General features: G+C 43.8%; 4 protein-coding genes, 1 long non-coding RNA gene and 1 pseudogene across 18 annotated transcripts in view; 2 read left to right on the top strand and 4 right to left on the bottom strand.

The window, feature by feature from the left end:
- Positions 1 to 6,931: 6,931 nt before the first annotated feature.
- On the top strand, positions 6,932 to 12,804 carry LOC120651953 (pentatricopeptide repeat-containing protein At5g67570, chloroplastic). 2 transcript variants are annotated; one of them, XM_039929602.1, is made up of 10 exons: positions 6,932 to 7,604; positions 8,268 to 8,459; positions 8,589 to 8,670; positions 8,764 to 8,955; positions 9,055 to 9,168; positions 9,720 to 9,813; positions 9,889 to 10,046; positions 10,309 to 10,743; positions 11,224 to 12,265; positions 12,384 to 12,804. In XM_039929602.1, the coding sequence occupies exons 1-9, from the start codon at positions 7,012 to 7,014 to the stop codon at positions 11,977 to 11,979; spliced, it is 2,616 nt and encodes an 871-aa protein (XP_039785536.1). In that variant the 5' UTR covers positions 6,932 to 7,011; the 3' UTR covers positions 11,980 to 12,265; positions 12,384 to 12,804. The 2 variants fall into 2 exon arrangements, with proteins under 2 accessions (XP_039785536.1, XP_039785537.1); XM_039929603.1 differs by having other exon boundaries at positions 11,224 to 12,280.
- A 2,202-nt stretch (positions 12,805 to 15,006) lies between these two features.
- On the bottom strand, positions 15,007 to 16,654 carry LOC120651952. Its single transcript, XM_039929601.1, has one exon. The coding sequence runs from the start codon at positions 16,045 to 16,047 to the stop codon at positions 15,253 to 15,255; it is 795 nt and encodes a 264-aa protein (XP_039785535.1). The 5' UTR covers positions 16,048 to 16,654; the 3' UTR covers positions 15,007 to 15,252.
- Positions 16,655 to 19,378: 2,724 nt separating this feature from the next.
- On the bottom strand, positions 19,379 to 37,980 carry LOC120651950 (paramyosin-like). 10 transcript variants are annotated; one of them, XM_039929593.1, is made up of 21 exons: positions 37,818 to 37,980; positions 37,565 to 37,711; positions 36,669 to 36,731; positions 35,606 to 35,668; positions 34,760 to 34,853; positions 34,571 to 34,679; positions 34,449 to 34,487; positions 33,454 to 33,537; positions 33,288 to 33,349; positions 32,767 to 32,869; positions 31,861 to 32,010; positions 31,244 to 31,312; positions 31,111 to 31,167; positions 30,772 to 31,038; positions 29,456 to 29,545; positions 29,190 to 29,291; positions 28,587 to 28,657; positions 28,290 to 28,340; positions 28,018 to 28,215; positions 25,372 to 25,465; positions 19,379 to 19,933 (listed from the first exon to the last, which is right to left on the bottom strand). In XM_039929593.1, exons 2-21 carry the CDS (start codon positions 37,620 to 37,622, stop codon positions 19,643 to 19,645), a joined length of 2,115 nt encoding a protein of 704 aa, XP_039785527.1. In that variant the 5' UTR covers positions 37,623 to 37,711; positions 37,818 to 37,980; the 3' UTR covers positions 19,379 to 19,642. The 10 variants fall into 10 exon arrangements, 8 of the variants coding, with proteins under 8 accessions (XP_039785527.1, XP_039785528.1, XP_039785529.1 ...); XM_039929594.1 differs by having other exon boundaries at positions 28,018 to 28,212; XM_039929595.1 differs by having other exon boundaries at positions 29,456 to 29,530; positions 37,818 to 37,963.
- Positions 37,981 to 53,946: 15,966 nt separating this feature from the next.
- On the bottom strand, positions 53,947 to 54,613 carry LOC120648077 (annotated as a pseudogene).
- Positions 54,614 to 61,210: 6,597 nt separating this feature from the next.
- Positions 61,211 to 65,070, top strand: part of LOC120651948 (DNA-directed RNA polymerases II and IV subunit 5A-like) — a 6,433-nt gene continuing 2,573 nt past the window's right edge. For both annotated transcript variants that reach the window (XM_039929591.1, XM_039929592.1), the window contains exons 1-3: positions 61,211 to 61,729; positions 61,818 to 61,997; positions 62,101 to 62,214. In XM_039929591.1, coding sequence (XP_039785525.1) covers positions 61,526 to 61,729; positions 61,818 to 61,997; positions 62,101 to 62,214 — 498 coding nt within the window. In that variant the 5' untranslated portion in view covers positions 61,211 to 61,525. The remainder of the gene's footprint in view (positions 61,730 to 61,817; positions 61,998 to 62,100; positions 62,215 to 65,070) is intronic.
- Positions 63,304 to 65,070, bottom strand: part of LOC120651949 — a 2,193-nt gene continuing 426 nt past the window's right edge. For 2 of the 3 annotated variants that reach the window (XR_005666372.1, XR_005666373.1), the window contains exons 2-4: positions 65,002 to 65,070; positions 64,457 to 64,737; positions 63,304 to 64,391 (exon numbers count right to left, since the gene is read on the bottom strand). The exon at positions 65,002 to 65,070 is cut by the window's right edge. This is a non-coding gene — a long non-coding RNA (uncharacterized LOC120651949). The remainder of the gene's footprint in view (positions 64,392 to 64,456; positions 64,738 to 65,001) is intronic. The other variant, XR_005666374.1, reaches the window with a different exon arrangement.

Here is a 65,070-nt window from a genome sequence, read left to right as displayed (position 1 = left end):
ACAGGCGTAGAATATTCTCGAGTAAGTGATATTGTATGGATGTACCTTATCTCTATTGTAACTACTCGTACGGCAGTAGGACTAGTTGGTGTACAAGAAAACTACCCGATCTAGTTGGAGTAGGACTCTGGTAATACTCGGCTAGGACTTTCCATATAATTCTGTCCTCCAGACTATATAAGGGCGGGCAGAGGCCCCTCTAAAAACATCTCGACACCTAAGGCAATACAAACCACCACACAGGACGTAGGGTATTACGCTCCAGCGGCCCGAATCTGTCTAAATTTTTGTGTTCCTTCATCATCGCAGTCTGATATCGGCGAGTCCCTGCTTACAATCAATCTCCTCAGAATATCCCTCGGAGAGCTTGGCGGTTAAATACCGACACTTTGTATATATAATTTAGAGACCTGCTAGCGCTCGGACGTCCGATGGATCGGACGCTCCCTTGGTCCATCGCAACATCAAAGAAATAACATATGAAATATAGATAATAAACTTCTGCAACTCAGAGAAAATCAATGTTTGCAACATAAAAAAACACGTACTAAAAATGCATCAAAACATCTGGAGGTGAAGAGTAAAATTCCCACCGTAACATCATAGCTCTGTTTCATGTAACATCAATTCAAGAAATATCAAAATAAAGCTACCGCAACATCAAATTTATGCAGACGCAACATGAAAAAAAAACTGCCTCCACAAAATCAAACTGCAAGGACACCACGTGGCAACATGAATCTCGACCTCAACATCTCGAATCAACCATTGCAATATTCAAATAAAAATCTATTGCAACACCATGGGAGCCTCGCTACCCCTGAATCTCCCATTGTCGGCACGAAGCTCACCGGCAGCCTCGTGCGCCGCCACCCCGGAGCTCGCACGGACGCCCTTGCGTGCTGCCACCCACGCAGAGCTCGCCACCGGCCTGGTGCGCCACCTGGAGGGCTCGCCACATCGCCGACCGAGGCGTCCCGAGGCGGTGCAGGGAGGAGGAGGGCCGTGCATGTCGAAAGTGTGTGCGTGAGGGTGCTCCCTTCTCCTCCACCCTGCTCGAGCTGTCGCTGCCCTTCTCACCGGAGTGACTTGCCATCGGAGGGGAGTGCGAGCTGCGCAGTCGCTCGCGTTGGGCGCGCCCCTACTTCCCCGCATCGTGATAGGGGACACCGGCGGCCTCTGCAGCCGCCCTTGTCGCTGGTCAGGGCCGTCGCATCGTTGGATCGTGTGGGGAAAGCCCATCCTGTTTCCGTGTCATGGTAACATCCAAGGTGTCTCGTATACACAAAGGAATATGTCTTGACAATGACCACCGTATCATAGTCCATAGGACTCATACTTTTTTTATGAAGGGATCATAGGGAACATACCAATCGAATCTGAGTGAAACAAACTCACACCCTTTTCACCCTTCATATCAACCCAAACATGCGTAGGGGCACGTAGCTCATTAAGCATGGTTTAAAAAAACATGGTCGAGGGTTGAAATAACTAGAAATCCAAATCCTAGTAGTCTTAAATTAAAATTAACTTTCAAATCATTGTTCAAATGAACTTTTACATGAAACAAAGTTATAGATTTTTTAATTCAATACAACTTTGGGTTAAAAAAGGAAATAAAGATTTTTTAATTTCAAGAGAAAATTAAAGTCAAATAGCTTTGACTCTCGCTCTCTTCTCTCTCCTCTGCCCGACACGCAAGCAGAGCAACACCTTTACCTGGCCAGCGATGCCTAACCGGTGGTAGGCGCCAAACCAGTCGCCGGCCAAGCCTCCCGACCAGCCCGTTGTTGCGATCCCTTCTCTCCCACGCGAAGATCCTCAGCACCCAACCCATCCCTGCTCCGGCTGCAAGCCATGTCGGCGCCCTGCGCGCCGCCCTGATGCCCAATGGCAGAGCTACCCTGTAACAACCGCCTCGCGGACGGTCCGCACTGGGCCGGCGGACGGTCCGCCCGAGGTGATGCCCATATATTTATCTGGAAGGTTGTGGGACCCACTCGTCATTCCTCTCTTCTTCCCATTTTCTTCCAGGGCCGAGCGGAGCTCGAGCTCCCGCGCCATCGTCGCCCCTTACTTCGATCTCCCTCCTCCGCCCACCAAACCTTGATTCCTTGCGTGGAAACCTTCTTCGGCACCTCCTCCACCTTCCCGAACCCCCAAACCGGCTTCTTACAGCCGGAATCGTTCCCGCCACCGCCGGACACCATCGGAGGTGCTTGAAGCTTGCTCCACCATCGATCCGCCTCTCTGGTCGTCCTCCACTCGAACCGACCGCGGGAATGGATTCGTGGTGAGTTCCTTATGCTTCACAGCCTTTTTCCCCTTCCATGGCGCGTCGCCGGCGCAGGAGCACGGCCGTCGCCGTCGTCGCCGCCCTTGCTGCCGCCTGGGGCGAGGGTTAGAAATTAGGTATCGCGGACGGTCCGCCTGGGAGGCGCGGACGGTCCGCCGGTCAGGTTAGTTTTTGTCCAGAGACGATGTTGTCTCTGGTTGTCTTTGCAAGATTGACTGCGGACAGTCCGCTATAGGGGAGCGGACGGTCCGCCGTTGAGGCTTGAATTTGTTCCAGAGACGATGTCGTCTCTGGAGGTTCACATGGGTGAACTGCGGACGGTCCGCCACTTGGGCGCGGACAGTCCGCAGTAGAGTCTAGGAAATTGTCCAGAGCCGTTTCCGTCTCTGGTGGGTTGAGTACTTGAACTGCGGACGGTCCGCCAGGGGTGGCCGGACAGTCCGCAGGTAGAATGGGAAAGAGTTCCAGAGACGTTGTTGCCTCTGATGGGTTGGTAGGATAGTACGGCGGACAGTCCGCCACTTGGGCGCGGACAGTCCGCAAGGTATTTCAGTTAAAGTAAACTAGTTACATTTTTGGGCTGCACTCATTTATTTCATATGCATATGTGTAGCATCCGCTTCTGAGGGCGCCGCCTTTGAGGTGATCGCGGCACCACAAGAGCAGACGACGCAAGCCCGAGAGGAGAGGTGTGAGCACCCGGCCCAAGGCCCGTCTGACCCCAGTGTTGAGCAGCAGACACAAGGCAAGCCCCGGTGCACATCCTAGTATTTTAAATTATGACACCTATGTATGTTTCTACTACTTGTGCATTAAGTTCAGAAATTGTTCGGAACTCTAGTTGCATGATCCATAGGATTCCCTGAGTTATACTATGAGGGCCTTGGTCTCTTTGTCACACCGTAGCAAAAATGTAGAATGTAAGTTAGGTATGTTTATATAAAATATTGAGCTCATCGAATTATTTTGCTTGCATCACCATGATTGCTATAGTAGGTCTTTGCAAATATTAGATGAGAGTTAATTTATATAGAATCTGAAGCTAAAATAATGAAAGTAAGGAATTACTTTAGTTGCTTTTTCTGCAAAATAACCACCAGCTAAAAGCCTTGCATGTCTAGATATGTGGGCTAAGTTATACCCACTGGTCGGGTAAGCCTTGCTGAGTATTAGTATACTCAGGGTTTGTTGCCAATATTATTTCAGGGCATACAGACATAGACTTCTGTCCCTGCTGCGCCAAGTTCATCCGCCGGGATGCAGAGGGATGGGTGGTCGTGGAGCCGGATGTTTAGTTGGGGATCTCTCTAGGCACACTTTTGGGTAGTTATATGCCCTTTCCTTTAGCTGGACCTGGATTTCAGAAATACAAAGTTTGTAGATTATGTAGTTATTCAAACTTGGTTTGTAAAGCTTAATGTGAAGTTCTATGTATAATAGTTATATTTTTCTTTTTAATTGGTGTCGTGCTTGTACCATCTGCGTCCACCTTCGCGTGGGACCATCGGTGATGTTTCGATCGGGACGTGGGTTGAGAAAGGATCGCCAAATTAAGCCGTTAAGTTAATGAGCCCGATGTGTTCAAATGACGGCCATTACGCTTAATTTGAGTTTTAATTTGGCGGTTCCGTCACAGCTGGTATCAAAGCCGAAACGCACCGAGGGTGGTACAGGCATGACTAATTTCAAGTTTTTCTGAAAATATAAAATGGATTTTGAGCGTAGGGCGAGCATGCATCTCATTTTTGTAGTGTTTTTGGGTTTTTCCGTAGGAGTTGATGGGGGTGTGAGTCTACGATCCTAAGGACCTTTGTAGATGACGTACGGATCGAGAGGGTTGGTAGGGGGGCGTGAAAGGTTGCGAAAGTGTCGTCGGCCAGACCGGGGGCACTGTCGCGTAGTTGGAGGCATGTTCAGCGGACAGTCCGGTTAGGACCCGCGGACGGTCCGCCGGACATTGAGAAAAATTTACCAGAGCCGGGTGGAACTGAATCTGGTTAACAGTGCGTACAGCGGACGGTCCGCAGACTCTCCGCGGACGGTCCGGTCAGCTAGAATTTTGGTAAAGCGGACGGTCCGCCCATGTGCTGCGGACGGTCCGCCGTTGAGGCTTGAATTTGTTCCAGAGACGATGTCGTCTCTGGAGGTTCACATGGGTGAACTGCGGACGGTCCGCCACTTGGGCGCGGACAGTCCGCAGTAGAGTCTAGGAAATTGTCCAGAGACGTTTCCGTCTCTGGTGGGTTGAGTACTTGAACTGCGGACGGTCCGCCAGGGGTGGCCGGACAGTCCGCAGGTAGAATGGGAAAAAGTTCCAGAGACGTTGTTGCCTCTGATGGGTTGGTAGGATAGTACGGCGGACAGTCCGCCACTTGGGCGCGGACAGTCCGCAAGGTATTTCAGTTAAAGTAAACTAGTTATATTTTTGGGCTGCACTCATTTATTTCATATGCATACGTGTAGCATCCGCTTCTGAGGGCGCCGCCTTTGAGGTGATCGCGGCACCACAAGAGCAGACGACGCAAGCCCAAGAGGAGAGGTGTGAGCACCCGGCCCAAGGCCCGTCTGACCCCAATGTTGAGCAGCAGACACAAGGCAAGCCCCGGTGCACATCCTAGTATTTTAAATTATGACACATATGTATGTTTCTATTACTTGTGCATTAAGTTCAGGAATTGTTTGGAACCCTAGTTGCATGATCCATAGGATTCCCTGAGTTATACTATGTATAGGACGATAGATGTGCTAAGCTTAATGTTACCGGTAGAAGACGAGTGGTCTCCTGCACTCGCGAGATGTAGGATGTTAGGAGCCGAGTAATTTCTGGTTACTCGCGAGATACATTATTATCTTTATATAATTCAGTAGTTGAGAATTGTTTTGAAATGGATATGGTAATGAGAGACCGGGGCGGGGATGATGGATAGGTATGGCAGCAGGACAGGGTTCCTGGGTGTCTTAGCCCCGTCTATGTCGATTAAGGACCGGTGGATGTGGCAGTGCTGATCGGGGATTGAACTGTACTAACCGCATGCCGGGAGTAGGAGGTAGTCGAAACCGGTAAGCCGAGTACTGCCTGGCTTCGAAAGTACAGGAACCCGCACCCAACTCATGGGGCGAGTCGAGTAGTCGCGGAGAATTGGGATGCATATGTTTACTTTTGGTGGTCTCACGTTGAGCTCGGCTGACCATATGTCGTTGGGCTGGTTCCTGTAGTTCGAGGCGGGGAAGGGAATGGTTGGTATGTATAGTCCGACGGGGCAAATACGTGCCGTGTTGGTTAGGTCCACCTTGCAAGGTTAAATCGGATCGATTCGCCGTGTCTCGCGGTTATGAGGGCCTTGGTCTCTTTGTCACACCATAGCAAAAATGTAGAATGTAAGTTAGGTATGTTTATATAAAATATTGAGCTCATCGAATTATTTTGCTTGCATCACCATGATTGCTATAGTAGGTCTTTGCAAATATTAGATGAGAGTTAATTTATATAGAATCTGAAGCTAAAATAATGAAAGTAAGGAATTACTTTAGTTGCTTTTTCTGCAAAATAACCACCAGCTAAAAGCCTTGCATGTCTAGATATGTGGGCTAAGTTATACCCACTGGTCGGGTAAGCCTTGCTGAGTATTAGTATACTCAGGGTTTGTTGTCAATATTATTTTAGGGCATACAGACGTAGACTTCTGTCCCTGCTGCGCAAAGTTCATCCGCCGGGATGCAGAGGGATGGGTGGTCGTGGAGCCGGATGTTTAGTTGGGGATCTCTCTAGGCACACTTTTGGGTAGTTATAGGCCCTTTTTCCTTTAGCTGGACCTGGATTTCAGAAATACGAAGTTTGTAGATTATGTAGTTATTCAAACTTGGTTTGTAAAGCTTGAGGTGAAGTTCTATGTATAATAGTTATATTTTTCTTTTAAATTGGTGTCGTGCTTGTACCATCTGCGCCCACCTTCACGTGGGACCATCGGTGATGTTTCGATCGGGACGTGGGTTGAGAAAGGATCGCCAAATTAAGCCGTTAAGCTAATGAGCCCGATGTGTTCAAATGACGGCCATTACGCTTAATTTGAGTTTTAACTTGGCGGTTCTGTCACATGCCCTCTACCGGTGGTACCCAACCTTCCTACCTCCCCTTGCTCGCTTATAGACCAATCCCAATGAGAATGTTGTTGGAGTATAATGAATATTAAATTTGCTGACATAACAGCCGCATTACGAAGAAAGAGAGAAAATATCATGAGATATGAGAAGAGTGTCATCACCCGATTACTTAGTTTATAAAACTGTAGTGATGACATTTCCACTAAAACTAGCCTGACAGCTGCAACGTTGCGCCCGAGCTCCGTCTCATTCCATGGCTGCCGCCGCTCTCATTTAACTATTCTTACATCTCGCGTGTTTTCAACTCGACTCATGTCAAACCATCGTGCTACCAGAGTTTACAGTTATTAATTAACAAATTATTTACAAACGTCCTGCCCAGTAGGCAATATTTGATCACCTATTAACAAATCATTCACCTTTTATAATTCTCTTTGTTCATTGAATATTTAATTTAAACTGTTTTCAAATTCCACACCAATGCGAGCGGAATTCACTTTTATTTATTCCAGTGAAAAAGAAATCAATTATCGAGAAACCGTTCAGGCGTTCAGCTTCTCCGTCGAGTGTCCAGACTCCAGAGCTATCCTCGCTCCCGCGCAATCCATCGCGCCATGGCTGTCTCCTCTCCGCCGCCACCTCGCTTCCACCTTTCCCTCCACCTCCAGAACCCCACTCCAAATCCCTCGCCTAGTCGCAGCAAGCCACGCTCCGCCCCGACCACCGAGACTCTCCGCCGCCGCCTACTCCGCCGGGGCATCTCCCCGACCCCCAAGATCCTCCACGCCCTCCGCAAGAAGGAGGCGCTCAAGGCCCTTCGCCGAGCCAGGAAGGACACCAAGGCTGCGGCATCCGCCGCCGCCGCTGCGGCACTACACCCGGGCAATGGGGCGCTTGCGGTGGTGGATGAGGATGAGGACGAAACCCGCTTCCGTGCGGCTGCCGCGGAGTACCGCGCGCTCGTGGGGCGGCCCTGGGACGGCGTCGCGAGCGGCGTGGCGCCCCCGCGCGGTGGCGGCGGGGAGGAGGGGCTCGAAGGCCTGAGGGAGATGCTCGTGGCGAGGAGGGGCGACGGGTTCCGTTGGTTACTGGACAACGACGACATTGAGCCCGAGGCAGCGGAGCGGAAGCAGCAGAAGCGTCCTGGCACCGGCTGGGATGCGGAGGCTGGGGACGAGGAGATGAGGATTCAGTTGCTCGTCAGCAGGTATTTCTGCTCTGGCTATGCCAGGCTTTCTGTGACCATACCCAATTACCCATAGTCACAGTGGCAAGAACAATGAAAGATGGGAGAATTGGTTGTGCTGTATATAGAATCCTTGAGATTATTAGTGCTTGGAACTACGAAATAATTGATAGACATGAAAATATCATAATTCATAGTGAAAAACTGGAGAATTATGAAAGGAATACTCCTGGCTCTAAATTCAGGTTCCTGTGAGATTTCTCATTAGTCAGTTCCAACTTGTAACATTTTGAAGAACACTGGATGCGAAACTATATTGATAGACTACATAAAAATAATAGCATTAGATTTGTCCCCACTTGATTTCTTTACTAGTGCATAGTATAAAATACATTGTTGCATCGAATCTCCTAAAGAATACAAACAAAAGCATCCTATATTTTTAAAAATGTAATGTTGGCAACTGGTCCCCCAAAAAATAATTTTGCTTCATCAAGCAGGCATATAAGGGGAAGGCACTAGTTTACTGTTTGCATAGTATCTTTCATCTAGTAAGTGGTTACATATGATCTTGTGAGCTTGAATTTATTTTGCTTCACGGAAATTTACTGTTGATGATCTTATACAATCTGAAGTATAAAGGATAATCATACATTATTGAATAATAACAAATTTTCCCATTAGGCTCAACGAAGATTCCTTAAGTTTCCGTGATTGGAGGCTTACTAGACTGATGAAAAAAGCTGACCTCATATACAATGAAGATAATCTACTAAGAATACTAGATGGTCTTGAGGCACGAGGCAACTGGAGGCAGGCTCTAGCTGTTACTGAGTGGGTGTATAATGAAAATAGCTACAGGCATCGGAGAAGCAGGTAGTTTTATTTTTTCTTATTCCCAATTTTTCATGCTTTACATCCCAGCCATCGTGAGTAGCATATCTGACAAACATGGTTCTTGTACATTGATACTTCCCATGACTTACATGATTCTTCTACATCAAGATTTGTGTATACAAAATTACTCTCAATCCTCGGGAAATCGTTGAGGGCAACTGAAGCACTTCGAGTTTTCACCATCATGCGGGTAGAGATCTTTTCCTGTTAACTTGTTCTAGTCTACATAAAATAGAAAATCTGGTGCCTTAAATATTTTATTTTGCTTCATAATTTACATTAGGGAGATGCACAGATTTACCCTGATATGCCTGCATACCATAGCATTGCTGTTACACTTGGTCGAGCTGGTCTTGTGAAGGAGTTAATCAAGATAATTGAGTATATGAGAAAGAAACCCTCAAAGAGAGTAATGAAGATGCGGCGCAAGGATTGGGATCCTTCCTTGGAGCCAGATGTACTCGTTTACAATTCGGTGAGGATTGCCTCTTGACCTTTGTTTTCTTTCCTTTTACCTAATTCTCTCTTTGCAGTAATATTTTTCTTAAAACAAATCTTGTCCCTTGATGTTTAGGTACTTAATGCTTGTGTTCTATCACAGCAGTGGAAAGGGGTATTTTGGGTGTTTCAACAAATGAGAATAAGTGGTTTACCACCTACAGGAGCAACATTTGGATTAGCCATGGAAGTAAGCTTCAATCTTAATACAATTCGGAAACATCGTACTGGTAGTTGTTCTGCATCTTTGGAAATTACTGTTTGAGTTTATAAGGAGGATAGCTTCAATGGTTTTTTATATTACCTTACTTTAAAGGTAACAATGTGCTTATCCTTTTAGTTTGTGATAGATTTTACATTGTGGCAATGTTTTGTACTTGCTTACGTTGTATGGAAGCTAACTTAGAATAGTCTCAAATTCTGTACATGGTTTAGTAGTTCTGTACTAGCATTGTTAGATGGACTTGTCTTCTCCTATCTTTATTTCTCTTTATCTAACCTTATTTATCTTCTTTGTCATATGTGCCTCTCTATATCTCATATTCTGGTTCATTCAGAATAGTTTGGCTGGTATTCCTAATACTTTTATCTTGTTCAGTCAAGTTTGCTCTCAAGTAAAGCAACTAATATGACATTGGACCAAATTGAACAAATATATAAGGGTGTTTCTTCTTTAGAGCCTAGGTAATATTGTCATGTGTTGTGGTGTCTTACCATACTTACTAAAGTTACCATTTGAAGGTCATGCTCAAAGCCAAGAAATATGACTTTGTCCAGAAGTTCTATGAGAAGATGCAGAAAAATGGGGTACCTCCAAGAGCAATTACTTACAAAGGTAATATTGTGTAAGCATAATATGATATAACTTTTTACATAGAAATTGATAGCCAGTGTAATTTGTGCATAGCAGTGCTTGTAAGAGCTTTCTGGGAACAGGGTAAAATTAATGAAGCAGTTGAAGCAGTCAATGACATGGAACAAAGAGGAGTTGTTGGAGCTGCAAGTGTTTACTATGAACTAGCTTGCTGTCTCTGCAATAATGGAAGGTGGAGAGATGCAATGTTACAGGTTTGCAACTATTATACTACACATTCATTTGTCAGATTATGTCTTATGCCTCTCTCTCTCTCTCTTTTTAAGAGCCATAATTTTTAGTGCATATTTGTTTCGCGAACTCTTTCAACGATATGAAAGCCTCGTTAGGGGCACATTCAATTATCAGTAATTTATCATGAACGCAACCACTTTATCAATTGGCTATGTCCCATTTATATAAAAGTAAGCAAACTAGACAGTTGAAATGTGTTTATTAAGTTAGTTTTCCTTTCAGGTTGGCAAGCTGAAACAGCTTCCCCTCACCAAACCACTGGAGTACACATTTACTGGAATGATCTTGGCCTCATTTGATGGTGGATATATCTATGAATGTATTTCAATATTTGAATCAATGAAGGAGTACTGCACACCAAATATTGGAACTGTAAATGTCATGTTAAAAGTTTATGGACGTTGTGATATGTTTGGGAAGGCAAAGGACTTGTTTGAAACAACCAAGGGTTGTTTCTCAAATTCTCAGACATATGTCCATGAGCATTCATCACTTGAAGCGGACGCATATACATACAGCTCTATGCTTGAAGCATCTGCTTCGGCCCAACAGTGGGAATACTTTGAATATGTGTACAGGGAGATGGCTCTGTCCCATCACCATCTAGATCAAAGAAAATATTCATGGTTGCTCATCAAGGCATGTAGAGCTGGAAAGGTATTAGCTGTTAAATACAATCTCAAATTATTTTTGAATATGCATAACTGTTGTTTCAGTTCCTATTGAAGTACTGAGTCGCAACCAAATACTGAAGTATAGTGAATCAGTTCTAGGCTCTGGTATATTTTTATGCAAATATTTACCTTACATTTTATTTAATGTATACAAAGTTACACTCTCCATGAGTTTCTGTTCAACTGATAGCTGATTGTTATAATCTGTGTCAATAAATTTTCTACCGAATAACATGAGCATGTATACCCTGCATCCAAGGGAATGTGTCATGATCAGTGCCACCCTGGTATCTGCATTATTATTGCCATGACATCATGTTAGGAGTTTTCTATAATATAAACTTCAACTGAAACGAGACATGTTAAATACTTGCAACTTCACGCAAAAGTAGTTATAAATTTCTTTTATTTTAAGAGTGGCCAAAACGGAAATTATTTATTCTGTTTATGATTTTGTGTGCAGTCATATTTGCTGGAGCATGCACTTGATTCAGTACTTGAAAGAGAAATCCCTGATGTACGGTTGATTGTTGAATTGATATGCCAGTCTATTGCTCAAAGCGATTATGGAAGGGTTCTGCAACTCTTGAATGTTATGACTGAGGCTTCGATCAAGATCAATGAAGGGGAGTGGGCTAACATACTAAAGAAAAATGTGCATCAATTTAGCGTTGATGCTCTTCAGGACCTTACTGATTACCTCCATACCAGTGGTACTACCAATGCAGATCCTGTACATAGTTTAGTAAGAGCACTGCAGTCGCAATTTGAGACAGCATCAATGGACACATATTTGCTGGTTGATGGTACCAATACTCAACAGTGTGCACTCTCATCACTACAGAATGAAGGCAAAAATTCATGCAGCGATCTGACAGAACAGGATCAGCTCATTGGCACTTGCAAGAACTTGTGCACTAACAAATTTCTTGATGTCCCTGATTCCGATAAAGATATCCCTCAATTAGGTGTTGCTGCTGTCATGAACAGGGCCATTTCATTAAGCCGTCCACGCTTGGAAAACATACATGGGCAATGTGATCTTGGGCATCAGGGTACACCCGTATCTGCTGTTGATGAAGTACTTGATTCCATGAGTTCTTATGGTGACAGTTCATACGGAGAGATGCCATCAGCATCAGAAATTCTTGAATTATGGGAGCAGGAGAGGATAAATGACATGTTTGATCCTAAAGCAGAAAGTAGGACCACTCTTTAATTGGATTATAAAATGCTGGCAGATATTATTTGATATGGGCAGTGGAATTCTTGCTTAAATTACTGGCAGATGCTGGAAGGCTGTAGTCCCTATGTTTGTTCATGCAACTCTGGCTGCAATCTTATTGCCGGAATCATCATCAGGAGTCTTCTAAATAATCACTCCATATCTCATTACGTCATCATGGATAGTCCATACTGTGGAAAAAGCAAGAGATATATGTAGATATATGCCTAGATATATACTTCTGAATTCAGCGTCAACTAATGCGGTTGTCAGAAACAAGGTAACTCATGCTCAGGTTCGGTTCAATTTAGCTCATTTTATACTTATCAAACCTCCCTCCTATCAACTACTCCTTTCTCTTACTTCCCTGGTACGGACATTGCTCCTTTTCTTGTTAGGGTGGTTTGGGCGGTACCACTGGCTTATGAGAAGACTAACAGTTCGGAGTAATACTCTTCCGGCCGTATTTCTTGCAAACCTGCATTTCAGAAAATGGTGGCCGCTGTCCTTATCCAATCTGCAACATATTTAAGACGTGTGGAAAGATTGTTATAGAAGCATACAGATTTCATCGGGATACCTTAGCTTCGCTGGTTGCTGCCGCTGACTTGCCATGTTTTAACTTCTTCAATGTGCTGATTTAGCAGAGAAGCTTAGTGCAATATGAACCTAAGTTGAATGCACCATTCAGTACCTTCCTAGCACTAGCAGGATCCTACACACAGCCCAACCACGTAACAAATGGACTGAAATGGAAAGGAAACACCACGGGCTGAAATCGAATCGTACTAGAGTCTATCGGATGGAGCAAAAAAAAAACACTGATGACGGAAAGATCGTTCATACGTCAAATTAGTAGGTTGGGCACATGCTGCATGATGAGTGGGTGTGCACATACTTGGGGACTACAACATGTGCGCTTGCAAGTTAGTAGTAGACTAGTAGTTCCGGTGTTGCTGACCTCTATTTGTGTTCTGAATTTATGTCATGATCTTCAGACGTTCAATTCCTTGATGTTTCAAACGCTGAAAGTCATCGGCGTGTCCTCGCAGTGGAGACACCCTTCCATGTTCCATCCGGTCGGCCCCGTGCCGGTGCGTTGAATTCTGAAGGCAAGAACAGCTCCGGCGGCGGGCGGCGGCCGTCGATCGAGAGGACACAGCGGGAGCGGGCGTCCTCACATCTTTTTTTTTTCTCTTGAAAACGCAGGAGAGCCCTCACATCTTTTCAAAAAAAAAAAGAAGAAAGAAAGACTGACCTGTCAATTAAGGAGTCAAGACTATCTCGTCAGCATCTATATGAAGCAGGACTTGCATGGTTCGTGACGCAATGAGGACGCAGAGTGTGACGCGGTTCGTGATGATTGTTCGTAAAAATCCTCTGATCCTCATCTGTTTCCAACTCTCACACACAAAAAATATCCCACTGGCTGATGTTTTTCCACCACGCATATCCCATTTTCTACTTCTAGAAGCACGTGCGTAGCGACATTTCGCAAACGGCTTCTCCTTGGGCGTACGTAAGATAGTATAGGCGTCTGCTATGGATAAGCACAAGTTTTTCATTTCTTTTTTTTTTTCTTTTTGAGATGGCATGAGTCAATTGTTTTACGAATGAACAGATCAATTGTATTATGCATATAACGTTTCAAAACATAGGGAGCTAAAACACATTTCTCAAATTATATGAAATTAAAGTTCTTAGCTAACAACAATAAGTTTTTTTTTAAAAAAAACTTCCTAATTAAACAACACATACTCACACACACCCAAATGGAAAGCAAATGCTTTTGCTTCAAAGTTCTATATATGGCACCATCCTCGATCCAAGTCTCAGAAGTATCTTAAAGAAATGCAATTATGCATAAACCTGTCCATAAAGATGAGTTACATGCACGTATGTGTGTCCAAAAAACAAATGTGCATTTGCGAAATTTTTTATGTCTCCGCAGTCTGCACGATCCTTGATAGATAGATCGCTAGGCCAGCTCCCGCGATACATATAACTAGTAAGTACGAAACGTGACTCCCTAGCTATCGCTGTTAGCGCGCCCCACCTAGCCAACCCGACCATAAAACTCAGGTGCTATAGTGGGAGGGGTGGGGGCTTTTATCCATAGTCCATCATCCCCCTACGGCGTGCGAGCCCGGCGTAGCCCGCAGCAGGTTCTAGTGCCCGGCGTAGCCCGCAGCATGTCTCAGCACACGAGAGGCGCAAGGGAAATCGCGCAGCGGAAATGCGTGGCCGGGTGGGTTCGAACCCGGGACCTCGGCTCTGGTACCATGTTAGCGCGCCCCACCTAATCAACCCGACCATAAAACCCAAGTGTTATAGTGGGAGGGGTGGGGGCTTTTATCCATAGTCCATCAATCGTCTCGCCGTTTGTCTTGCTTCCTAGCTGCCACGGTGCCACCGGCATCGACCGACGACCTCCTAGAAGGCTAGAACCACCCTCGCTCTAACGGCACTCATTTCTCTTCCTCGAACCCTCGCAGGAGTTCGTGGAGCTTGATGGAAATGGAGGTCAATGTTTGTGCAAGATCGAGATTAGTAATTGTAATTCGACAGATTTTGGCTTTTAAATTTGTTGATTGACAGGTATGTAGCGATTGTCTTTTTAAGCAAATAATAATTAAACGATAAGTTGTGTGGCGTATTGAATCGGCCCATTTTGGTTCAAGTGTAAAAGAATAAAATATAGAAGGGTATAAGGGGGACCAAAAAACTGTGCCTTTCCTGCACCAGCTAATATCTCAGGTTGGAATTTCAAATGCCACTTCAGCATAGGGCATAGGCTGCCTACTGGATGGCCATGCCAGCCAAAACTTATACAAGACCTCACATGGAATCGCACCTGAAAATAGAAATCAATTAGTTACCAGAAGAAAATGTGTAGGCACAATTAAACACCCCAAGGGTTCCTACAAAGCAGTTGAAGAAAATTATGCATCCAAGGAAAGAATGAAAGAAAGTTTTATCCCCGGGTAGTATACTTCAGTTCATCAATCTGATAGCCACGCAGAAAAAAAGGGTCGACATCCATGCAAATGAAGTAACTCGATCGACACTATTTACAAATTTATTACAACATGACGAGATGGACTGTAAAAGAGAAACATCATCAAATTCACGTTCCATCTCATCATGGAAGAAATTGAAAAAGGAAAAAAAACAAGAGATTTGTGGCCCGTAAGGTTTCATCTTTCATCCCTACTAGCTTTTTCCAGCCACACAACTACGGGCACTAATGCTTGCGTCGATCAGGCGTCAGCCTCGCTTCCCCTTGGCAATGGCATGGCCTCTTGGCGAGCTGGCCACCTCGTTCGCGCCCCAGCTGCTGCCGTTCTTGGTGTGTGGCGGCTGCGAGACGAGCTTCTTTTTCTCCATGGACCTCCTCAGGCCGGCCCGGCGCGCGTCCTCGCCGCCGGCGCCGTCGTAGCATTCGTTGCCCATGGTGGGGAGGACGTACCACCAAATGGAGGTGAGGCAGATGGCGAACACCCGCCCGAACACGGCCAGGCTCACCAGCGTGAGCACGATGACGGCCGGCCAGTAGCGGGACGGCCGCCGCACCCTCGTCCCCCACGAGAAGGACGCCCTCCTCGCCGGCACCTTGGTGGTGATGGCCTTCTTGCCTCCTTCTTCCCTCCCCCTAGGGCTGGCCGGGTCCAGCGGGCTGGTGGGCGAAGCAGGAGCCGGTAGTGGCAACGGTGGCGCCGCGGCCTTCGGTTTCTTGGCGGCGGCGGCGGCGGCGCCATGCTTGAGCTGCTCGTCATCGTCGGGGAGCTTCACGACGACGGGCGTCCAGCCGCCGTTGGACTGGACGAAGCGGACCAAGACGAGGCCGGTGTCGGAGCCGACGCGGCGGAGGATCCTGGCCCGCCGGGTCTCGAGCTCGGCGAGCACGACGGAGAACCGGTCCAACCCGCGCCCCGCGTAGGGGTTGACCTTGCCGCCGGGCTTCCTCCTCCCCCTGGGCGATCGCGATCCGCCGCAGCTGATGTCCTCGGGGCCCTCGTCGACGTGCTTGAAGCTGCCCGTGCCGCACTCGCAGAAGAACATGGTGGGGTTGACTGACCGGGCCGATTATTGTTTCTTGCTCTGCGCGCCTGATGGGGTGTTGTGCTTAATTATAAAGGGAATGCTTGGTTGGTGCTTGGTGGTGTGTTGGCTAAAATTAAATTGCTTCGTCGATCGCAGGTCAAGTAGAAGCTTCTTCTGATCATGACTTTGTAATAATTGCGCCGTGGCCTTGATGTCATGCTGTATGAATTATATTGAAGTGTCTACTACTCCTACTAGAAGAAGACCGCTAGGCCATGACTGTACTTGGATGTAGATCTGTGAGATAGCTCCTATCCGGGATCAGATAAGTGAATGATTCAGCATCTCTACTAGTGTAGAAATAAGATAATAAGAAAAGAGAAGGGAAGAAGTATACTTTCATTTCTCGAAATTTGTTATTTTAATTTCCTAATTGACCAAAATAAGACTATTCCGTCAAGACATAGACGACGCTAATAAGACGGCACATATAACCATTCCCATAAAACATAATCCTTCTACACATAGTGTATATCGTGCATAGCCAGTCTCATATACATAGAAAAACCAAAGCGACCCATAATTTGGAACAGAGAAAATACATGCCTGTAAGATTTAACGTCTCTTCATCGTCAACCTCCAAATCTCCAATAGCGCATCCTCTTTCTTCCTCATGCATAGGCGATCTTTTTATGGTCCCTGTTAAAGCTGTAACAGAGAAGATCCGTCAATTAAATCACTCACTTCATATATAGGTGTGGAAGAATATAACAAGGCACATTTAAGGATACAAGACCTTACACAATAATTAATCAAATAGTAAATATGTTAATAATTAGATCGATTTCATGGTGCTTTCACATTAGATTTGTGAGACCTATATCCACCTAGTTTGAGTCTTCATCACAACTTATTATCATTCTTCGGATCAACAAAGTAAAGTGACAATTGTGCCATCTAGGTTGCTCATAGTTATAGGGTAATAGGAAGGACTATAAACTAAGCATCCTTTTGAAGTGGATATATCAGTAATTTAAAAAAATAAAACTTTTTCAGATAAAGGAATATCCCAGCCTCTATCCCTCACAAGTGACAGTCTACGGCCAAAAGAACAAGAGGTGAAGTACGCAGACTGCTTAGCACACAACTTAACAAAATGAAAACTCCAGCCACACCAACTATGGGTGTGTTTAGATGTGTAAAAAGAGTGTAAAAAGTGGATGCGAAAAGTCACATCAGTCACTGTAGCGTACTGTAGCACGTTTCGTTTGTTTGTGGCAAATATTGTCCTATCATGACCTAACTAGGCTCAAAAGATTCGTCTCGCAACGTACATCAAAACTATGTAATTAGTTTTTTTATTTAACTACATTTAGTACTCCATGCATGAGTCATTTGCTATATTTAATGTTTTGATGTGATGGAGATGTGATGGAAAGTTTGGAGTTTGGGGGGAAGTTTTTGGGAACTAAACACAGCCTATATATCGATTGTAGCAGCTACCACTGCAAGCGTCCTCTGGACTTTTTTAATTCTTCTTTTATTGTCTTTTGCGTCTCTCGATTAGATATTTGGAGTCTAAGTACTCGTATAAGCTTCTGACTTTACTGCCAGATGTGTTTCTTTGTGGTTGTAGACATTCACATGTGAATATTCAAGACCGGAATTTTTCTTTAATCTAAAAAAAACCACTGCAAGCGTCCTCTGAAATTCCAGCCTCCCTTTGCACTGAAGTCCAGCATCACACATTCAAGAAGCTGGCATTTCTTCTTTAGAAAAACAAAATTAAGTGCACTCCCACCCTCCCCCGATACCTATGCGAAGATAAGTGTGAATGGAATAACTTTTTTTTTGTTTAGATGAACATGTCATGTCAATCGAGCATTCGGTTGGTCGTAGCGCATATATAATTAGCGCTTAACACGCCGAATTTCCATATTTATTTATTTATTTATTTCTATGTTCAACTCTGGCTGCCTCACTGCTCAGCACTTCTGAATGAGAATTCATCGTGCGCACCGACGGATTGACTGTTTCAACCCCGAGTCCCAGACCTTAACGAAACGTCCTTGTCGCTCACACGATCAGACTTCAAGGTTGTGAGAGCCGCGAGTCTAGAGTGGTGCACAAAGAAACAAGAGTCAGACGCAGAGAGGCCGATTATTCGGCAGGCTGCAGATCTTGAATGGATGAGCTAAGACCGTAAAGACGTCATGGGTTCTATCAGTGGAGTTTGGAAATCACGTGTTCGGCTGGCTGTGACTAGTGCTGATTTATTGTGAGAGAAAAATACTACTAACTAGCTAGTGACTGGTGCTGATTCGGTATAAGAGAAAAGCACTGCTGGCTGGTTGGCTGACAAGCCAGCAGAACAGAGTGTATATGAATGGTTATACGCTGAACGACTTTGCTGGCCACATATAAAGGAATTCTTGATTTGCCAAGGGAGTTTCTCTATAGTGAGGAGATTTGGAAATCATGTCATAAAAAAACGTCATTATATGACCGGAGATTTGCAAAGGGAGTTTTCCCCGTGAGAAGATATGGTTAGCTTAGAGCATCTCCAGCAGTTTGGCAAATCGAGTTGCCATCTTTGATTTTTGGCAAAAACATTAAAAATACTCCTCCAACAGTTTGGCAAAAGACTTGGCAATTTTTGACAATTTGGGAAAAACCAGCCTCCAGCGCGTAAATATACGCGCGCGGCGCCCGGTTGGCATCGTGGTTTCTAGTCAGGTGGGAGGGTGAAAAAAAAAATAAATAACAAAGAAGGGTTCCTGATTTAAGTTTTCAAGAGGTGGAAGGGCACAAATATAATTTTGTTTCTCTCTCAGGGTTCCTGATGTAAGTTAGATCTGAATTTGGCAAGTGAATTATGTCAAACTGTTGGAGATAAGCTCTTTTTTTACTTGGTATATCTTTTTAGAAGTTGGCAAAACACAAGATATGCCAAGTAAAATATGGCAAACTCTTGGAGATGCTCTTACTGTCTTCTAGCAGCGAAGAGAGCTGAGTTTTCTAGCGCTTATTTTTGTCCTCCAAGTAAAATATGGCAAACTCTTGGAGATGCTCTTACTGTCTTCTAGCAGCGAAGAGAGCTGAGTTTTCTAGCGCTCATTTTTGTCCATATTGTGTTTGTCTTACCTCGCATGTCAAAGCTTCTAGATGGACGCTTGTCAACCACGAAGTATGGAATTGAATGATTCGTTGGCAGATCATCACATGATCTTTTTGTACTATATAATATGATAATCACCTCGATTAAATCAAAGCACGTGAGTACAACGAGGGCTACAAGAATCTGCTATCAGTCGTCGTTCGTGACAAACTAATGATCCAACTACATATCTGTACAAAAGAGTTGAGATGCATACCATTTCTTGTAAATTAAAATGAATTTTGTACATACGATTCTTAATCTTTTAGCCTACAAACAGGAGATAGAGCAACAGCAACGAGTCCTAGTTACAGTGCCTTTCTCCACGTCTTTACATCTGGCACTTTCTCTACCAATCAGTTGAAGTATGTACGCCAAATAATCGACTTTAAGGATTAAATTGTATGTTTCTGAACAAACAAGTGGTGGAGAACCAGACCTTACATCTTGGATATCTTATTTCTTCATCAGAAAGCTCTCCTTGAGAACCTCAGCTGCAAATATTAGTAGTTCCACCATCTCCATGCCCGCGAAAGAAAGAGGGTCTACTTTCTCAGACTTTGATTTTGGTGAATCAGATGGATCACACAGAGCTTCATAGGTAATTGCATCTGATGAATCCCCGGACCAGCTTACAGGAAGAACCGTGCTAAGAGCTGTCTTCATAAGGTTTGCTTCAGTTATAAGACTGTTCAAAGCTTCAAAGGTACTCTCCAGAGAACCAGCGGATTTGACATCATCATTCGCCTGATAAGTTTGATTGTTAGCCTCAGATTAAGTAGTGTACTAGCATGTATCAACATAGTACTTAATAAAAGCTAGCAAGACATCCAAAAATCCTGACGAAGGACTGGCATCAGTGCCATAGCATCGGGAGCTTTTAAATTAACTTTTGAAGAAAAATATGGATTGATACAGTTCCTTGCCCAGTAATTGTATGGAAAGGTATGAACATGGTGCTGCCCTACATAAGTGTTTAAGAGCCCTTTACACTACAATCAAGTATTGTGGTACCTTCATTAAGATTTTTTTTTAAGAACAAAGATTACATGCATGGAAGTATGGCAACAAAACGCATAAAATGATCATAAGTGGTGTAGCTTGATCATAATTGCTAAATATGAGGTACCTGCATCTATCTTGCATCTACATTCTAACCCACCAATCTATATTTTTCTGCAAATGCATTTTGTTGACTAGGGAGTCAACTTCAATGGCTAAGACGAAGTGCATGAATATATTCTCTGAAGTATATCCATTTATCACTACATACAATCGTTGGCAGCAATTAACACATCTTTCTCTAAATAAAAGATAAGTACACTAAACCATTGGGATGGAACTGCAACTTTTGGGTTAGGAAAAAATTGAACACTCCATTCACACTAATCACACCTTACATATACAATATATACTCCATTCACTACTGCAATAGGTACTTGTGTGAGCTCAATTCATGAAGCCATATATAGGCCAACCCTAGATTTGTCAGACTTCAGAGTTGGGACTATAAACATGACACACTTGAAGAACCTACACTACTAAGACCTCAATTTATGTGCCCTTCAGTTTGAGAAACATGTGGGTGTCTGCTAGTCTGCTAGATAATGCCATTGACGGATGGAGTGGCTCTGGTACTCTCAAAATGGGTCTGTACAACCAGCAATTATATCTAAATATCATAGCAACACTTGGCTCAAAACTCAGCCAGCTTTGGCAAAATGATCTACATGAAAATGAGCAGATGGTCTCGCTAGGGGGGTGGTGGGGAGCACAAAGACCCATCTCCTCTAAGATCTGGGGAGCAATGACCTCAGCCCTAGTAGGAAATTTCTCAGAGTTGTCAGTTTGGCAAACCTGGCGACCTGACAAATAGATTTGACGCAGAGACAACTGAATGGTATGGGAATCCCAAGCTTTACTGATGGAGGATAAAGTGCAATGTGGTCAGATACAATGGAAGTGAAGAGAACTGATAACCACCAAGACCCAATAACAATGAGGTCGGACACAAAGAGGTGTCTATTCTCAGCGCTTACATGGGCCAACCCTACACATAGTGGACCTATATACATGCTAAACCACAGAATAAAGGACCATCTGTGTCAAAAATAAAGATAATTCATAATAGTAGGCCATTTGAATATGCAGATGCCATCAACATATGCAATTTGTAATCTAAAAAAAAAAACTATGCAGACCATGTAGTATCAAAGGTCTAGCACCACTGCGTAAACTTACCATTGGCTGATGCATACTTTTTGGAAATTACAAAGCAATAAGGAGAAATGCACTGGTGCTATTTGCAGCTACGTAACAACATGCAAGCCATACTCAGTCATACCTTTATGTCTTTTGTAAACTCTATGGATATGTCATGGAAAACTTCAGCATTATCTGCTTAATAATTTGGTTTATGCCATATTTGTGATTTATCTTAAAAATCACCTAGCATGGGGAAACAATCAGTTAAAACTGTACTCACAGCCAAATGCATGTTTTCACTTCCAGTCAGTGCTTCTTCCACACTTAATACAAGGATTGAGTAACAGTGCTCAAAGTGGACACTGATACATCAGAAACAGAAATGGATAGGCCAATTCTCGGGACTAAGAGGTATTGGCATCACCATCCTTCAAGTACCTCACCCGAGAACGTAATCGAGCAATTGTCCTTTCGAGGGAAGCTAGGGCAAGACAGTGACTTTTCAGTTTTCGTCTCAACCAATCTTCATCGTCAGAGAGGAGCCGATGATCTCGTGCCATCTCAAGATGATGTAAAATATGCCGAGCCAATGCGAGCTGCTCCTTGATGTTCCCAGTTTGCTTTTGGCTCCAAGATTGTAAGGCCCTGGTTAGCCGTTTCAGCTTGATAGAGATACGTTCAAGGCAACAGCAGGGCTGTACTGGTTCCTCCCAAGAGTGCAGAACCGCCTCATGAAACCCAGGTAAATTAGGCCAAAAACTCTCAAAGTGGAATCTCCTTTTGCCCAAAATTCCTTCTTTTAGACCCAAGATTAGGGGACAATGATCTGACATTTCTGTGGCTTGGCTTTGCAATAAGCTCTCAGGGTAAATATCTTCCCAATCATTAGTACACAGTACTCGATCCAGCTTGACTAGTGTGGGCGACTCTCGTTCATTCGACCAAGTATATCTCCTTCCTAATAGTGGAATTTCCTTAAGTTCCAAATCATTGACAAACCGGCGAAACCGTCCCATCATGGCTCTGTTAATATTGTCATTGTTCTTATCTTCAAAGCTATATATCATGTTAAAATCCCCTGCTAGCATCCAAGGTCCCGGACATCCTGCTCGGACCTCACGTAGCTCCTCCAGAAAGGAGATCTTATCAGCCAGGTTCAGAAAATACAAGAACTATATTTCGAAGCTAAAAACTGAAGATCATGTGGTCACGACACAGCAGGAAAAACATCAGATTCTCTTCGATTTTTTTGATGGAATTCTAGGTACAGCTGCAGAGAGAACAACCACCTTAAATCTTGAGGCTTTTCACAGAGCTGGCTTTGATCTTTCAGCACTTGATACACCTTTCTCTGAAACTGAAGTTTGGACAACAATCAGCTCATTACCAGCAGACAGGGCCCCAGGGCCAGATGGCTTCACTGGAAGATTCTACAAGTCTTGCTGGTCTATAATCAAAACTGATTTTATGGCAGCTCTTCTGACCTTGCAGCAGGGGGATGCAAGGAAGCTTGAACTTTTAAACTCAGCCTACCTCACCCTGATTCCCAAGAAAGCTGAAGCACTAGAAGCCAAAGACTATAGACCAATTAGTCTGGTACATAGTTTTGCTAAACTAGTCACAAAACTGATGGCCAACAGACTTGCTCCTCTCCTTGACAACATGGTGGCTTCTAATCAGAGCGCCTTCATAAAAGGCCGATGCATCCATGACAACTTCATGCTAGTCCAACAAACCATCAAGGTTCTTCATCGTCGCAAGGTGGCAAGTCTTTTCTTGAAATTGGATATTTCCAAAGCTTTTGATTCGGTTGCTTGGCCTTTTTTGCTGGAGATCCTATCTCATTTGGGGTTTGGGCCTTCTTGGTGCACACTTATTGCCAATCTCCTCAAGTCTGCCTCCACACAGATTATACTGAATGGTGAGCCGGGGGATTATATTTACCACCAGCGTGGTCTTAGGCAGGGAGATCCTCTCTCTCCCATGCTATTTATTCTCGTTATGGATGTTTTGAATAGTTTGTTTGCTCAGGCTGATTTGGAAGGTCTGCTGAAACCGCTGCAATCAACTGGACAGCGGCTCTCCCTCTATGCAGATGATGTGGCTCTTTTTATTCACCCAGATGAAGCAGATCTCCAACTCACAAAATCTCTACTGGAAGTTTTTGGTAATGCTTCAGGCTTACACACCAATCTCCATAAGAGTAATGTGATTCCCATCAAATGTGATAGAGATATTATTGAAGTGGTCAGTGGTACTCTCCAATGCACTACGGCTTCTTTCCCTTCTGCCTATTTAGGACTGCCCATTTCGGATAAGAAACTGAGAAAAGGTGATCTGATGACATGGATTGAGCAAAAAATTGCCAACAAATTACCTGGATGGAAGGCTTCACTTATGAGTTTATCTGGTCGTGCTGTCATGGTACGTTTTGTTCTCTCGGCAGTCCCAATCTATTTACTGGTGGCACTGAAAGTTCCTAAGTGGTTCATTAAAGCCATCGATAAAATCAGAAGGAGCTTCTTATGGAAGGGACGAAAAGAGGTCAATGGTGGCTGTTGCTTGGTGGCTTGGGAGAAGGTCATGCGGCCACTCGAACTAGGAGGACTCGGTATCCATAACCTTGAGGTCATGGGATGGGCACTACAAATGAGGTGGCTTTGGATAGGAAAAACAAAACCTGATCGACCATGGGCTGGCCTGGAAATCCCGGTACACTCGAACACCTCGGCCATGTTTGCCATCTCGGTTGTAACCAATGTCGGTAATGGTAAGAATACATTATTCTGGTCTGACCATTGGCTTCTTGGAGAGAACTTGGAGAAATTGGCACCCAATGTTGTCAAATGTGTTCCCCCCAAAATAAGAAGAACAAGGACTGTGGCTGATGCCCTCCTCAATCTAACTTGGGTTTCTGACATAAAAGGGGCACTTGGTTGGCTTGGGCTAGTTGAATATCTGCAGCTATGGGATCTAGTTTCAGATTTTACACTTAATGATTTGGAGGATGTTCACCACTGGAAGTTGGAATCCTCAGGTTCCTTCTCTACTAAATCAGCCTACCGAGCCTTCTTCTTTGATTCCATTACATTTGAACCTTGGAAGCGTTTGTGGAAATCTTGGGCTCCCGGAAAATGCAAAACTTTTATTTGGCTAGCAATCCGGAATCGCTGTTGGACAGCTGACCGGTTACAAAAAAGAGGTCTCCCTCACCCGGATCACTGCCCCCTCTGTGATCAAGAGGAGGAAACAGTACAACACATCCTCACGACATGTGTTTTTGCTAGACAATTCTGGTTTGCTGTCTTGCAGCCCTTGAATTTGGTCGCACTAGTCCCTAGCCGAAGAACCGTTTCTTTGGCTGATTGGTGGTTGAGAGCTTGGAGGAAAGTCCCTAAACAGCACAAAAAAGGTTTCAATTCACTAGTCATGCTAGGTGCTTGGATCATTTGGAAACACCGTAATGCATGTGTCTTTGATGGACTAGCTCCCTGCCTCCAAGTTGCTTTGCAAGCCTATAAGGATGAATTGCAGCTTTGGATAGCTGCAGGAGCTAAGGGGCTCAAGGCCCTGCGTGTACAACAGATAGAGTGAAGACGCCATTAGGGTGTTTTGGTCAGGTCCTACCTCTCTACTTTTTTTTCTGTAAATCTTTTAGGATTCTTGCTCAACCGTCGCCCATTCTGGCCCAAGGTGGGTGATCGGTGATGTAAATTGGCCACTCTCTTCTTCTTAATACAAAGATGCGCAGCTCTCCTGCGTGTTAGAGAAAAAAAAAATTCTCGGGACTGGCCGTATCACAAGTATCACAGTACGAGAGATGAATGCAAACTTCCAAACTTGAGGTAGTTAATTTTTTCCTTGCATAAAAGAAAATGAACCGCAGAACCATTCACAATATTATGCATTATATTAATCATGCATTGTTTTTCAAAACTTCTCATAATAAAAAACTACATCTGTCAGTTCAAAGAGCATACCTTCAAAAGCACAATATGCAGTCTATGCACTGAAGAAGTGAGGCGTTCCACAGTACCAACACCTTCAAGAAGTGTGGCATTTTCAACTCTTAATCTGCAATAGTCACACGAAATAAAAAAAAATCAATGCCGAAATACATATTGCTTGAATAGAGAAGCTAGGATATTACAATACTACCCATGACTATTATACCCTTAACATCTGTTACTAGTTTATGGGCTGTTAGATTTGAGGAACCACCTCAGCCTAGATGAGGTAGTCAATCATGAGTTGATCCTGTGAAATTTGGTGGATAAACCCATTCCTCATTATTAAGCTAACCATTCCACAAACCAACCAAAAAAGTGAGTGAGAAGATGATGCATCACCCCATTCCTCAAACCAAACATCCCCTTAAATCCTTAATTTTCCATCACATATTAATAATCAAAGAGAAACAAAAAACAGAAAATAAGTTTTTTTTACCAGTGTTAATCCCTTTTAATTTCTGGTAACATTTTGCGATGCATCTACATGTTCCAATCATTTTACATTTAACTGTAATAGTTTCAGTCTAAAGCTTTTAACATATTAAGGGGAGAATGTTGGAGTTGCAGCTGCAAGAGAATGAGCAATGGGAAGAACAGGGGAAGCAATCCTCATGTTGAAAACAGGCATTTAGGAAAAACTCTTTGTCCTTGGTTCGAATAAGAAGCAACATCTTCCGACGTAATCAATTTTTTAATCTTGAACTAACAAATCCAGCTGTTTGAAAATTATACAAGAGCATTTCTCTAACACTGCGTTTGGATGTGGATATTGGGTCTTAGAATTCAGAATTGGTACTGACTAACTTCAAATACGGTTGTTTGGATGGTTCAGAATTCAGATTTAGAAATCAACCCCAATGCCAATCGGTATTCGCAGCACCTGCGGGCTGCGGCCCCTTGCCCTCAATACCGAGCCCTGCCCTTCCATATTATGATGAATTGACCTCCGCCCAACCTCTTGCTGCCCCCCCCCCCCCCCTTTTTCCTTCCTTGCCGGCGCAGCTTGTGGCCAGCACCCCCTCCCCTTCTTCCTCACAATTGTGTCCGCACCCCTTCCTCCTTCCTCGCTGGGGCAGCTTGCGGCCAGCGCCCCCTCCCCTTCTTTCTTCCTCACGGTCGTGACCCCTCCTCTCCTTGCGCCCCCCCCCCCTCTCTGACGGCCAGTGCCCCCTCCCCTCCTTCCTCAAGGCCGCAGCTCCTCCTCTTCCTCGCAGGCGCAGTTTCTCCTCTTCTTCCTTGCGAGCAGGATCTTGACGGGACGCCTCCAGCCAGAACAAATGTCAATCCCATGCTTCTATACATCCAAACATGAATCCAATTTGGCTTCTTTCCAGGATTCCAAAAGCCAATTCTATGGTCATCCAAACAACAGAACTTGAATCGTGGCCCATTTCAATACCATGGTTGATTTTGTATTAAACCCAATTTGTTGGTGTATATGTGAGCCCATGTATAGAGGCTCATGTATAGAATCTATATATCCCACCCTTCTAGGGTTTGGAGGAATACAATCTATTATTCCCTCCTACATGGTATTTCCTTTACCTGTCTTTCCTTTCCCTGCAGGTTTTCCCGGCACACCGGCACCGCTTCCGGTGATCCCTGTTGCGCCACGCGCGGCCCCGGTGCCCGCGGTCGCGCCACGCGCGGACCTCCGGTCGTGCGGCGCGCGGACCCGGTGTCTCCTGCTGCGCCACGCGCGGCCCCGGTGCCTCCCCCTGCACCTGCGCAGTACGCTCAGCCGGTGCAGGTGTACCAGCGTCGTCCGGCGCCGACTCCGGCGCCGCCGCGGTACGCTCAGCCGGTGCAGGTGTACCGGCGTCGTTCGGCGCCGACACCGGCGCCGACTCTGGCTCCGGACGCTCCTCCGACGCCTACACCGGAGTCGTCGCCACCGCCATCTACACCGGAGCCGCCTCCGCCGACTCGCTCTCGAGCCGAGCCGAGCCGGAGGTGTACCACCCGCCAGTCGTCCATCGGGATCCTCGGCATATCCATCCCATGGTGACTCGGCGGATGGCGTCTCAGGCCGCGACTCTCTCCGCCACCGAGGGAGAGCCGCGGGTCTCTCCGGTGCCCTCCTCTGTCCGCGACGCCTTGGCGGATCCTCACTGGCGTCGCGCGATGGAAGAGGAGTACACGGCTCTTCTCGCCAACCAGACGTGGGACCTTGTGCCGCGTCCATCTGGTTGCAATGTGGTGGCTGGCAAGTGGATCTGGACGCATAAGCGTCGGGCTGACGGCACACTGGAGCGCTACAAGGCTCGCTGGGTTCTCCGGGGGTTCACCCAGCGGCCTAGTGTGGACTATGATGAGACCTTCAGTCCAGTGGTGAAGCCTGCTACTGTGCGCACGGTCCTCTCGCTCGCGCTCTCACGCTCTTGGCCTGTGCACCAGCTTGGATGTGAAGAATGCCTTTCTTCATGGCACTTTGTCAGATGCAGTCTTGCTCTCAGCCGGCGGGATTTGTGGACTCCAGTCGTCCGGACATGGTCTGCAGGCTCAACAAGTCCCTCTATGGTCTGAAGCAGGTTGTATGAACAATAAATGGTAAATGGTAAAGCCATTAAAAATACAGGTTGTATGAAAGTAGAACGATATATCTCTGTCACAAACCTTGCAATATCCACTGAGTGCTCTTTGCAAACTATATGATCATTTCCATCAGAGCTCCCATGCCCAACATTACTGCTTCTCATCCAGTGTCTTAAGGACGTCCTCTTCAGCATAGTTTTCAACATCCCTTGTTGGTCATGCCCAGTAATGGCTTTTGATGAATCACCAGGACCATGACCTTCCTTCACAGCAGAGCTGCTGAGCACAAAAGATAGTAGAATTATAATAATAGCATTTAAATTTGGGCCACAGAAATTATATTAAATATTTACATGTTAGCTTCTGATGCCAACATATGTGCCTCGCCTCTACCAGACATTAAACTGGACACAAGAATAGTTCTGGCATGATCAACAGTCCATCTCAACTACAGGAACTACAGCAATCAACCATTTGATGCAAATGAATATGGTTTACATTTTTTTTCATCCAAGAGTCTGTTTTTAGTATGTTAATTTCTACAAGGGCCCTTCATAAACACCAAGCCTTTTTATAATGATAATGTCGTGGTTATGTTACCCCCAATAAAAAAATAGTTTATTATGATTACTTACTGCAGAAATACTTACCCCTTCAACTGCAGATATTCTTCTTTAAGTTTTGCTAATTCCATCAGGACCTTCACCTTTTCATCTTTAACCTGTACAAAAAAGGTAAGTCAAGAGGCACATCCATCCAACATTACATGAGTGCCGATATGCAACAGATACTCACTACTGACAAACATGTGGAATACTTCAATCAAGGATGATACTATTGACAAACAACCAGTATGAGCAATGTAGTTAGTCTAGTTCAAAACATCATTGATGAATTTTCCCAAGAAAAGTCCAAATTCAAAAATAATTCACGTCATTTTTGTCCATATTTTAAAAAATAATCATTACTCTAGCTCAAAACATCATTGATGAATTTCCCCAAGAAAAGTCCAAATTCAAAAAAATTCGAGTCATTTTTGTCCATATTCTCGAAAATAATCATATGGTTCAGTTTTCCTTTTTCAACAGCTAGGAGAGAAGATATACAAAAAAAGTAATGGTATGAGCTATCAACTTTGTGGCAATGTAAGATGAGAACACGTCACACATACACAATTTAAAACACACATAACACTCAAAATTTGTACATTGTAGTTGAAAAGTAACGCCAAATAAAAAGTGTATAGGTACTACTTGAGATAACTTCTTCTGAAGATCCTCAATGACAATTTGGTCTTTCTGTTTTTCTAATAGGTATCTTTCTTGTTCCTGTGAGAATAGCATAAGCGCTTCCATCTGTAAACAGCACCACAATAATATAAGATTATTCAATCTAATGGGGGAAAAAATCTCACCAGAACTTCAAGAATAAAAATTGAAAAGTGTTAAGCAGGCCTATCACAAATCGATTCACGACGACGAAAAGCAAAAAGAATCACTGGAGTGGAGTGAAGCTGTACCTTCTCCTGTAAGGCTTGTGCAAGTGCTTTAGATTCATCAAATGATATGGAATTAGAATCGGCAGGAGAATCATTCTGCATCATATGCAACCAAAATGAACTATAATTATCTATCAGAAGAAGCATTTCTCAAAAAAAAAGCAAAGGAGAATACACTACATAAGATATATATCAGAACCCTGATCCCTCAATATTTTGAGCAGTTTCATATACTTTCAATCCTCGGAACACTAGTGAAATGTTTCCCAGAAAAGAGCTAAAAAAGATCCAAATCTTCATCCACTTTCTTTCTTCATGTGTCCATCATGTCAAGTCAGCTTATAACTTCCAAAGATGCAAACAACATATGCAAATGCTTTGTGAAAACTGATGTGGTAAAACTAACAGTTTGTTTAGTTAAACACAATTGCAGTAAAGGCATTCTGATTATACTACTTTCACAATGGGGTCCAAAACTTAAAATATTTAACGGAAGCCTTAAAAACATACATTTCTGTTGTTGTAGCAGCAACTATAGGATGAGCAGGAAGGGAAACAGGGAGTGTTTAGGCAGCAACTCTATTTTGGGACTGCAAGAGCTGAGAGGAGAGGAGAGGCTTGGTTCTTTTGAAACAAAAGGTTTACTTCTTTAGATTGCATATGGTACATATATATAGTGAAGACCTAACACTCCTACTTGCTATCCAAGACAGCTGCTAGACTTACTTGCTGGCTAAGGACCTGTTGACCAAGGACTTACCTTGTTGACTAAGGACTTACTTTGCTGACCAAGGGAAGAACAGGAAGCTAACTAATAGTAACCAAACTAGACTAATACTAGATAAGTAAGCTAATCACAAGCATTATTTCTAACAATTTGATCCACAAAATTTGAAATGTTTGCACCTTAATCCATCCATCAATTAAGTCCTAATGAACTGAACCAGCCTGACATGTAGATCCCACTGCACAAGTGGTGTTTTATGTTGACATAGTTTTCAGTTAATTTGGTTTGACTAGAAACATGTCTTAAAAGAAAATGTCATCACTTATCAGTTTTTACAGAGTTAGCATCTCATGATGCTAGACATCCTATTTCCATACATTTCGTCTGATTAGTGCAATACTGTGACGGTTTTGAATGTCACATTTAAAGTGATCTATTCAGATTTCTAGCATTTATTGACTGAAAGCTCACTATCAAGGGAACATTTGATTATGTCATATAGATTAATTTGTCAATGTCCTCAGAAAGTATGTTTCTGTAGCCTGTAATCATAGAAAGAGGCTCAGGTTAAATGTTCAGGGAAAGAAAGCAAACTGTTTACTAAACAAACCTTAGGGCTTGTGAAAGTGCTAGGACTGATATCTGTAGTAACATGCACATCTTTACAACTGCTGTCACAACATTGCATTACGTCACCAGGGTGTTCACTAACTTCAGTGTTGATGCAAATTTCACTTAGCTTATCTTGAATTTCTGCAACAAGTTTGATCAGCCGTGAGGATTCTTCTTCTAATGTTTTCATGATTTCAGCCCTTTGATATTTGTAGAACTTTTGAAGTTCTGACAATCCACTTCTCAGAAATCCATCATACAGCGCCTGCACTCTCAAATAAACTGTACAGATTAAAGAAGCCATGAGAAAGAACAATATAACACTTCACAATTGTACCTGTCTTTTCTCTAATATTCTTGCATTTCTTTGCAAATGCTGTTCAATTTCAAGGCCCTGCACAACCAAAGTTAATAGCTTCCAGCGAACAAAAAAATAAGAACTTGTCTTATCACTTCAAAGCTTATCTTACCATCCTTAGATTGCTTTGAAGCTTCGCCATTTTAGCTTTAAGTGACTCTTTCTCCTCTTCTAGAGATGCCTAGACAAAAAAAAAAGGTTAAATGCATTAAAGGGAAAATTGGCACTGCTCAACATGAAAATTTCTCAATAACAGAAAGTCATCAAAACTTTAAGAGCGGTATAGCAGTACTCGAGAACAAATTACTGATTAGAGTCTATCAATCATGTTGAATTACAGCAAGTACATGGCACAATTTGGTCAAAGAGGACACAAAAATCTGAATGGACTAGGACTTAGCTGGAGGACACATGGGAGGTTAAAACTAGATTTATGAGAATCATCAATAACACAACACAGGCAGTTTGCATCCATGTATGGAGCAGTATATCACATGAGAAGCTGGAATTCAGAGCACAACTGCATAAGTCCTGAAATAGCTGACAGCAAAGTTCCATCATTCCCTATCTTGTGCATTCCATAGGTTCCCAGAATAAGATTAAACAACAATGCAATATGATGTTTAGTGTCACAGATAATATGTGTCATGCAAGAAGAGTTAAAGAAATTAAAATAACACAACTGAACAAGAATTGATCTTTATAATGGATAAAGGGTTTAAGGTTTACAATGTACTTCAAAGTTGAGGTTCCACCATCAGAGCTAAAACTCCAATTATCAGCAGAATCATCTAGAAGGATCGAACACTTCTCTTCAAAAGTAATGTTTGAAGGACATTCACAGTCTCTGCAACGAAGGTCATAGAATTTTAAAATAACCTGAAAGAGAATCAAACATCACCTTCTGGCTAGAAAAAGGACCGAAAAAATAGCTATAAATTAGAAACTTACAACGGACAGTAAGGAATATAATAGAAAATAAACAACCATGTAGATGAATATATACAGCGTGGACACAGTAATTTAGGAGTTCTCAGAAACGTACCAAATTACCAATAAGGCAACAGATGCATATCAGCATATGCACTTCCAAAAAAAAAGAAATAAAATATAGTATATAGTTCAAACTTTGTCAAACTTTCCATAGGATCTATATTAGTTTTGTGCCAATAAAGGTACACAGGAACCCTCCCGCCCTACCTTAAAGTTAAAAAACACACAAAATCCAAGAATGCTGATCTTAGGACAACCAAAGTGATGAATGGTTGTAAATTGTACTCATTCCAGCCACAAATAGTGATGTCTTGGACGTCAACACAGTGTCAGACAGAAATTTGACAACAAGTTTCTACTATAATATATAGACACTAGTAATATAGTATGATTATGAACACTCTGTGCCAACTCTACTCATACCATTTGTACATGTTTCAATCATTATGTACACAAACTAATTGATGATCGAAATGTTGATATATTGATTGCTACCCATAACATTACTCTTTTGTGATTGGAGAGAGTAATTATTAACCATTAGGAACTTACAATACATTCTAGAGTTCCATCAATGCAGAATGATAGGTGACATTACACAAATTCCTATTGATCGTACTGGCAATTCATAAAATTACTTACTTTCATTGAAGATTCTGTCTCTGCCTTCAGTTCTGTCAATTTCCTCTGCAAGTCATCATTTAAGTGTTTCTGATCATCAATTGCAGATTGATATTCTCTCGTCCTGCCAATCAGTAACTATCACGATATTTGTACCCTTAGCTAAAAAACTAAGTGCCAAATACAGGATAAACTAGAAAAGACAGCAAATGAACCAAGAACCATCATGTTTTAGTTCAAAAAAGCTCAAAATGTCATGTTATCTATTCTTTTCAATAGAGTTCAGGTGTGTTTTGAGTACCATCCATTATTGATAGTGGCTACCAGACACTATAAACAATGAAGCCCGTAAAATCGAGAATATGTAATCAGCTACTGAAACAATACTAGTACATCAACCACCTGAGAACTCGGTGAAAGTAAAGATCAAAATATTGCCATCTTATAACATCCACAAAACCAGTTTGATTAAGGTCCTTGAGTCCATGCCACTAAGTTATAGAAACAATTGTCATATATAAGTGAACAGCTATGCGACAAACCTTTCCTCAAAGTCAGCAAACTTTTTCAAAACTGCTTCCTCCTGCTCTTTCGCTTTCTCACACTAGAAATTTCAAAGGAATAATATGTGATTCCCAAATTCCAACAGGAAACAGAATTCATGTACACAAAATTAATATTTGGCTTATTAAGTAAACTAGAAAGAACCTCCATTAATGAACTGTCCCGTTCAGAAAACGCTTGAGCAACACTGCACTGGAAAAACCTTACTTGCTTTTCAAGATCCTTGTTCTGCATTGTTGTTATAGGAAAGAAGAACATGCCAATAGTAAGCCAGAATATATATGCAAGGAGTCTCAAGCATAAACCTTTTTAATTGTTAATTTGCTAATTTAAAAAAAAACTTAATTTCTACATATGAAAATGATGTTTCTGCTATCTATCTCATTACACTTTACTAGTGCTAATTTCTACAAAAGAAAACAGAAGTATGTGCAACAGAGGTCCAAGCATCTCTATCTCAATCTGTACTATTATTTGGTCTCACTCCCTGAACCACATAGCTATGGTATACAAATAAAAAACGTGTAACTCCAGGCAGGTCCAAGCATAAGTATATCCTATCCTTCTACCAGTAGCCCATACTCATTATATCTCCATGTTTCCAATGAATGCATACACTAGAATAGTATCACTTGTTGCTTCAGAATCTTGCATCCCTAATGAAGAAACTATGCTTGTGCTCAGAAAGTGACATGAACCAGTAAGGAGAGCCTCCCAAGATCCAAGATGGAGAAAAATGGCATTCCACTGGGGCAACCTACTCACTCTATGGGGTAAAAATGGTATTTTGCAAACTACTTTGGGGAGGAAAATGAAACAAAAATGCTGGTGGGAGCCAAAGGTATGGTGATAAGTGAACTACGAGACCTTTCAGTGATCATAAAGAACTGTGTAATTTTATAAACTGCAATAATTAAAGGTGGATTCAGAGACATAGTACTGGAGCTGTGGTCTTTTATTGTCAGTTGACACTAAACTTGTTTTCTTTGTAATCACATGTCCACACCCCGTTACTCTTTGCCCATAGATAATGACAGAGGATCAGAACAAAATCAGAACATGCCAATGATGATTACTGCCAAAAGTTACAGTTTATACTAGACGAAACAGCCAGTTGTTTTTGGGTCAAAGTAGGAAACCTTTGATAGCTCAGCACCATGTAACTCAGCAAGCTGGCTCTGAAATTTAAGTACACCACAGAATGAGGAAAAAAAAAATAAAGGCGCCTTTAAACAATAATAAGGAGAGAGAAGTAGCACACCTTAACTCGATAGGCTTCAGCAAGCTCCTCTTGTAAATTTTGATTCTCTCTTAAGCAACCATTTAACTTCTTCTGGAGGTTCTCAACATCTTGTTCCAAAGTGGCTGTCCTGAAAAGTTACAACAAAAAAATTGCTTTCTGTGCACTACAGTAATAAAAGGGAACTGTTAAAATTAGATATGGAAGCACCTCTGAGAAAGCATTCGAGTTGCAACGGAAACATAACCAGGCCCAGCTTGTTGCATACATAATTGCTCAATATCTTTTCTGAGCTCATCACGTTCTGCAAGCAAAGTATCTATCAGCACATGCCTGTGCCACAAGAATATTGTAAAACGAAAAGACTCTTAACAACTAGTAAACATGAACAGTTTTCAGAGGGAGGGGGGGGCATCATTCGAAGGGGCAACAGTGCGTAGAAATTAGCCCTGGCTGGTTAAAAGTGCTAAGCATTTTCAACATGTTACCATGCCCCCCCAAAAATTGAGATCTAACACTTTACTCAAGGAAGTACATGTACAGCTATATCCCAAAAATAAGGTGAGCAATCTTATCAAAAGTTCATAGTTATATACTCATTGGAATTTGCAATGTAATGGAATGAACCAAGGACTTGGGCAGCTGTTTCATGCTATTTCAGAAATCATGTACATACTCACACGCATAACCAAGTAACTTGTAGTAAAACAAAGTCAAGTGGTTGAATTTCTCAGTGTGCCCTCCTATGATCTCACCTACTTAAATATGTCAAGGGGCATAATTTCACATTTTATAAAAGCAAAGGAACTCCAGTTGACTATCTGTTCTTTAATAGGTTGCAATCTTACTAAGCCTTGCTAAATGTAAAATGATTAAATGAGGCACCTAAATCAAACTATTTCAAACGGAAAATGACAGCACTGAAACTAATCTACAGGATGCCAAGTTGGTCTACAGAGAACTGATACAATAAACACCAAAAAAGCAGTATGATAGGACTGATTAGCAAAATAAATACAAAAGACAATCTTGTGTACCAAAGATGTGGGTGCATACCTCGCTGGAGTTCTTCAACTCGATGAGTTAACACTTCAACAAGATCCACTTTTTCATCCATTTCTACAGAAAAATAGAAAAAGGGGGTAATTTTTTGAATCACCAAAAGCATTTTGTATCCTAATTATTCAAAAAAAAGGGAAACTATTTTTAGCAAATTTATGAGGAACAGAAGCCAATTAGCAAAGGAATGATCAGGTCATTACCCACACAAGCTAACTAGGTTTCTTGACAAAAAAAAACAAATTAGTCCCACAAATAAGTTTAACTAGCAAGAACGCTTAGATTTGCAGTATATTCCAAGAAGGTATGATAGAACAATACTCCCTCCATATTGTAAAGGAAGTTGTTTTGAGTTTGTCTTAAGTCAAACATTTTAAACTTTGACTATAAATAAATTCTTTTGGGTTGAGTTTGAAAATATAAAAAGATAAAAGTAGATTCATCTTGAAATATAGTTTCGTAAAGTATATGTTGACTATATTTTATAAAAATTTTATAGTAAAAAGTTAGCGGTAAAAATTGTTTTTGGAGATCATGTCGATGTCCTAAACGACTTCCTTTACAATACGGAAGGAGTACTAGGTTCTTTTGAGAAGATGACTTCTGAAGGACAAGATCTCATAACATAATATGGTACCAGAAGCAACATGACTATGAAACTGGAGCTTCATATCCTACATTATCTTAATGGGGAAATGCCAGAGAGATGCAAATGAAAAGGAAAACAGAAATGACTAGCTAAGCACCACAAACAACTTCAAAAGCAATCATAATGACAGAGATTCAGAAGTCAGAACCTTAGGTTCAACAGGAAAAGATCATAGAACATGTTCTAAAAATTTGACCATTGTAACGATTACTGAAGGTATTCTAGCAGTACAAATCATCATACATACAAAAATCTGTTGGCACTAAAAGTAACCTTGCAATTCAAAAAATTCCATGTTCACTGCAATCAAGAAAAAAAAATTCCACTTGGACTAGGCCTAGACTACTTAATGAAGTATTATCAATGAAGGTTGATCGAGATCAGCAGCAACAAGTAGAATACAGAATTTACCATATTGTAGCCCTTCAACACGACGTATTAATACTTCCAAAGCATTCTGTTTTTCATCTTTTTCTGTTCAGGGCCATATAGATAAGTTAACAATGTATATAGTTATAGCAAGTATAACATAATTAAATAATGTACTCAAGTAAGAAACCAAATGATATGCCATTGCAAAAAGAAAGAAAGAAAGAAAGAAAATTGCTTCAATGTAATATTTTCCTTGAAAATGGCCCAGTCAGATTAAGTGGTGCAAAAGGTAACTAATACTAGGATGGTAGAGAATTTTGGAACTTAAAGGAAAATTTTCTGGTTCAATACACTAACAGTTTTTACTCTGACAAAAAGCAAGTGTGGAAGCTGGACTTATGGTCAATTATCCCCAGAAATTAAGGCAGGTTGCATTCACTGCTTCCGCTATATAACAGGATTATTTGAATTGTGGGAGGGAGGAGTTAAGTCTAAACCACAAATGTTACTAATTCTGGATTCAAATTTATAAACAAGTATGCAAGAGACATGACACGGATTTTTCTGCTCTATCAATAGTAATGTGCAGTGTCTTGTGTCGTTCATTCAAAAGAATCCTGACATGGATCATGTCAAGCCCCAACGTTTTTATTGTCTATTATTGTAGTCCACTCCAATGTGTGCTTGTACTTCTCACATACAAAAGTAGCTCCCAAACCATAATCAACGACAAACACATAATACCATGTGGTCTGAAGGAGCGCCGAAAGAATTTTGCTTTGACCACATGAGACAGTAGTAAATCCTAAACGCAAACATCCACCATAACACAACGAAGCAAGAGCGAAGAAACTGACACTAATACACTACCAATTACCAAGGCAACCTAGAACGCAAAACATGGCAACTAAATAATACCGAGGACCGGGGATTACCGAGCTGTAGCTCCTCGACCCGACGAAGCAGCGCGGAGGAATCTGCAGCTTCGTCCATTCCAGAGCCCACCCCACGGCCCTACTTGGTCGGGCGGGGGATTGGGACTCCAGAGCACGAATCCGCGACTAATTCGAGCACGGGCACACCTGAAAACAGCGGGGCGGGCAAAATCAACAAACTGAAAAACATGCAGGAATATTCGAGGTGCTTGAGAATCAGGGAAGCGCGGAACCGATCGAGGGTAGGGCTTACCAAACCAAGGGAGACCAGTAACTGGTTCCCGCAGGGGAGCCGAGGTGTGCGGGCTTTGGGGGCGGGGCGCGGGGGTGTGGCTAGGTAAGCAGGACGAGACGGACCGAGCTGTTTGATTCGCCGCTTCTGAAACCGACCGAGCCCCCAGCTGTACGCCTAGGCGGCTACCGACTAGGCGGCGATTTGCTGGGTGCTGACCACCGGGCCGGGCTCGGTCTGTTTCGAGAAAGGCTGTGTTTATGTTTAGTTCCGCGAAAAGTTTTTAAAATTTTTCATTGACATATATCACATCAAATTTTACGATACATGTATGGAGTATTAAATGTAGTTAAAAAATATAACTAATTACACAATTTGGTTGTAAATGACGAGACGAATCTTTTGAGACTAATTACTCCATGATTGGACAATAGTTGCCAAATAAAATCGAAACGTGCTACAATATTTTTTTCGCAAACTTTTCGCGAACTAAACACACCCAACAACCGGGCAGGTCGGGCCGTCGCCCTGCACGCCGGCTGCCGGCTCCAGTCCTATCTATTTTTCACAAGATTTTTTCTTCTCCATCTTCCACTGTTTGAGATTCATATGAATAATCGTAACTCTATTCATTCCGAACTCTAGTACCTCTCTCTCCGTTTTCCTCTCCCCGCCGTCGTAACCGCCGGCCGCGCCGCGCGGCCGCGGCTCTCGCTGCCCCTGCTGGCACGCCGCCGCCAGCAGCTGCCCGCTGCCTACCTGCCGCTGCCCTGCGCTGCTTGCATGTCGCCGCCTACGCGCAGCGCTGTCGCCTGCGTGCTGCTGGCCCGCCGCCGCAACGCGCAGCGCCGCTGCCTGCGTGCTTGCCGCCCCGCCGCTGCTGCCTGCGCGCTGCTGCGCCGCGGACCGCCGTGCCGCCGCCGCCTCGCGCCGCAGCTCGCTGGAGAAGAAGTTGCCGTTCAATATTTTCGAATTTAACTTTTCAACAATTCATGCTTCCAATTTTAACATTTCATCTGCATAATTTCAAAATTTTGTCAAATGTTGAATCGATTCGATAAAATGTTGAATTAATTATATCAAAATGTTGAACATAATTACAGAAATTTATATAATATAATTAGGCCTAAATAGGCTTAAAGATAGATAGTTTATCTATCACAGCCGCCTCCACGATTCATGTATATCTTCTCAAATATTTTTTCTTTCCTATCTTTCAGTATTTGAGATTCGTACAAATAATCTCATCCACCAGATCCTCATCCATTTCTTTCTCAACCTTAACCCTGCTCTACCCCGCCGCGCTCCTTCTCCTCACCCCATGTGCCGCCGTCGCACCTGCACCTCCTGGGGCACCGCGAAACCCCTGCGCCGCCGTCGCGCCACGCCTCTGGGCCCTGCGGCCAGGCTGCGATGTCGTCGCCCTTGCACCCGCAACCCTACGCGTTCACCACCCCGCGCGCCCGCACCGGCCACCGTTGCCTGCCGGCGTCATGGGCGCCGCTCCGCCGTGCGTGCCCGCTCGTGCAGGAGCGCCGCAGCCGGCGCCGGAGAGGAAGGGGTGCTCGGCCATTTTTCTCAAAAAAATGTTGATGAGGTTTGATAATTGTTGGATATGTTATGTTAAAATGTTGAAATAGTTTGTAAAGATGTTGGATCTATTATGTCAAAATGTTAAACTATTTTTCAAAAATGTTGAATCTAATTTTGGTCTAATAGACTTTATAGATACATAGATTATCCATCTTCCGGAAGTTATATGGGACCCCCGGCCGCCTCTTCTCGCGTGCGGGCCGCCGCTCGTCTGGCACGGGCGGGCCACCGATCGCCTAGCACGCAGACCGCCGGAGCCGCCGCCTCTGTTCTCGCATGCTGGCCGCCGGGCGCCTTAGCGTGCAGACCCACCGAAGCTCTCCTACGCCGGGGTCGAAGCTTCGTACGGCACCGCATGGATGGTGGACCGTGGACTGCCTGCCCCCGGGCCTGATGTGGAGCCGAAGTGGCCAATAGCTCGGCGTCAAAATCTGCGGTGCCGGCACCTATACGCGCCAGCCTCATTGCACATCCTGTCCCTCTGCTCTCTCTCTCTCGCTCTCTCTGTCTCGTCCTCTCCCTGCTCCGGCTGCCGCCTGCGCCCCCCATAGCATCTCTGAATTATCGGCTACTGAATCTTTGAATTTGAGCTTGTATATGGGAATTACTAAATTATGATTCCTCCAAAATGTGAATAAATTAATGGAAGTGCCTTTTATACATAGTTGGCGGTAAACATGACTGTTATACATATCTGTCACAATTATTAACCCCGCGGCGTCGAGTCGGTCGGCCCGTAGGTGCCGCCCAATCAGCTTGTTTGCCAACGTTATCGCGTCGCACGAGCACGACATTGGTGCAACCAAAGACGCAGGAGGCACAACACGGTGGACGCAGCACCACTCGCGCCACCCCGAGCGGCAGCATTGCGGTGGCGCAGCAGGCCTTCCAAAGCTGGTTTAGCTGCTTTCGAGGGAGGATTAGGCCTTTATTTCATTTTTATATTTAAAAAAAACAAAATTTCAAAAATATATGCCGAATAGGGAAATTTTCAAAAATAGGTGCCTGTCGCCCCCCAAATGGGCGACAGAGTGCCTGTCGCCCATCCAATTGGCGACAGGACCTAAATGTAAAAAAAATTACATTTAGGTGCTGCCGCCCAGGGCGCATTAAACAGTGAACTTGTAAAATCGATATAAAATCGTAAAAAATCGAAAAAATACAAACTCAACTGTTCTGGATTCTATGAAATAATATCTACAACTTTTGTTACATAAAGTTTTTCATTTGATCAATGTATCTAAATCAAGAAAAATAGTTCTTGTACCTAGAAAAATCTAAAATAATTCATTTGGTCTAGTTGTGCTTATCTAAAATTTACCAAACTTTTTTTATAGCTCTTAGGAAATAAAATAATAGTACTGTAAAAGTTATGGCTTCTAATACTCAGTATAGTAGCATGGATAAATAACTCATTTAAACTAGACATATTGCAAGATCTAATTTAAAAACTTATTCTAGAAATATTTTCTGGGCCTACCAATTTTTTACAAGCCTATGCTCACCATATGCAACACTCTGGCCAAAGATGACATGCATCCAAAGGATGGATCTTGAGATTTAAATAAAAGTGCATTAAACTGGTATTTAAAATAGAGCAAGATACATTGATCAAATGAAAAACTTTATGTAACAAAAGTTGTAGATATTGTTTCATAGAATCCAGAACAGTTTAGTTTGTATTTTTTTGATTTTTTTACGATTTTATATCAATTTTACAAGTTCACTGTTTAATGCGCCCTGGGCGCCAAAATCTAAATGTAAATTTTTTTACATTTAGGTCCTGTCGCCAACTGGATGGGTGACAGGCACCCCGCCGACAAGCACCCATTTTTGAAAATTTTCCTATTCGGCATATATTTTTGAATTTTTGTTTTCTTAATATAAAAATGAAAAAAGCGCGAGGATTAGACCCAGGGAAACCGGGCCTCCTATCTTGTGGAAGATAGGGATGAAACTTCCAGCCCAACAAGCCCATCTAAACCTTATCTTCTTCTTCCTCACATTTTTCCCTACCCTCCTCTTGGCTCCTTCTCAGGCGGGGCGAGTCCGGCACTGGGAGCAGGCAGGAGTGGCAGGGTCGCGGGGCGCGCGCCGGGGTCGAGGTCGAGGGCGGCTCCAACAGGGCGGCGGCGCACCGGATGCAAGGGCGGCTCAGTGGAGGAGCAAGCCAGCAGAGTGCCAGAGGGAGAGGCGGCGGCGCCGAAGGCAGGGCGGCAAAGAAGACTGGGACTAGGGAAGGCTCACAGCGGGTGTTTGGCTACATGGGCACATTGGCAAAGCGCGACTATCTAGTAGGGCACGACCTGTTGGGTAGGAGTTGGGTGTAGACAAACTACTGTGGTGCTAGAGCAAACATGATGGTTCCGTTAGCAAACTACCTGGTATTAGCTCTTTCCTTCATTTCGAGTTACATTTGGGCCCTGTTTGGAACATTAGTCTGGGAATAATTTTGAGGGCTAATGTTTAGCCTAAAATTGATAGAATAAGGATTATCTCAAGGTGAATTGTTTGGATTCATGGGCTAATGCCAATTTTATCTCTCTCATTCTCTTGCCTAGATGTCTGTGCAGACTCAACTTTTTCGTGGAGTCCACATAAATTAGCCTCATTATCACCTCTTGGAGGGGCTAAGAATTTTGAGGAAACTAATTCATTTTAGCCCAAAATTATTCCACATGTTTGGATGCATGAGAGATAATTTAGGGTTAAAAGGTCAGGGATAAGAATTATCCTATGTATCCAAACAGGGCTCTGACCATGGATCGCCCGACCCGACCACCCCAACTTGACCTGCCAAAAAAAAATCCGACCTGAAAATTATATACATACAAAATTGGAATTTACCCAACCCAACCCAACCACGTGCCGGGCCAGACTCGGGCCAAAGGAAAAAACCCGCGAGTTCCTTTTGATCCGACCCGACCCGACGAATGATCAGGTCTACTTCCTGTCCTTAAAATAATTCTAGTAAAAGTAATTTGACCAAAAATCTTGGCCCTTATACAGACATGCTTTTAGGACCGTAGTTGGAATGCGTCATATTGGATTTTTTTTCTTACAGAAGTTGGGGTAGACCAGCTCGGTAGTGGAATCGGGAGGTGGGGCGGAGCAATTGCATGACACGAGTACTTTGCGCGCGCCTTGGCGCGCTTAGGCTTCATTAGATTAAGGTAGTGTATCATTAACACGTATAAATATAGCATAAATGCGACAGCTGGAAATGTTAATAGGCATATGGTGCAGCACAATTATTTGTTCACACAGAATACATAATTACATGTTAATACAGAAGTGCTACTGAATATCATGTTTTCTGGAACAGGCGGTGGTAATTGTGAAGTCCCTGGGATGCTTGTGCTGCTTTTGACCTGCAATCCATTGCAATTTAATTCCAATTAGTGATAAATCGGTTTCAGCTTCCAAGGTACGGAGGTAGGTGCAGATGATCCATTGTATAATATGCATGGCATAAATAATTGCAGCAGAAAAGAGTATTGGGCTCTTAAGGTGAAGGGACCTCTTAAATTAGGCACACATATCCAAAGTACGATGGTCCATATTGGTGTTGGTGAGATGAGGGTGGCTAGAAGTTTATATGAAATATTTTGCAGAAGCAGCTCCATCTTTTTTTTGAATGGTCTTGCTTGGTTAGTTTGATGGCTAGAAAATAATTGAGGTTGAATTGGTATAGGTGGGAGCTTGGCAGATATGTAGGTTATCAATTGTTTGGAAAATAGGTGCCATATGAGAGGTGCGGTTGTGCAGGGTTGTGATCGTACGGCCGAAATCTCTGCGTACCTCTTTAATTGTGAATGCAGCTAGAATATTGATAGAAGGGGCAAGGAATGGAGCTGCTACCTCAAATGAAGGTGAAAAGGATGAATCTATGTTGGGAAAATGAATTCCAGTTTCTGCATCCATGGTTTGGTTACATAGTTCTGCGAAGGTTTTGTCAGCAGTGTTCTGTACAGCTGCATTCATCTGGGTGGCAGCCATTGTTGGTGCACTTGAAGCGGTGCCATTTGTGGTGGAACCGTGGAAGGCTGCTCTGTTATGTTGATATGGTGACTTGGTTGTTCCTGCAAGGATGAGAGGTATAGGTAAGGAAAGAGTTAGTGGGAAAGTATGCTTCTTTTTTGTCTATGTACACAATTAGTATTTGTATAATCCTTACCATTTAGCCATGGCATAGCTTCAAATTGGTGTTGGTTATCTTTCCATGTAGTAGCAGGACCACCTCGGAAGCTGTGGCATTCTTGCCTTATAATATGATATATGGTCAGAAGTAATATTGCAATCGTTTTACACAAAAAAAATTAACTTAGGCAGTTTGCAAAATAATCTTATGCTAAACAGGCAAATCTTCTTTGGCTATCCTATTGGGAGAACATGTCAGGTAATAGGAATCTCACAAATAACATGAAAATATGATACCAGCAAAAAAAAGTATAATTTAGATCTGCTAAGGCTTCCAAGTAGTTCAGTTCAGTAACTAACCTGTTGGGATTGCAAAATAAGAAAAACAAATTGGGATCCAACTGACCCTTAATAATTCTGTTAGCTTCAGTATGAAAGAAAAAAAAGGACCAACTGCCAAGCAGTGATATGGTCTCCATGTATGAAAGAATTCAAGATAGTTATAATCTTTGTAAAAAGTATGTATAACTTGCATCCAGATTACATTGATTTGGATTCTAAGCTATAGGCAATGATGTAGCATGCAGAAAGTAGCAAAGAGCATATAAAAAAATTATAAGGGTTTAGGATCCTATATTGACATTTAGCTTCAGGTAGCATGAACTCACATCGTGGCTCTTGCTGAATCTCAAAATTCTAAATAAACATAAAACAATTCACCTCTGAGATGCATGAGGCTACAGCCTGAAGCTCTAAAGCAAGGAAGGCATGATTGAAATGAGACTCACCCAAGGTCTGCTCGTTTATTTGTGATGCTTTAGAATTCACTCGATTGACAAAAAATTCTTCTTCCGTCTTAAGCCAGTGATCTCAAATTAAAAAAAACTAAAGGGCGAAGACCCTTGTGTTCTTATTCCGGGAAGACAGAAGCTGAACCAGAGGGCACCTTTTTTGTAGCTGAAGTGTATATGCACAGTAAAACTAACATCAATTTTAATATGCCCGGCCAAGTATTAAGTAAACAAATTTCATCAGTAAATCAAATTAAACGCCAGGACTAACACCATGACTTTCACGGTCACATTAAAATTAATTGTAATGACCTCGGTCTGTAAATGTTGTTTATGCATGAATTAATCTGCAATCTAGAACATTAAGCAACCCCAGTAGGCATCTTTAATTTACAATGTCTATCTGCTACTGCTTAGGGAAACATATACTGAAAGGTAAATTAAGAATAGATTGAGGTAGAAGTAGTAACATACCAAACAGGTGGTAGTTGTTCTGGAAGATATCAGCAATTCGAGAAGACTTCTTGCTAAGTAAATAATTTGTACGAATATCCTCCATGTGAAAAAAGGGTGGCAAGACACAAAGTGAATAAATAAGCCACAAAGATATATAAACCCTCATATTGCCCTTGCATAGCTCAAAATCAAACTACAGGTACAATCAAAGAACTTAAACAGTAGCATAGCTAGTATCAGAAGGTATGTCTTAGGTAAAACGAATAGTGTATTATCTTGTCAGTTTCTAGGAAAAAAGCACATGTCTACAATGTCGCAGTGGGTTTAAAAAAGATTACAACAGTACTAGCACAAAACTTGTACCATAGAACTAAGATCGATAAGATCTGGGGAAGAGAGAAATAGGTGGTTCTGAAATTAGCTACTATCAGGGGCTATGTCTTAGGTGAAACAAAAAGTGCATTACCTTGCCAGTTTCTACTTTCTAGGAAAACAGCACAGGTCTACAGGGCCACAGTGGGTTTAAAGGATGTTACACTGTACTGGCAGCACAAGAGCTGCAGCATAGAACTAAGATCCATAAAATTTGGGCAAGAGAAAAATAGATGGTTCTGAACGTAGAGATGTTGTGGCATGTTCCGTCAATAAAATTGACAAAAGATGATCACCTTAGAGCATTCTTGCAAGACTGATCCCTCCTCTGCAACCTCTGATACCGGAACTTTAGATTCAGAGCAACGTGCACCTCTACATAAGAAACCTGGATAGGTTCTTATTATACCCCCATGACCCGTAGCAATCCGCGCAGAAATGAAAGCAAAAGAAGAGACTAATTCATCTTCACGGTAAGCAAAGTAATAGGAAAGGCACTTTTTTATGTAGTCGCCAAACTAAAATAAGAAGAAATATGACAAAACGGAAGCATCATAAGTTCAATAAGGATAATTCAGTTTATGGTAACCAAAGTAAAAGGAGGGCACTTTACATTCCACTATTCCAGCTACCCAAATTAAACAACAATTGGAAGCAATAATCGCAGTCACAACTGAACTAAGCAGTACTACTTAAGTAAACAACCGATTTAAGAAATGCATTAATCTACCACACTTTGTTAAGTGTAGTTGTACACATGGAACCGAAGGACTGATAGCAGAGCTGGAATACTAATAATCGCAACAGATAAATCTGCGGGTATAGGAGGGCACAATGTAGTATGGAGTAAACAACAGATATTAGATCTGCAAAAAATAGTGCTGGAACCTAAGATCAAAAGTAGGGAACAATATAGATCTATCGATGGTTAAATTACCAGCGCCGGAAGGTGAAGCAGCAATGACAGTAGCGGCCGGCCCAACTGCAGTAACCAACAATGAAGCACTGCAGGAAACATAAAAATGCCGTAGGTTAAAGATATTTAAAGACGAAATAAAACCCTAGAAGAGCAGCAAGATTCCTAGTTGTAACATCCCAAAAAGTTACCAAATCAAATCACGTGCTAAATAATTTCAAAACCTCTTTTCAATCGTTGAGCTCAGTCCATTCAAAATCGATCCCCGCCCGATCTCCCAATCTCCCGAAAACCCGGTCCCGACATCCAATCACTGTCCCGTCTCCTTGTTTGCCCTCGTCCCGCGCGTCACGCCCGACCGGCGCGCGTGCGCGTCTGGCCGCGGTCGCCGCCGCGATCCCCGCCATCTCTCTCTCTATCTCTCTCTCTCTCTCTCTCTCCTTTTTCCATTTTCCTTTTTTTTCTTTTTCCTCCTCCTCCTCCCTTCCTTCCCTCTCTCCTCTCCCGCGCGTTGCAGCCCGCTTGCCGCACCGCCCCGACCACACTCGCGCACGCCCGCTGGCTACCCCGGCCGCTCCCCGTCCCTGTGCGTGCGCGCCCCGCCCCCGGCCTGCCCACGCGCACGCGCGCACGCACGAACGCGGCGCTCGGCGCACCGAGCCGCGACGCCCGCGCCACGCCGCGGCCGCCTGCCCGCGCGCCTGCCCACGCCGCGCGCTGCACGCGTTTCACACGGCCGCCATCACCGCCGCGCCGCTCGCCTGCTGCCAACGCGCGCGCCCCCATGCGACGCGCGCCGCTCGCCGCTTGCGGCTCGACGCCGGCCGCCCCCGGTCCCGCTCGCCCCTGCTCTCGGGCCCTCCCATGCATGCCAGGCCCTGCTCCCACGTGCACTTGCCGTGCCGCCCGCCGTCAAGCTGCACAGCGCCGCCTGCCCCGCTCGCCGCCTGCCCGAGCTGTCACGTCACCCCGTGCCGACCTCGCCGCCCACGCCACCGCTCCGCGACGCCGAGCAGCACAGCACCTCGCCCCCACCACCATTAAAGACGGCCACAAAGCCCGCCGGGCCTCCACTGACGCGCCCCGCCCTCCACCGCCTCGGACGCCTATAAAAGGGGCCGAGGAGCACCCATGGCGCCCCCACAACCCGTAGCTCCGCCCAGCCCATCGCCTCCCTGCCTCTAGCGCCGCCGCCACGCACGCCTTCACTGGCCGCTGCCCCCGCTGCCGCCCCGCCTTCTCGCCGCGTCCCAGTCCAAGGTGAGCGGGGGTATCAAATCCTCTCGCCTCCCTCTTCCTTTTCCCCCCTCCACGGCCGTCGCCGGAGCTCAGGCCGCCCGGATTGGCCGCCGCCGGCGCCTTGCCTCCCCCTCCCCTGTTTCCCAGTCGAAAGGAAGGAGAAGAGGGCAGATTTGCCCTTGACCCCCTCCCCTTCTCTCTGTTTCCTAAAGAGTCCCTCCCCCTTTCTAACTATTTTGCAAAAGAAACCCCCTCTTTTATTATATTTCAAAATAAACCCTTCCACCATATAAACTTAATTCTAAATAAACCCCTACCTTTTCCAGAATAACCCAAACACTCCCCAGAATTCTAATCAGGTCCCTTCACTAATTACAAACAAGTCCCTGGATCCTTGTTTAGACCCTAAACACCCAGTTAACTTATCATTTTATGCGCCAAACAATCTCCGATCGACCTGATACTTCACCACGCCAAACCTAACATAATTTTGGCCGTGCCATTAGGAAACCGCCGAAAAATATTACTCCTATCTCCATATCTCAATCGTTTCCGATTCGAGCTCAACGATAAAACTTTTATTTCTTTTTTCTGATTGTGTGCTTGCTTGTGTGCGTCGTAGATCACGGTGTGAACGAGGGAGAACCCGTCAACGAACAGTACTGCGAGCAAGCGAACGAGGACCAGTTCCGCGACCCCGAACCCAAATGACAGTACCTCGAGCAGGACTTCCCGGAAGGCTTTGAAGACGGCAAGTTCAATCTCATCGTTTGATGCATGTTTTGTCCTAGTTTTTATAAACACAACCTATTGGCCTGTTTTACAAAACTGCATATGTTTTGCCTGTTGAAAACATGGTTGGATAGCCACCCCTTGATTTGTTATAACCATTCCTTGACCACCTAGATTAATGTCTGAATGTGTTTTGTTTGGATGTTAATCGCTGCTAGAACGCTTAGGACCTTATACACAATACAACTTGTTTTATAAAGAAAATGTGTGCGTGTGTGGGAAGGGAGAAATATGGAATTTCGAAAGATGAGTTTAGACAGGATGGATGTCATTTCTGTGTGATTTACCGATTGGTGTGCTTCTACCTGTGTGGTTAAGCAAGGAAGGGAGATATCCATCTTGTCACAACTAAGGACCGAGTTGGTGTGTCATCTCACCTAACTCTATTATCGTGCAAACCACTCGACCGTTGAATGGGCAACGGCTTAGCATAAACCCCACTAGTTAGTCTGATAGCCATCAGGAGAGCTGAGAGCAACGGGTGATCAAGGAGAAGGGATTAGCTCTGTGTGACTTATGCCCCGGTTAAAACCTCTGTGATAGGTCAATGACCCCTTGGTGGATCCCGTGATGGCTAGTCAGGTCTAGCTAAGGTGGGTAATGGCTTTGTTGGGATCTGCACCGACACTAAGGTGATCGAGTTGCGGTGCCCCGCTTGTGGGTAAAGTTGCACACCTCTGCAGAGTTAAAATCTATTCGAATAGCCGTGCCTAAAGTACTGGGTGAGTTACGGTGTGGTCACATAACTAGTGTTTCTTCTGGGAATGGACGGGTTGGCGTGAGTTGTTTTGGGAACAGTGTCCGACAGTTGTGCCGTGTGCTACGACGGATGAGGAGTCCGGCAGCAACTTAAAACTTGGATCCTGTGTGGATCAACACTACGTGTTACTTGGTACAAGAAAAGTTGCTTTGAAAATCCTTTGTTTTAAATGAACCCCTGCATCAAAAATTTGCTTTCCGCAAATAAAACCCTAGCCTCATCCTTGATTTACCCTGTGCATTATATTCTGTTTATACCCCTCTCCGTGGGTGTGGTTGGACTTGCTGAGTACGTTTGTACTCACCCCATTCTTAATTTTTATAGAGGAAGATCCAGACTTCATTCCCGAAGACGTTGAGTAGAGGTTCCGTCCTGCACCCAACCTTACCTGTGGATAGGGTCACCCGCAGGAAGTTCCGTATGGCGCAAGACTCTGATGACTCCCTCTTCGTAGTTAATATCGTTGTGTGGGTGTTAGTTGTTATCCTCGCGATAGTGGCGCTTCACTGCCCACTTCCGCGTAGAGTTGTACGGTGATGTACCATCTGATGTAATAAAAGTGTTATCAGCATCCTGGGACTGATATTGTATCACTTTTAAGTCTTCTCTTATGAGGGGACGCTTCACTAGTATAGTATGTAGAGAGCCAAATATAGGAGTTGGCTAGAGGTAGACGACAACATGGCATCGCAGCAGCACCAGCCGCAGCAGCCAATGGTGGCGGGGTCGACGCGCTGGTGCCCGACGCCGGAGCAGCTCATGATGTTGGAGGAGATGTACCGGGGCGGCGCGTCGCACATCCAACAGATCACTGCACACCTAGCCTGCTACGGTCGCATGGAGGGCAAGAACATCTTCTACTAGTTTCAGAAGCACAAGGGCCGCACCGCCAGAAGCTCTGCCGCAGGATCCGCATGAGGCAGCAACTCCTCTCCTGCGCGCAGTAGCTGGGGGAGAGGGGGGAGGGGACGCACCATGGCCACGGCCATGGCTTCCTCGCCGCGCCGCCGGCTGCGCCCTATGGCTGCAGCGGCTTCGACCAGGCCGCCGCGCGCCGACCCCATCGGGCGGGCGGGCCTACGTGGCCGGCCGGCCGGCGAGGCTCGTGGCCGTTGGCGACACAGGAGGAGAGGGGACTGGGGAAGGGAGCTCGGGGAGGTGCGACCAGCCGCCTTTGGGGACGCATTTGAAGAGGGGAAGGGAGGTCGAGGAGGGGAGGGGCTGAGGGAGGCACGCTGTGGCAGAACCGCCCAAATTAATCCAACACAAGTGCGCTAACCATCACCCTAAAGGTAATCCCAGCTAACACGCACTTCAAACAGAGTAATCCGGCAGTGCTGTCGGGTAAAGTCCCGAAGAATCCACCTGAGCGTCGATCGAACCCAAAGCTTACATGCAACTCACACGAAGGTGAGTCCAGAGAGTACAACATTTCACAAATATATTAAATTATCGAGTCTTAACTTAATTACTACAAACCAAGTTCGAAATCTCAGAAAGGTACTTGAAATTCAAATTGAAAGTAATTCAGAGTTCAACTGCAACGGAAATAAAGCGAGTTCTAAACGACGATACAAGATGTCATGATGAAGCCCGTACATGACATCACTTGGCATTGCCATCGTTGGCTGGAGTCGGATCCCACTCCACCGACCAACCAGGAGGTAAGTACACGGCCAAGTCAAGCTAGCTATCTGATCTTCAAACGTATCACCTGAAAACAAAGTTGAGCCATAAGCAAGGCTGAGTATACTAATACTCAGCAAGACTTACCCGACTATGTGTATACTTAGCCCACTACTTAGACATGTAAGGCTTTTGGCTGGAGAGGTTTGTTTCGCCGAAAAGCAACTAAGAGTATTTCCTTAATTTCAAATTTTAGCTTCAAAATTCTAGTTTAATTGACCATTCTAAGTGAGCATCTATCCAATAGCATATATGGTGAAAAACAATTATTTTTCATCATTCAACCATATTCATCATCCTCATTGTTCCACTTTAACTAAGTGTTGAGGATCTGATGATGAACCTACTATAAATTTTTCAGCTTTAAAAGAGAAACATACAAGGCATGAAAAATAAAGCAATATATAGTGGCATAGATCAATATTAATTTACACAGACCATCTTACGAGTTTCAGAGGCTCGAAATTTACTATCATGATTATGTACTCAACTCAAACCTCTAATAAAAATATTAGAATTTTTCAGACAAAGAAACTATTTTTCTTGATTTACTATATTTTTTTCATAACATAAATTAGTTAGACCAGTTAGACATGACTAAAAATTGTCATACTTTTTCTAAAGCAACTAGGAACAAAAATATAGATATATTAAAAGTTTCAGCCAAAGAAACATATCAAAACAACTTGAAGAAATAAAACTATTTAACCTAGGCATAAATCAAAATCTATCAAAATCTATAGCTAGAGATGTGCACTGGCCATGGAAATTTGATACAATACTAAACTTATAGCATGCAACACACTGACCAAAAATGGTCCTTAGATCATGCATGAAACTTGAGATACAAATAAAAGCAACTTATTTTTGTATTTTAAATAGAGCAAAAACTATTGAGAAAATTAAAAATTGCATTTAATAAAAGTTGTAGATCTAGTCATAAGGATTCCAGAACAGTTAAGTTTGCATTTTTCCAATTTTTATACAAATTTATATCGATTTTACAAGTTCGCTGTTTTTGGAAAGTAAAAAGAAAAGAAAACGAAACTTTGCAGTTAGACCCATAGAAGTTTTTGTTTCCAAGCAATCGGGTACCTGGCCGGACCTGGAACAGGGGAGGGTCGGGCAGCCGGATTCCGGCGAGGAAACTCACCAGTGGCGTGGGGTAGGTGGGGGAAAAGGAAGAGGGCGTCGAGGCGCACCTGTGGGTGATCTCGGGGCTCGCGGGGATGGCCGGACGGGGCTCGCCGGTGGAGAGCAAGGCCGGCGGCGGTGGCGAGCTGCGGCGGCGGCGCTCCGGCGTGGGAGGGAGGGCGAGGTCTGGCCGCAGAGCTTCACCGCGGCGAGGAGGACCCGTTTCGGGGTTCAGTTGGGATCGAGGAAGGGCGGAGAGTAGGGCTCCACGGTGGAGCTTGGGCGGCGGTGGCAATAGTGGGGCGGCGGCGCCGTTCCAGGTGCAGGGAGGGGAGGGAAGGCTCTGGGAGCGGCGGAAAGGAGAGGGGAGGTGTGAGAACGCCTTTTGGCGAAGCAAAAGGGGAAGGGGGAGGGGTTATGCAGTGGGGAGTGCGGGTGGAAGGGCGCGGCGCAGGGAGCGGCATCAATGGCCGGCGACGTCGAGTGCGCGTCGCCGAGTGCTTGTCCAGCTCTCGTGGCGCATAGTGGCGTGCGGAGGGCACTCATGGGCCGGCGGCGTCGCAGCGAGACAGTCAGGCGGCGGCAGGGGCAGCGGCGCGGCCTCGACAGGGAAGCGAGGCAGCAGCGGTGCAGGGCACGCTCCTCCGCTCCGGCCCTGGGTCAACGGCGTGCGAGCACTTGGCAGCGTCTGTTTGTCTTCACGTCCTCGTCGTTCTCCTGTGGCACGTGGTGGCCAGGCGTGCGGCAGCAGACGGTGGCGCAGCGATGGTGCAGCACCGGCAGGCGGCAGTGAGCTGCTCTGCCCTGCTCTCGAGTGCAGGGGATGAAAGAAGAGAGAGAAGGAAGGGAGAAAGAGAGAGCCGGTCAATGCGGGTTTGACTGTGTTTAGCTCAAAAAATTTCTATTTAAACGTGAAAATTTTTTAATACGAAAGTTGTAGTAAACTTCAAATGCTACAACTTTTGTTTTAGGCACAAACCCGTTTGAAGCGTAGTTAAAGAGTTAAATTTAAATTCTTGAGGAATGTACATTATTGCCCTATTCAAATTTGAATTCAAAATTTTCTTCAATGATTGTATAGCAACTTGAAAAACTCTGAACACGAAAGTCGTTTATCATTTAAAACCCTACAATTTTGGTTTTAGGCAAAAGTTCATTTGAGCTATATTTTAGAAATTATTTTTAAAGCATATTTGTTTAAAGTTTGAAGAACAGTTTAAATGCTTGAAAACTGTGGTTTGAAAGACTCGTCATTTCATGTGCAAAAATTCATTTTCTCCTTTTGTCTTCAACTAAACTTTGGTTTGTCCTGACGTTAGTGAGATGCCTATTCAATTTCATATGCATACTTGCATTGGGTTAAAAATTATTTAAGGTTTCTGACCTATGCACATATACACATAGACACACATACATACACATCTATTTCAACGTTTCTTGGTTAAGGATGCATTATTTGGTGCTAATGACCCTGGTTTAGCTAATTAAACACCTGGGGTGTCACACGCGCCCGACTGCCTTGCCCTCTTTGCCGTCGTGAAGAGTGTGGGAAAGGGGAGTGCGCTGGCCGGCTGCTTGCGGGGTCGCGCTCAAGGTGCTCGGATCCCTCGCCGATGCCGACGCCAGAGCTGGCGCCACTTCTCGAGAGCAACGACTTCGCCGCCTTGCCGGCACGAGCGCCGGCCTCCTCGGCCGCAAGGTAGTGCCGCAGCGGAGACTGGAGAGGCGTCGGGGACGAGGAAGAAGACTCCGGACGCGAAGATATTTACCGCTACAGTACTGCGCGGCTGGGGTGAATGTCAGCCGCAGATTCACCATTGGACGCTGTAAAAAAATTTTGCTATCGTGGATAGCGGGAGAGGCCACCGAGCGGTACACAATTGACATATAGAAAAATATCACTAGAGCCCCTAGGTGGTGTCAAATGACTAGTGTGCTAATGCAGGGGTAAGAAAGCGCTAATAAGGATTGGTTAGCGATGTAGTAGAGCGCAATGACTGTCGCTTCGATGGTAACATCGCGATTTATACTTCTTAGGTTTCAATGTGGCTTATATCATAACAATTTCTCACAAAATAAAAATCTTCCTCTTAATTTGCACTCTGCAATTAACCAAATTATGATGAAAATATGAGTACATGCACCCACATTATTAACTTCAGTGACATGCAATCAACATTTAGAACACATCTAGCCAGGTAGTTTTCATCAACCAGCATACCAAAACAACCCATGCATGTGACGGAAGCATGGATGGTAAGATCACACCCGTTATGTGATGCAGTACATGATGGATGCTTTCTTAGAGTCAAACCTCCAAATAAAGCAGTAGCCATTGCAGTTGCTAGTTAGGCGCTCAACGGCACACGGCACAGTGAGCGATGCTTTGGCGTCCTCACGCTCCCACGAGATCCTTGCAGTGCACGGGAAGGCACATCCGATGCTGGACAAGTGTAATGCACGCAGTGCTAAACTCTCCCACACTTAGGACCACCTCACCGTTGATCCACCTAGATGGGCCAGCCCCAGGTAGGGAGTCAAGCCACGGGCATATTGGTTGCCCCACCATCGCCTTGTACGCATCATTTGCTAGGTAGACGTGGTTATTGTTGCAGCCCGATACGATGGCTGGGAGAGCATCGGGCAATTCCAGCTCGACCTCCACTTCTCTCGGCGTCTTGTTGGACATAGCCACTTCCACCGCTGAGGTGGTTGCATCAATGACAATGTTGTTGCAGTCGATGCAGATGATGGTGCGCACAGGGCGAGCAGGACGAGGCCTGATGACTTTGGGCACCTGCAACTTTGAGATCAAGTCACGCTCCACAGGGAACAACCGCCCTGTATCTGGGGACGGCGCCCACGGTGAAATGAGAGACCCCTCAAGGGAAAGCCCCCGAAGGTGCTCTTCACAACCTGGAAGAAAACTCTCAGGCATGCACCATGCCCTCGTCACCACAGGCACCTCGCCATCATTGGTGGCCCACCGTATCGGAGGTGGAGGGTAAGACAACCACTACTACAGAATAGGTCTTTGTTCCAGGTCATTTGTTCCGGCTGCTTTTGGGCCCGGGACAATAGGTGGCTTTTGTCCCGGGTCCAACGGCTAGCCAGGCCAGGGGGGACATGAGCCTTTTGTTCCGGTTGAAGACACCAACCGGGACAAAAGGACCCCCTTTTGTCCCGGTTAGTGGCTCCAACCGGGATAAAAGGCTCTGGACATTTAGTCCCGGGTGGTAACACCAACCGGGACAAAAGGACCCCCTTTTGTCCCGGTTGGTGGCTCCAACCCGGACAAAAAGGGTCTTTTGTCCCGGTTGGTGGCTCCAATCCGGACAAAAAGATCCTTCACGTGTTAGTTTAACAGGAATGCATTCATTCTAAAGTCACATGTGGTGTGTAGGTGGGGTGGTAAAGAAATTAAACACGAGACAAGAGATCTCGAGTTCGAGTTCTAGGTTGCTTTACGTTACACATGGCCTTTAGTCCCGGTTATTTCACCCGGGACTAAAGGGTTCGGGCCCTTTGTCCCGACTTCATTGTCCCGGTTCCAAAACCGGGATGAAAGGGGGATTTGGAATCGGGACAAAAGCTTGTTTCTGTACACATCCCTCTCCCTCTTTGACACGGGAGATGGCACAAGATAATCCTGCCGGTTGCGCTTATGCGCCCCCAATAGGATGCTACTCACTGTGGTGCCGATAGGCATCGATGGAGGCGATGCTGGTAGGGGCTTGGGCGCGATGGGCCGGAACCGCCGTTCCATGGCCTCGCTAGTCTCAGCGGCTACCTCCTTCTGATGTGCACGGAATGCCATAGCAGCTCTCTAGTCTTTTGCCTGTCTTGTGTAGTTGTCAGTCATTTGCTTGCAGGTGTTGGGTGTTAAATAGAGGTGATGGCGAGGCCTGCGCTGGCCAGTTGAACCGTCGAGGCACGCGTGTATCATGCCCATGGCGATGTGTAGACCGCATGGTGGGCACGTAGACAATTTCGACACGTACATGATTCATTGCCTGCACTGGTTTGCCAAGTATGCGTAAGCAATTTTTTTTTTTGCGGGTAAGTATGCCTAAGCTTTCCCACAAGAGTGTGATCAATGGATGGTAACGTTGCCGTTTTAGTTCCATCGATATGTTCAATGGGCGTTGATGCATGCATCTGGAACCATTAAGCGGCAAGACTTTACTTGCACGGAGAAACAAGGGTTTTCATTAACACTCAAGGAATGCATGGACTATATGGGCCTGCAAGCACGCTATAGATCCTTGGTGATGAGCTTTATCGTCATAGCTGGTCATTTTTAATAGGTTATCATGATTGGATCTATTAGCAAGCCCTGCATTGTATTGCCATTAGATATCTCTTGTGATTGTGATAGATAATAGTATCTGTTCTCTTTCTGGGTCATCATTTTATTTGGAAAAATATTTTCTATAGGTACGTTATTGCTAATTCAAATTGTAAGGTAGCTAGGATTTTTTTTACACGTAATAGTGCCAAAAACAATGTCATGGTGTGTGTCCTCTTCTAGAAACTTTATTTTCCCCTTTCCTACTACGGTTTCGAGTTTGTCATGGTGTTTTGTGGTGTGATGATGTCGATTGTGGTTAGCTGGTTAATTGGCAGGTCTCACAAGGCTTATCAATCACTCCACTGGTTCGCATGCATTACGTAATGGTAGTGGTAAGCAAGCGAGCTATTAAGTATGGGAACATATCACGTGCAAACCAACTTCTCCGTGCAAACTATAGAAATTTCAATCTGAGCCATCAGATCAACATCTAAGGGGAGGGGCACAGAGAGGTGGGAGGGAGGATTTGCAAAAGTGCGATTACCCAATCCCAGAGCGGATTCAGATTGTAAAATTATCCAATCTCTCATACTCATTGAATGTTGATCCAATGATTCAGATTGGAGTTTTTTTGTTTGCACCTAATACATTCTTATATATTAATGATATAGCAAAAAAACTGCATTGCGAGGCTTCTAGAATCTACCGTTGTAGTATTTATGGGTATGCCTGCCTATATGCTGTAAGGCATCGCTAACAAACAAAATAAGTTGAGGCACTCATGAGTTGATGACTCATCATTAGGTAGCCCATTATGTCTCTTTCTGCATGCAACATGATGAGCATGAATGAATGAGTTGACCAATGGGTGCATGCTGAAGAGAAGTGACGAGTGGTCACCACATGCACTGCATGCAGACCAAGGGATGCATGTAGACTGCTAACATCCAAGTGGATTGATGTGTGCAGGCAGCGCAGCCTACCCAGCCAGGTGGCTAGTGGCATCACAAGTGGTCCCAGAGGCACAAGAAGCTAGATGCCAAATAACGTTGTTTGGGTGTTGGCTCATCCATCTCATACCCGAAACATGTAACCTGACGGATTTTTCACTCCATTTGGTTACAGGTTTGAGTTAATTTTCTAACCATTGGATTGTTAATGGGCATGAAGTCCTACCAGTTGGGTTTATGAACACATGTTTGTTTCTACAATATCCGAACCATAAACTCATTTTATTTTTACACCCAATCCAATCTAGTGCAAATATCATTTTATTTTATGAATTTATAATAAAAATTAATATTCCTTCTCCTTCACTTCTTGTTTTGGTGAACCTTGAATGTTTTGCTGGTGGGTAGGAATGTTGTTGCTTTGCTGTTGTAGTGTTTGTGTATGGATATGATGGATTATCGATTTCGGCTGGTGTTATCATAACTTGAATATAGAACTTGATATTTATATTTTTATTTCTTAAAGTAATTTTTAGTGAACAATGAACTTCTTACACATCATGTATTCCTATACACTATAAATTTGATATATTTAACTTGTTTATTATGACAAAGACTACTAGTCTAGTAAGGTGTAAATCGATCGGTACCCGTTAACCCGATGGGCACTGGTTTGCGCAAAATTCTAAAGCTATCGCGATATGGATTTTTATAATGAGTTTAGATATTTTTCATGGGTTTGGTTTGGAACGTCAAAAACCTAGTGAATTTGTATCCGTTGCCATCTCTAATCTCACCAGCAAACTAAAAAGTTGCATTTGATTTGTGCGAAATTCTAAAGCTATCGTGGTACGAATTTTTATAATGAGTTTAGATATTTTTCCGTAGGTTTGGTTTGGATTGTCAAAAATCTAGTGAATTTTTATCCGTTGCCATCTCTAATCTCACTGGCAAGCTAAAAAGTTGCATTCTATACATCATCTAGATGCCAGCAGCCGCAAACCCCAGTCCACCACTATGGTTGTTCATATTTACTACAAAAAACCACCAAAAAGGCTACCTGAGGTGGCAGATTGTATGACGAAGTTTTTCAAGCCTAGAGCTACATCATGGACGAGTCTTTATATATCGAAAACTCCAACAGCCGATCGGTCGCTACATCAAACAATCGTGCGATCCGTCTGGCCTACCTACGACATGTTGAAGCATCATGGCCCACGCCTCCCAGGTCCCGCATCCATCCTTCTGACAGAATTCTGCATGCTCTCTACCCTAGTACAATGGGCACTTGAGCCTTTTAAGTATAAAAGTTTTGAGCTAAAAAAATATTTTATCTCCTTCATATGATCTTTGTTTCGATAACGGATTGTACTGTTGTGTTCTAGATGACAAGACAAACAAAACTAGACCCCATTTGTATATATTTTGGTGATGTTTTGCACTAGTAGCAAATTTTTTAGCGATTTTTTGCACTAGTAGCAATTTATGTGTAAATTTGAGTTTGAATGTTATTGAAAAAGTTACTACAGCATACATATATAAGTTGCTAATAAGTGCAGGTGACAACTTATATGCATGGCCACGACCCAACGCTTCCATACAACCCCCACATGGCTCGCACCCTTCCTCCAGCTGCCCTTCATTTTTATGGCCTTCCACATTAAGACCCATCTCTGCAAGCGGCTTTGATTTGACCCAGACTTGCTCGCGTGGCTCGCACTTCTTTTTTATGGCAATTTATGTGACGACTTGCTTTCTTTCTCTAGCAATTTATGTGTATCGACTCACTGTGGTGATGTATATGACAACTTTTATTTTGTGTTAACTTTATGTATATAGTGTATGCTAAATTTTATTTACAATAACTAACATCTTATACATGTGGGAACTCATGTTTATAACGGATTATACTTTTGTGACACTTTCTTTTATAATAATTTATAAGTAACTTTTGCCGCAATTTATATGTTATATGTGTGGCAACTCTTGTGTATGAAACCTGGCAACTTATGTGTATAGCAAATAGCAATTTGCTACTAGCGCAAAATGTCCTCAAAATATATGCAAGTGAGATCAAGTCTTGTACGTCTCATCACGTAGAACACAATGCTGCTATCGGTATCCAAATTGGATATCATATGAAAGAGATAAAATATTTATTAAAAAAGTTGCATGTTAGAAAAAAGAATCTGGACAAGACTTTCGTCCATACTGTAGTTCAAAAGTGACATTCATTAGTGTGAGGGGAGGCGTGGGTTAAATCCGAGAGGAAAGAGGGGTCGCGCACTGGCCTATCACGCAATAGGTCGCGCTTTATCCCAGTCCGAACCCCGTTAAAAGGTGATCTGTCGCGTCGGGGTGTGACCCTTCCACTCAGCTCTTCTTCTCCGTATACGAAACCACTTACAACCCCCTCTACCTCGTGCGTCTTTCCCTCCCGTATAGATCTCGTGCATATTTTTTATAACATGTGATTGTTCCTTAAAAAAATTTATCATCTTCATATGATCTCCGTTTTGAATACCGTTTGTACTATTGTAATCTACGTGACGAAGATAAAATATTTTTATGAATAATTATCTTTAATAAAAAGCTATGCAAAGAAAGGACACAAGGGATACAGTGAGCCACATGCATAACAGACCGCTCGTTCTGCTGTTACTAGCATCCAATTGCTGGTTTGATGTGTTTTACTTTGGGCTAATGGGTGGCTCTTCTATAAGGGGCTATGAGAGGAGGAAGTCCAGACGCGCCGGCTGTGCTCAAGAGTCGCGACTCGCGAGGTCGCGCGTGCGCGACGAGTGGTCTGTTAGTTTTTTTCTTTTTATTTACTTTTTTTAGAAAGAAAACATGAAAATTTTATTCATTTACAAAGATATTCTTAGGTACATGGAGGAACTCCGGTGGACTGATGAACCAAATATATCTCTCAGGGGCAAAAGAACACACACCCTTAGCTAAACTATGGGCTTCTCCATTGCACTTTCGACTTTCATGCTTGAAATGAACTGCTCCCACAAGATTTTTCCTGAATTGAATTTCATTCAAAATGGCTCTATATAGGCATAAATTATTATTATTTATTTATTTTTTTATACTTTTTAAGCACAGATGGGTGACTCCTATCTATATTCTGAAAAATGGATAAGCTATCCATCACACGACCCATTGCAGCCCACTCTGCCGCTTCCTCACTAGCATGCTGCCCATTGTTCCACATCGCCGCTGGACTGCTAATTTTTTACTCGTGGAAACCAGCAGCTTTCCCCCATGCAACACTAGCAAGCAGTTGCGTGCTTTTACTGCTTTTTAATGCACCAGACGTTAGCTTGTGCCGCTAATTTGTTACTTTGGCCCTATGAAACGCAAAAATTTTTTTGATGGAATCTTACTAATTTGAAGTATTAAATGAAGTCTATTTATAAAACTTTTTTGCACAGATGTGTTGTAAATTGCGAGATGAATCTAATGATGCTAATTAATTCATAATTAGTGGATGATTAATGTAGCATTACTGTTGCAAATTATGGATTAAGTAGGTTCATTAAATTCATCTCGCGATTTACAGCTCATTCATACAAAAAGTTTTATAAATAGACTTTGTCTAAATATTTGATGTGATGTTTTTTTGTGTTTACGGGATTTACGAGAAGTGATCTAAACAGGGCCTTTGCTAAGATTTTGTGACCAGATATGTTGTTTAACTAATACAGTCAACAGTTATCTAAAATTAATTCAACAGTTCCAAAAAACTAGTTCAACAATTTACATCAAAGTGTCGAAATAGTATGTCAAAAATATTGAACACATGAATCCTATCTGTTGAAATAGTATATTCAATTGTTGATTTTCAAAATAAAGTTAAAATATATTCATGTTGGATCTTATTTTGTTACATAAATCCCAATAAACATCATAGTACAAACAGAATATTAAATGCATTGATAGATTAAAAGAAAAATAAAATCAAAGTTTCAAAATCTAAAAGAATCCTCTCAACTACCCATCCGTTGCACCCAACCATGCATCACCACGTGTCCTACCCAGCCGCATACTGCCATGCGAGTCCAGTTCGCTGTAAATTCGTGCGCCTCGGGCAGTCGGCCCTGCTCTTTCGGATTTAATCCAATCCGTTCATCACGGTATGCACACGTCTCAAACAGTGGAAAATGTACAGTATGTTTTCTACCGGAAGATGCATAGCCCAGCCCGGACGACGAGTATCGGCCCACCAGTAATGATTAATTCGGCCCAATCGAAACCGCCATCACCACACAGCCGAACCATCCAGAAACAGGCTCGGACCCATTGTCTCATCTCTCTCGGTGCCGCCGCGTCGTCTCCTTCCCCCCAAACCCCCCACCCCAAACCCTACCCGCCGGCAGTCCTGGCCGCCAGCCGCCCAGCCCGCCACACCCCTCGTCCTCGGCTCCGCCTGCGCGCCGCGCCGCCGCCAGGAGCGATTCGCAATCTCGGTGTGGAGGAGCCCCTGTAGCCGGCACCCGCGGGCCGCTCCCGCCTTCCTTAAGCGCCGGCGCCGCCCCGTACGCGCAAAATCCCTCTCAGAGCCCACCGGGAGAGAGCGGAAAAGCGGGGGGAGCAGAGGGCGATGGCGTCGTCGGAGGGCGACGCGAACAAGCTGTGGCGCATCCGGCGCACGGTGATGCAGATGCTGCGCGACCGCGGGTACCTGATCTCTGAAACCGAGGACATCGGCCTCACTAAGGCGGACTTCGTGGCGCGCTACGGCGACCCCGTCCGCCGCGACGACCTCATCATCAGCCGCCACAAGAAGGACAGCCCCGCCGACCAGGTCCCTCCTCTGTCCCGCCGCCCCTGCTTCGCCCCTTCCGCCGCTGCAGCAGCAGCAGCGTAACCCTAGCCGTGTCGTGCCTCTGCAGATCTACGTGTTCTTCCCGAACGAGGCCAAGCCCGGCGTGAAGACGATCAGGAACTACGTCGAGAAGATGAAGCAGGAGAACGTCTTCGCCGGCATACTCGTCGTGCAGCAGGCGCTCAGCGCGTTCGCACGCAGCGCCGTGCAGGAGGTCTCCCAGAAGTACCATCTGGAGGTCTTCCAGGTCCACTCTCCATTCCCTTTTTGCCGCATTGGCATATCTCTATGTCAGTATGTGCGCTACTCGTGGAAAACGGTGGCTGATGCTTAATGTGATTGCTGTGCAGGAAGCTGAGCTTCTTGTGAACATTAAGGAGCATATCCTAGTGCCGGAGCACGAGCTCCTGACACTGGAAGAGAAGAAGACGTTGCTAGAGCGGTACACCGTGAAGGAAACCCAGGTCTGATAATTTTCGCTATTCTTTCCTCATTGTGACCTAACTACTTTGTGTTTTTGTAAAAAAAAGCATAATCGTTCTAAAATTTATTCCTGTGTTGGACTCTTTGGGTTAAGGTTTCATTATGTACAACATTTGCACGAAACAATGCCTGGGTTTGCATATGGGGAAATGATTGTTCTCCCATGTTTTTCATGAAGCAATAAGATGCTGAACTTTGAGCTATTTTCAGCTGGTCATCATGCTGTATCTTGATAGCATATTTGTTTGTTTGATTTTTGTTGCCTAATTGGGAGCCAACAAAGTGCATAAATGCCCCGTTTGATTTTAGTTGGCACATTGGAACCAAAAAAGCAAATGTTTTCAGCCAAATTGACAATCTGCATTAGTTGTGACTTAAATCGTAAAAGAACCGGTGGCATGTATTGATTAGTAAAATGGTATAGAGAAATCAAAAGTGTCGAAATTTGAACTTTTAGGGCAGTGTACACATGCACATTATCTGGCTGGCTATCTATTGTTTATCCAAATTGTGAAGAAATAGGTCAAACCATAGTTAACCTTATTGATTTTGTTACTGCCATTAATTTGCATTGTAGACTAGGACTGTTAAGTATAATATTGTTGATCATCACTCAGGATTACAAGAGCTGTTTATGATTTTTTATGTATGATTTCAGTAAAGAAGAGTGATACACTATATGTGCAAAATGTTATCCGAAGTGCTAAAATTCTAAAAGAGTAGGGTGGGAATGGGACTATGGGAGGAACACAATGCTATTAGAAAATTTATTAGAGCAGAAGTATAGGTAGAATCTGATTTGTAGTATGAATAGGATACTAGTGCATGACGCGCGCTATCGCGCGCGCTCATTAACCATCTGAATTCACTTATTGTTTTAATACATTCGGAATTTTGGCTATGTGGTGGGAGTAAATGGGATTTCATTTTTTGTATGAAACGCTGGTTCTCTGAGCTGGCTTTGGAAAGAAAGTTAAGCAAATATGCTGTAAGAATATGGAAGCACAGGAATGATGATCAATACTCAAGCGTAAGTTCTTAGCATTTTCAGTAAGAAAAGTGGAGAACACTTTACAAATATCAGAGACAAATAAAGACTTTAATGGGCTCATGGTCAATAATGGTTTATACAGTAAACATGTCATTGCCGTAGACATCTTAAAGCAGTCCCTAATTAGCGGAGAAGTAAGCATATTAGTGGCTACAGCATAAGGGAGGTGTTCATTGGCGATAGCCTTCACATAATTGAAGGCTAGGCGGGTTAAATACAGCACACTGCAAGACTTTTGAAGAGCACTTGATTCTTTGCAAAATGATAAGTGCTCCACAATTGCATAACTCGCCATTCAAGCTACATATATCTATAGGCTTTGACAATAATAGATGTCATATTTGACTCCCGACATGGCTTCATATTTCTGCAAGAAGGAAACATGTACAAGAGTGTTGTTAGTCCAACTAAGTAAAGTATAAATTGTAGGGTATGTAAATGCATCAATAAATGGCTTTTCTTGACGTACCAGCATAGGCAAACATTTTTTTTGTTCCACTTCAAAGTTTAGGCTTCAAATGTTCCTAAAGCAGTTGGCAATTTTCTTCCATACTAATATAAAAAAAGGTTCAAACGTGAACCATGTATATAAGGTGGGCCTGCATGATCATTTTATTCAAGTGTACACAAATAATCAAGAAACTCACAATACTACTGACTGGAAAACACATGACACCTACCTTGAACTGAGCCAACTCTCAATCTTTGAAAAATTATGAACATACCTACCAGGTGTAGAAATTATGAACATGGCCATATACTGTTCAAAAATTAATAATGCTGGAACTTACAGGAAGTCATTGTTGATTCAGACCACCATTTTTTTTATCATAAGGAAACCATTCAAGGATGGCAACTCCAAAGAACAGAGCATAGCCAGTAAATAGAATACCCCCTTAAAGCAACACATATACTTCACAAGTAATAATATGAATCTTCCATATCTAGGATAATATAGAGGCTTAAAAGAATAGAACCACTCCTTTTGCGGCATCTAGTAATTAATGCACAAACTGAATACATGAACAACCCAGATCAAGTGAGAATTTTACCCCAAAAGTGAAATCTAGCGCAAATCTCACATGAAAAATATGAGAGAACCCAAACCTCTTTCCTCTGTGGTAGAATTCACATATTCATTTATTAATACCTGGAGTTTGCACTGAACAAACTGCAGGGGAAAAATAAATATTAGGAAGTCTAACTTGATATATGACAATTGATGGAAAAAAAATCTTTGGCTACCCAGATCCATTTTCTCAAGATAAATGAGCTTATATAAATTGATCTCATGTTTCTTCGGTGGTTGGTGCCTCGATGGTTACAGTGTCAGTGCCGGAGGCCTGCTCCCGGATGACAACCTGAGCAAGACCTTGGCCCTCATAATGTTGTGCTTGCTACATTGCTCAAACAATCCATCCAGGCGTGTACTCCATCTCAATTGTGGAAGCACCTATGTATATGCATGGCAAGAGAGAGAGAGAACAGAATGCATCATAAAAAACAACAATTTTATGCTACACAGCATAAAAAAACCACTCTAGAAAAAAGAGTAATCAAGCATGTTTTTTGTTCCTGCAAATGAAAAATAATTTCTATGCTACACAGCAGCCAACATTAGAACGACACAAACAGGTGCTGGAATGAAGAACTAATAGATTCACACATGCTTAATAGAAGTACATCATATCCAAAGACTAATTGGGTAGTTAATTACCTTACTGCGATGAATTTGGCAAATGACTGATGCTCGGATGTTGCTTCCTTGGCTCCATCGTCATCAAGT

Source organism: Panicum virgatum, chromosome 9K (genome assembly GCF_016808335.1).
Source record: "Panicum virgatum strain AP13 chromosome 9K, P.virgatum_v5, whole genome shotgun sequence".
Classification (NCBI taxonomy): Eukaryota; Viridiplantae; Streptophyta; class Magnoliopsida; order Poales; family Poaceae; genus Panicum; species Panicum virgatum.
This window is presented reverse-complemented; position numbering and strand designations above follow the sequence as displayed.

Coding starts and splice junctions, on each gene's coding strand:
- LOC120651953 (XM_039929602.1), top strand. CDS start 7,012: ATGGCTGTCTCCTCTCCGCCGCCACCTCGCTTCCACCTTTCCCTCCAC. Junction 8,956..9,054: donor ATGTACTCGTTTACAATTCG/GTGAGGATTGCC, acceptor CTTGATGTTTAG/GTACTTAATGCTTGTGTTCT. Junction 10,744..11,223: donor AGGCATGTAGAGCTGGAAAG/GTATTAGCTGTT, acceptor TTTTGTGTGCAG/TCATATTTGCTGGAGCATGC.
- LOC120651952 (XM_039929601.1), bottom strand. CDS start 16,047: ATGTTCTTCTGCGAGTGCGGCACGGGCAGCTTCAAGCACGTCGACGAG.
- LOC120651950 (XM_039929593.1), bottom strand. CDS start 37,622: ATGGACGAAGCTGCAGATTCCTCCGCGCTGCTTCGTCGGGTCGAGGAG. Junction 34,854..35,605: donor AGTTGAAGAACTCCAGCGAG/GTATGCACCCAC, acceptor CTTTGCTTGCAG/AACGTGATGAGCTCAGAAAA. Junction 34,488..34,570: donor CTGAAGCCTATCGAGTTAAG/GTGTGCTACTTC, acceptor CTTAAATTTCAG/AGCCAGCTTGCTGAGTTACA.